The sequence below is a fragment of the Cryptotermes secundus genome, unplaced genomic scaffold (assembly GCF_002891405.2).
Source record: "Cryptotermes secundus unplaced genomic scaffold, Csec_1.0 scaffold621, whole genome shotgun sequence".
Lineage (NCBI taxonomy): Eukaryota > Metazoa > Arthropoda > Insecta > Blattodea > Kalotermitidae > Cryptotermes > Cryptotermes secundus.
In genome coordinates this window covers 1,001,218-1,073,306 of record NW_019727103.1, presented here as the reverse complement: position 1 = coordinate 1,073,306, position 72,089 = coordinate 1,001,218, and the positions used below count along the sequence as shown (strand labels likewise).

General features: G+C 39.5%; 3 protein-coding genes across 5 annotated transcripts; 1 reads left to right on the top strand and 2 right to left on the bottom strand.

The window, feature by feature from the left end:
- Window positions 1-14,270: 14,270 nt before the first annotated feature.
- On the bottom strand, window positions 14,271-44,519 carry LOC111864445 (dnaJ homolog subfamily A member 2). Its single transcript, XM_023851685.2, has 8 exons — window positions 44,382-44,519; window positions 35,486-35,775; window positions 27,537-27,617; window positions 25,779-25,912; window positions 24,233-24,375; window positions 21,590-21,788; window positions 19,601-19,728; window positions 14,271-15,547 (listed from the first exon to the last, which is right to left on the bottom strand). Exons 1-8 carry the CDS (start codon window positions 44,448-44,450, stop codon window positions 15,356-15,358), a joined length of 1,236 nt encoding a protein of 411 aa, XP_023707453.1. The 5' UTR covers window positions 44,451-44,519; the 3' UTR covers window positions 14,271-15,355.
- A 6,531-nt stretch (window positions 44,520-51,050) lies between these two features.
- LOC111864452 (DNA-directed RNA polymerase II subunit RPB3) lies at window positions 51,051-68,681 on the bottom strand. 3 transcript variants are annotated; one of them, XM_023851698.2, is made up of 6 exons: window positions 61,446-61,549; window positions 61,249-61,340; window positions 60,915-61,086; window positions 59,734-59,914; window positions 53,063-53,272; window positions 51,051-51,634 (listed from the first exon to the last, which is right to left on the bottom strand). In XM_023851698.2, exons 2-6 carry the CDS (start codon window positions 61,332-61,334, stop codon window positions 51,453-51,455), a joined length of 831 nt encoding a protein of 276 aa, XP_023707466.1. In that variant the 5' UTR covers window positions 61,335-61,340; window positions 61,446-61,549; the 3' UTR covers window positions 51,051-51,452. The 3 variants fall into 3 exon arrangements, with proteins under 3 accessions (XP_023707466.1, XP_023707467.1, XP_023707468.1); XM_023851699.2 differs by having other exon boundaries at window positions 61,450-61,527; XM_023851700.2 differs by lacking the exons at window positions 61,249-61,340; window positions 61,446-61,549 and adding an exon at window positions 68,588-68,681.
- LOC111864451 lies at window positions 61,840-63,512 on the top strand. Its single transcript, XM_023851697.2, has one exon. It carries the CDS (start codon window positions 61,898-61,900, stop codon window positions 63,185-63,187), a length of 1,290 nt encoding a protein of 429 aa, XP_023707465.1. The 5' UTR covers window positions 61,840-61,897; the 3' UTR covers window positions 63,188-63,512.
- Window positions 68,682-72,089: the final 3,408 nt, after the last annotated feature.

Sequence of the window (72,089 nt, the reverse complement as noted above, 5' to 3'; positions counted from 1 at the left end):
TGGCAGGCCTCAGTAAAATGATAACTGAAGAAAGTTCTCTTGAGCACTCTGTGTATGATTCCTCCGTATTCACGCTGTTTGCCTGAAAGGGAAAGCTAACAGGCAGTCGGCCGAATGACAGCGCGAGATGACTCAAGAGGAACACAAATCATTATCCACCCTCAAATTTCCTTTGTTCCAGTTGGCAGACCGATAAGGAACGACATAAGAAGTCATGAAGACGTTAACAACAGATTAAATTCGGAGAAATCTTATTATCATTCAGTTTAGGAACTTTTATCTTCCCTCGTCCTGTCTAAAAATGACAGATTAAAATAATAAGTCAACCATGATTTTTACCTGTTATTCTGCACAGGCGTGAAACATGTCCAAGATAGAAAAGAGAGTATTTGGACTTACAATTTAGGAGGCAATAGGGTGTTCCAGAAAATGGTTACATATTGAGGAACTTCGTAATTTGTACAGTTCATAAAATGTTATTAGGGTGACCTAATCATGAAGGGCGAGGTAGTAATTACTTAATCTACACTCACAAAACTAAACAAGGTTTCAAGTGGTGCCTGGTGGCTTCTGACTTCTGTTCGCAAAGCGCCGGTTCGAATCTCCACAGTAACACCGGCTTCCCCGATCGAGAGTTTTCTTGATTTTCCTCAGTTTCTCCTGACATGTATCGAGATACTACCTCAGTTAGGTAAACATCAGCGGCCTCCGTAGTCTAGAGGTAACGTTCCCACCTCATGACTCGTAGTACGCGGGTTCAAATACCCGGCGGAGGTCGTCGAATTTTTAAGGGCGGAAAAATTCAGGGAACAAGTCCTCCGGGAGGGACTTTAAGCTGTGTGTCCCGTGTCGTAACTTTACGGCACGTAAAAGAACCTCATATCCCCAAAGGGGATCACTGAGCCAAATTCCAGGACGTTTCCCGCCCAACAATAGTCTCTAAGGCCTCTGATAGATGGGGGAAGCATTATAGACACCGCTAAGCAAGTGGCCGAACTCGCTTGCTCGGCGGGACTGATGGTACGCACCATTTATCGGTAGGGTATAGAGACTGGTAGAATATCATAGAGGGAAGCACAATATATCAAACTGGTCGCGGTGCATGGGGAAACCCACCCTCTCTAAATAACTAAAATAACTAATAACTAGGTAAACATCGCTATCGCTTTCTTCACCATCCTTTCCAACTCATTATTCACCAACCATCCTACCACACTACGCTACATAGCCTGAGCAACTAGCAGAGCTGTGGAATAAAAAAGATAAATATATTCACAACAGGCAGAAAATTGCAGATTTCGTGGAACTAAGAAGCCTCACAAGATTCATCCGTTAGCATAGACGAAAAGTACTCTGTTTGGTCCAGTGGATTCTGATGCACTTTCACGAGAAATATTCTTACACGGATTTAAGTCTAAAATGATAATTTCGAGAAAATGAAATATCTGGTATCACAGCCATCGATTCTTATTTACAGTCTAAATAATCTGATGTTTTATTACTTATTAGCTTCATAAAACTCAATATTAAAGACGCATCCTTCTATAATAAGCAGTTCTAAGTACTTACATATTCAGTGGCCATAAACACGTTCGTTCGGTGAGCTCTTTCGTGTCTTCTGTGCTGAACATTTACCTATGACATAAATGTATGCTCACAGCTTGGTGTGATAATTCTTTTTAGTGGAAGGTAAACAATTATTATTATTATTATTATTATTATTATTATTATTATTATTATTATTATTATTATCCTTCTTCTTCGGCTTTACTGATTAGGCCTCCGTCTGGCCTGTCGCATTTCAGAATTAACTTCTGAAAATATAAATTGCAGTTATTTGGTAGGATTCTTCGGAAGGGGACAATCCATCAGAGGATCTCTAGCTACACTCAGCACAGTTACGGAAAGAAACGTGGTAAATCACCCATTTCCAGAGTAAGCTTCGAACCCACAATCCCAGTGTTCGAGCAGCATCACTTTGGTCGTGTTATCACAAATCATATTTTTAAATACGGCAGTGACATCAGACCAATGGAAAAAAACATTACTGAAAGACTGGAAACAACACAACTGAGACTTGAGAATTTTTTTTTTTTACTTCACTCATCGTCCGGTATTCTAAAAAATATTAAAGAACACAGCGTTTCCGAAGCTAAATCTGTTTCCGTCCTCAGGTGAGGAGTGGGAGACTCCTACTCTGTTGAATCAGTTAGACAGAGCCGATCCCAATCAAGGAACCCAAAAGAGAAGATGTCTCCCCCACTTACCTAAGGACGGAAACAGAGTTTTCGAAATGTCGTATTCTTTAGAATATCGGAAGATGGACAAATTCAAGGGCTCAGTAATCCCGAGTGTCATATATCATCATCAGAACCCTTTAGAATCTACTTGGAGAAATGAGGTTCCTGCGGTTTTTACTCAGTACTTACAAAATTATATCACGAACAAAATACTACATGCCTCAGGAAAATGTTTCAGATGTTACCAATGTAGTGGTTTCAACACACAGACCAATACAGAACAAGAATAAGGAGGGTATCAAGAAATGCGCGAACTGGAATATGACGCAAAAGCCACTGCGTAGAAGGGATCCCGGGCATTTGGAGGTAATAAAAAAACAAAAATGCAAAGCTGGAGGTGAGTAGTCAGCTTCACGCTCCGGTCGTTTTACCTCTGGGGAAGAGTCCCCGGTATCCATTGGATAGGAGGCTGGGTGGGCCCCAGAGCCGGTCTGGACGCTGCGGAGAAGAGAAAATTCTTGACCCTACCGAGACTTTAACTCCGACACTTCAGTCGTCCAGCCCGTAGCCAGACGCTATACCGTCGTTCATGATGTTGATTAAAATTAATGGCGTTACTGCGTATCTCTTAAATATAACAACATTTAAACAGTTTCGATAGGATAACATCGTCTTATTCATTATACGCCAGTCAAACGTAATTTATTTCTCTCCAAAGACACAACTCTGCATGCCTGTGTATCGTTATGTCCGCCAACAGTAGGCACCAGACAGCGTGGCCTTGTAACAACACAACAGAACTGATGTGTTTAAAATATTTGTGCTGCTGTAAGCTTGTGTCTCTGTCTGATGGTAAAGGCAGTTCTCTTTTTTCTGGTACTCTCATTTTTCGAGAGGCAAACTAATGTTCCAATAAAGGAGCCCCGCAAAATATTGTGACAGATGAACCCGCTGCATAGAGAAGTGTCACTTCCTAGGTAATGCACTGTCAAGACATTGCGCTGACAACCAGGGTCTAATTGCTAGCCAACATCTAGCAATTCTTAGGCAAAGAACAGACCCTCTAACGAATATTCTAGTTAACACGGGAAAGAACCCTTCGACAAGGTGTTCTCTCAGAGGTACGCTAAGATCTACTTAAGAGGGAAGATTCCGACAGAGCAGTTCAGATCCGACGGGAGATAAGAGAAGAACTAAGAACAAAGACACTCCACCGAGAACAGCGGCGCAAGAGAATAACCGCTGAAGAGGAAACGCGAGAGACGACGGACTAATCAGGTCGCTTCGTCTGAAAGGGTGTTACTTGAGAGCAACTGTAATTGTGAGTGTAAACGATTAATTGTTCAATAAACAGCGTCGTCTAAATCCGCAACCCATTAATGATTTGTCACGGAACCCCGGACACGTGACAATATAATAATAATAATAATAATAATAATGTACTCAATTTAATTCACTTATATATTACTGTACTTGCGAACAGCTGAAGCCCTGTAATGGACAAACACTAATAACTATATGCCGGTACAATAAACAATATTAATAACGAATTAAAGCAAAAAGAAAAAAGAACAAAATGATAACACTTATTGAAAAGCTGTATTCAAGGGAAACAAAATTATTACTTAAGAGTCCAAAAATCTGCATATATCGCTAGCAACATTTGAACATTTGGCTGAAAGTTAACGTTTTGGTACATCACTTACACCGACGATGGAATATTCTCTAATTTGCCTTGCAGGCCCATGGAAACCAGCAGGATTCACATTGGAAGGGCAAATAATTTTGTCCTTGAAAGTATCAGTGAGATACGAGGGACCGAGATGTGGTCGGTTGGCAAGCAGCAGTTTCCAAAACAGAAGGAGAGAATTCAGAGCCGGGGTAAACTTGAATAGGAAACAGCGCATCAGGCGATGCCTCCTCACGCCTAAACTGTGAAATTTTAACTGCTCTAGGGAAAGAGCATAATTGTAATGGATTTCAAGAAAGCAAATAAATAAAGATAAAGGTGTCTCTACAACAGGCCGTGAAGGCCCATAGGGCTGTAAGACGTCGAGGCTCCTATATTTTCTCCAGACGATCGACTTACAGATGGCAGTAAGGTTGTCAGCCTTATGCGCCGGCCGCCATTTTACCTTCCAGGAAGATTCCTGGTACTCATTCCTGTTAGAGGCTGAGTCGACCCCATGGCCATAGTACAATTGAAAGGATTAGGTGAATAAAAAAATCCACCTCATCGGGACTTGAACACGCGACCTTCCGGCTTATAGCATAGTGCCTCAACCAACTACGCTACCGCTGCTCCCTAAATAAAATAAAACTAACGAAAACGACAGCAAAAATAAGAAGACTAATCAGACTATAGCACTACGTCAGCAAGCTCTAAGTAACTAACCTAATCAACAAATATGGCTCAAAATAATACGGGTATTTCCAAAGAAAGATTTAGTGAAAATACCAGAATGATAAAACTACATAAAAGGGTTTACGATCATAGTACCCAACAGAGATGATCACAAGACGTTTTCACGAGACTGGACTCTAAAACAAATCTTTTAACGGGTAGAGCCAGCAGGTTTTGTGGGACAGAGGTGAGGTAAAAGTAAAGTTGTCAAGCACTAAGCCATGAAGACGTGTGGGGTAGTGGAAGCATAGCTCCACTATTTTTCCCTTGGCACTAGATGCAAGTAAGTGGTCAACTTCATGCCCCGACTGTTTACCCCCAGGGAACAATACGTGGTACCCACTGAATAGGAGGCTGAGTGGAAAATAATATCTTACCCCTGCCGGGAATATGGCACAGAGATGAATATATCAAAATAATATTATGAATTCCTGGGATACTTTTAAAAGTCTAACAAAGGAAAGGACCTAAGTCTTCACTCGATTTCACATTTACTACAGTAATATATTGTAACGTGTCTGGAATCCAGAGGAGTCACTTCTATGGAAACGCTAGAACAGACCGTTGCATAAGAAGTAACAATAGCGACCCTGTAATTCCAACAGTGAGCTGTTGTATCGAGAACATCGAATCTCCACGGCTACGACAAATACGCGTAGCGTTCCTACAGAGACAACGCAATAACAATGGGTCATTGCGTAGGGAACGCGGAACCTACAATGCAACGTCTCCACCGCTATAACAGAGGGTTCGTTACCTAGCAGCTGCCAAGGTTATAAAAGCCCAGCTTCGACGAGAAGTCTTCGAGTTTAGGAACATCCGTCGCAGAAGACAGTTGAGGTGTCACAGTGAATAGTTAAGGTACTCGTGATTGTGTAAGCGTGAAGAACGAACAATAAAGGTTCTACAGAATTTGAGGCCTACGTGAATCTATTTGTAGCGTGACACACCCAACACGCTACACTGGTGTCAGAAGTGGGATCGAACTATAACACGGGTCCTACAACAAAGAAAATGGATATGCAGCAAATGATGGTACTCTTGCTGAAGAAAACCAGCGCTGGCCAAGAAGAAACAAATATGATGCTGAAAGAGGCAGAAGCCAATAGAAAAGCCCACATGGAAGAAATGAAGGCCATGCAAGAAAATTGGAAGAAAAACAAGGATGGATGAAGAGTGAAAGTGAAGGATGAATGTGAGGCAACGAGATCGGCAAACTATCCGTCTGGGTCCAGTATCGCCGAATATTGTAAGCAGTGATTGTGACACTGCAAGTGAAAATGCCTGTAAAGTGTGTGTAAGTGAGCGAAAGGAATAAATTCGCTATATTGGGACAACGGCGTGAACTTATTTGTAGCGCGACACACGAAACACGCTACAATATATAGTTGGTTTCTCAGAACTCTTCGAAATGAAAGTTTAAATGTCAAATTGAGCATTTGGAGAGGAGGATCCTGCAACATGGCACCAGAAAGGCCCTAGAGAATCAGGATACATTTCAATTGAACGGAGCAAACAATCTCCTAGAATATGTGGATAACAATTTAGTAGGCACCAATAGAAATTCCGTAAAGAAAACACATTTCTTTGCAAGTCGGTAGTAGTAATAGTATGTTTAAGGGATGGGCCATAAAAACCGACCCTTTCACTGCGACCTTCAATGATCTATGTGCTTCCCCTTTGGATTAACCCTTTATTAATCCTACAATTCGAATGAAATGTAGGACTTTATTTATGGGAGCATCATAAAAGTAACTTGGTTCCATGACGAACTGACCCAGGTGATGAAATCTTAAGTAAGCTATGGCCTCACAGTCACATGGGATATGTGTGGCTGATTCATCTTCTTGTAGGCACCTTTCACAGGATAGGTCACCTTGCAGGTCAATAAGCAAATAAACATATGATGCAGTCTCACCAGCAGAATTCCGGCAAAATCAGAACTTCAGACCAACGAATCTTTTAAAAGCAACTGAACCTACCTTCTTGATCCGTGGACACTTCCATCCAGTTCAGAAGTTATCTTAGTCTTCTCTCTATTTTATTTATAACCCGTTTATTTACAGACAGTCAGCAACCGAGACAATAGGCTTATAGCGTTGAATTTCTGGATGACAATGAATTGGAAAGAACATGGCAGGAATCGGTCGTGGTCTACTTCAAGGTAACATATCGGAATACTAACTTCGTCGACAAGCGGCGATCGCTCGGTCAGTATAGTTCGCTTGCGGACTACAGGACACGGAGTTTTTGTTTTGTATCTCGGAATTTGTCTGGAGGGATTGAGGAAACAGCAAAGTTAGTTGGTGTTCCAGCCGAGATTCGAACTGGGCACCTTCCGAATATAAGATAAAAGAGCTACCGCATCAGTCAACTTGCTCGGTGCCTTTTTTCCTAATGACCGTACACATTTACGCAACCCTGCAGTTTTATATGAGAAACTATGACAATCATTCCGAGCGAGAATTTCTTTATTAAGAGCACTTGCGAGAAACGACCAAGGGGGTTTGTCGCCGTCTTCTTACCGCCCAGTCCCGGGTTCATTCCCATGGCAGTCATAACAGAGTTGTGACGGACAAATTTGCACTGGGAAGGGGTTTCTCCGAGTACTTGCGTTTTCTCGCGCTAATATCTTATACAGTATTTTAATTAACTCTAACAAACGATTCAGGAGATAAAAGACAACAATATGGTCTCCTTAGGCAAGCGAAATGATCTCTGAAAATAAAATATGAGTATAAGCAGGTTAGCTTAAGTGGTAAGTATATTCCGCGTCATATATCTGAGTTTTCATTGAGTTTCTACGTCTCATTAAATTCCTATAGCCAAATCCCTTCAAAATACCTTAAAATTGGGTACGGCTTCTTCTTTCCCGATCATATCCAGTTATTCAGTCATGTGATTCGATGCTAAATAACATATTCAGTTGACATAGAGTCGCTAAATAACCTAGGAACCAGCATAGAAATTATCAGACTCACAGGGTGCATCGTGTTAAAGGTCTGGAAAATTTGGCCAGCCTGTCGGACAAAATGCCTCTATTGTCTTAAGTAGGATATATAATTAGTACAAGATTGTTCTATGTGTTTTACTATTGTGTTACCTATGTAAGTCGGATGCGACTGGTTTGGATGAACGAAACAGTAAACTGTTTACAAGTTAATATGCCTACTTCTCTCTTGGCCTCTTCTGCAGATAGAATGAAAGAGATTATAAACCTTTCATGGATACTTCAAAGAACTTAAATAACTACTTAAGCGCCAAATGCACTGAAAGGCAGAGTGAACAGGTCCAGAAATAAAAAGTTACATGCAATTACTACATGACTGGTTTGTCAAAACTTGCAGACGTTACATTAGTAAGGCTCGTGGTGCCCCTGAAAGAGCCGTGTACGTGGCAAGAAGCTTCAAGCATGACGTACAGGAGAGAAGCTGCAAGGCACTCTCCTTGCCTTCGAGGACTCTCGTATTCAAACAACAGGGGAAAGAAAATCAATATGAATGTATGAAGAAAGGGCAGTGTCCAAGAAGCCATTCTGCAGTCCAATATCCTCCGTAGGTGTAAGTCATCCACTTCAGTGCGCTAATAGTTTGAAGTTGAACGATAATGAATAGACATCGGTAAGTAAGAGGATGGCGAAAATTACATAATGAAGTGCTTCATAATTTATACTCTTCGCAATATATTGTTAGGATAGATAAATTAAGACAAGCAGAACATGTAGCAAAAATGGACGAACATGGAAACGCATACAAGCTGTGGTTAGAAAACTACAAGAAAAGAGAAGTATTCATATATCTAGAAACATGTGGGAAGATAATATTAAAACATCTTACGGAAATATATTTTGAAGATGTGATATGGACTGAGCTGGCCCAGAACAGGTTCCAGCAATAGGTGTTAGTGAGTATGGTAATGACGCTTCGGATTATGTAATAGCAGGAAGTTTCTTATCTATCAAATGGGGGAAGAAAAGATCATGCATGAAGAAGTGAGGTGGCTTGTCATAACAACTCAAGACAAAACCAGCAAAGACATATTTTGTTTCCTCAGACGAGGGCCCTTATTGAATAAAACTAAGAACCAAGACTGGAATTTCAGGTCTAATTTTATTTTTTCATGTGGGGGCACGCTGTAGCGTAGTTGGTTGAGGAAATATGCTACAAGCCGGAAGGTAGCGGGTTCAAGTCCCGATGAGGTCATTGAATTTTTTCAATTGACCTAATTCTTCCTTCCGTACTATGGCCCTGGGGTCAACTCAGCCTCTAACAGAAATGAGTACCAAGAATATTCTTGGGAGTAAAGGGTGGCCGGCGCGTAGGGCTGACAACCTTGCCGCCATCTATGTGCCGATTGTCTAGAAAATGTGGGAACCTCAACATCTCACACCCCCACGGTCTGTTACAGGGATACCTTTACTTACTTTTTACTTTAAATTACATATTTTTGTACATTTCATGCAGTCATATTGTCTGTTGGTATTGAAATGTCGGTGGTCACAGTCCCTCACTCTTTCGCTCTGTGAGCATATACGTAGTTAAGTTGTATAACTTTCCCCACTTCACGCCCCNGATCTACTTTAGGCAGTCTATTGTAATAACTCACGACTCCACGAGAAGTCTATTTAGCAGCATCAGATGACTTCGTAGTTCGAATTTCCATCGTGTCAGAATTCATATCTTCCAGATTAACATTCTTGTCGAGATGCGAGGTTCAGCACTATGCAGATGGGTAACCTTCCTTCTTTACTGTAACTCATCGCGGTGCAGTAACGAGATACGGATGCGACTCGCGCTTCATAGAGGTAAGGGCATAACCCCTTGGCCATGAACTACTCTTCCATGCCGGTTCTGGCTGGCTACTTCGTCAATGTTACATATCCTCAACGCTACACTTGAAATTCCCTACCATTAACAGCCGATTCTGCTACGGGTTGGACAACCGAGGACCAAGGCTCAATTCCCAGTAGGGGTAAGGGATTCTTCTCTCCTCCGTAACGTCTGAACAGCCTCTGGAGCCCACCTAGCCTTCTATACAATAGGTACCGGGAGTTGTTGCCCTGGGAGTATAGCGACAAGGGCGTGAAGCTGACCACTCACCTCCTTCTAGTGACGAGGTTAAGAATGGTGGAATTATACCTCCACTCCTCCATCTCCTTCACAGCAAGGAGCTTAATTAATGTAGCCCAAGGATACCTTTACCTTTCACCATTAACATTATGAACACGACGGCACAGCCAGCTGTCTTGGTGAGAGGTACACTTCTGCCGTTATATAGAGGGTTCTTATATTGTTTTGGTTGCGGCTCTTTGCAAATCGGTAACAAGTTGAGGTTGATGAAATGTGACGACTTCCGAACAGTTGCTGAACCTAAGACCATCAACCCCACTTCGTTATAAAGACTTTTTGGTCATCGCCTTGTCGAATTATCATTCCAGCAAGGAGCACGATTCACTTATGACTGGGAAGCTACAGGGAGGGACGTGGACGTAGAGCTTCAGTAACTGATTTGTCACCTCAAGCGTTAACGACCTCACTTCTATTCGAGTCCCGGCTACCCTGACTTACGTTTTCGTGGGGTTTCCGCCCACTCTTGAAATAACCAACGGTCTCATCCCTCGAATCCTTCACTTCACAACACGTAGACATTCTTTCGCTTCTATCGACGAACATCTAATTCGCTCCATGCGGCATAGTCCTTGAGAAACTGATGGTTGCTAAGCAGTTCAGAAAATTTCCAACCTTTTAGATGCCCTTATTGTTCATTACGGTGTTTGTAAGGGCCCACCACTAGACCCAGTATCTAGCCAGTTTAATCCTGTCAACACTTGCAGGCCCTATTTCTCAAAGTTAATTTTATTTCAATATCCCACCCCCGTTTAACGCCAGAAATTCATTTATTTCTTCCATGCGGGAAACGTGTCCTGCCAACCTCATCCTTTTAATTTAATCACCTCAGTAATATCAGGCATAAAGAATTAATATGCTCCTTATTATGCAATTTTCTCTAATGCTGTGGCGTGAATAAGCCTGCGTAACTTACTTTGCAGACACAAGAACTAACGTCATTGACTGCTACATGATGTAATGGAATATCCAGCAAAAGAACATCAGTCTGAATTATGCAAACCGGAAGTGGGTTCGAGGCTAATGTTGACAATGGAAGAAGCAAGCAGCATTAGAGACCTGCACGGAAGATCAAAACGAATATACAGTACTTCCATTTATCGTCAGAATGCAAGGCTGTCTACTAAACCAGGCAGGGGTTCTACTGAAATCACGAGAATGTTCAAGGCTGACGAGGTGCAATGTTCTCAAATGACGAGCGCATAAGAAAATACACATGAAATCTACGATTAAGCTGTACGTATACACAGAAGGAATTATCTGAACTCCTGGAAGACGAAGACCAAAAACATTGCGGTTACAAGGCCTTTACATAATGGTGGCAAGGAGGAATCTGAAGAAAGGAAGCAGTTATGAGACAAACAAGGGGAACCTATGGAACTGGGAAAACGAAAATGAGACCCCGCAAACACGTAAGTTACACGAGCTTATGTTATGCAACAAAGGGCAAAGGTATTAGTGCGAACATACGGCGGCATATTTGCTCAAAGCAACAACTGTGAGGCATAGCTGAGACAGTCTTTATTGAGTAACGGCTTCGCATAAGAGCATGTTTCCACGTCAACTGTATAGTCGATGGTAAACGGTGTTTTCTACGTGGTCCATGCCAAGATGTTATAAGAATGACACCTCTTACACACATTCGAAAGTTTCTGTAGCCAAGGTAAGGGACATTTCGGGAAGCCAGAGGAGGGGAAACGTCCGCCGTTGGAAGTCGCTACCAAGCAACAGTTAGTGGAGATCGTAACAGACTGAGAACAGTAGCCATGTGTTATATTATAGAGACCGATAAATCCAATCATCAATCCAAACCCCGTCTATAGTCACACTTCATATAAGTGACAATATCTACCAGTTGTTGTTTGCAAGAATGCAAATGAACCTATACCATGGAGGTAAATTCTGTTCATCCAAACATTTGATTTTAATATTTTCTGGTACTGGATCTTTAAAACATGCATTGTCAGGAGAATCTGTTCCAGTTAAACACCCCTGAAGATTCACTGCCTGAGAATCTGCATCACTTTACTTGAAGACAGCTCATCATGTTAACTTATAGCAGTTGTTCTGAAGCTAACACCAAAGTCTGCCATTAGATGCAATGAGCTAGTTCCTTCCATGTGACTCGCCTTCCTGGACATTTCCCTTTCAAAATCATGTAAGCATTGTCTTCCCCATCCTACGAGTATGTACATGCCCCCCTGCTCATGGCAGTCTTCTAGATATGGCTTGATGACCATTGGTGATTGGCACTCTAGTGCCTTCGTTCGCAAACACCTATAGAAAAACTTGACAAGAGTAAAGCCCAAATGACACGCAATATGCCATATTAATATTCTCACATCTATGCCTTGCCTCCAAAGGGAGCTCATCTCTTCAGGTTCTTGTTACAAATGTACTTCTTATATCCCCTATGAACGCTGCACACCCTACCAATCTCATCCTCCTCAATTTTGGAGATAAAATTATAATTCTGTGCATGTGTATGTAGGTTTCCATATGAGAGATGGGAAAACAAATATTCTGAAATAACTGTTAGCAAGCATTCCCAATGTTTGATTTGATTCTCCCCAAACATCCAAGTTTATCACATTATCCTTATACACAATCATCAAGCAACAATTCCTTAGTTTCAAAATGTAATATCTCATTTAATCTGATATAATCACAGACTTTGCTCTGAAATGTTCAGCAACTCACAAAAGATTTCATTCCTTGGCTGCTGTGCATGTGCACTGAGCTATCTGTGACAGTAAATTGTGTCTAATGCAGCCAGCATAATGGCATTCATTTGGGAGAAAGCCAAATGTATCATATGGTTTACTACATTCAAGCCCACTGTGACCATACACAACCTATATAAACAACAAAACCTAAAAGTGCCAGATTGATTTATCACTGGTTTACCCAATTTAATGAAGGAATCTTACTAAAGAAAAAGTCACCAGAAAGACCACACTCTCCAAAAGAACATGCTGAACACACAAGTGTACTGTGCATACACAGTCCCAAGATATATAGCCTTTGCCAGTTTGAAACTTGCTATACACACTTACCCAAAATGTGCTGCTTAAGTGCTAAGATTCTTTCCTTATTTCCAAAATATAACTGAGACAAGAATTCAAGGGGTGGGTTGAATATTCAAATTTTCATGCTAAATGAAATTGATGAAGGCGAGTAGTTTCCACATGCAAAGAGCTTCATCACACCTGCATTAAATACTGCATGGACATCTGTAGGGCTACGAGCAGTGCTTCTTGAGCACATCACAAAAGCTTCACTGCCTTCAGACATTAAAAATGAGGGGGGGGGGGGAAGCTCTTGATTTCATATTTTGCAAGTTTTCCTAGTTAATGCATCTGGAAGCTAGACAGTTCTTTTCTGATGACCTTATATGATCATTCTGAACTGAATTCTGATGTTGATATATATACAGTCAACTCTCAATTATCCGGGGGCGGATTAACTGGGGCTACTGAGGCTTTTTTGAGGCTTATATGTTGTTTAATATTCATTCACTTCTGTTTCACATGGCGAGTTGTAACACTATTTTCACACTAGTGTGAACCGAGCTCTGCATTCTTTGGTCCTGTTATGCTAACACAATGTTCTAGGGTAGGGGTGAAAGAATGCAAGGATTTGTGGAAAGTTTCAAGGCAAGATACATCGCCCCAGCTAGTATCTTTGTATCGATCTTCAAGTGCGTTAGCAAAATGTCAGGGTGTAAAAGGAAGCGTGTTGTGTTAAGTATTCAACAGAAAAAGGAAAATGCCGTGAAAAAGTAAACGACAATATTACATTTTTTTAAGTGTTAAGTGTGAATATTCGTCAAAGTGTTGGATGTTGTTGAAGACTGTGACTGAAATAACTAATTAATACTTCAGTGTAATGTAAAAAAAGTATTAAATAGGCTATGAGATGACATAAAAATGAGGTTGAATAAATTTAAATACAGGTAGGCCTATAGTATTATGAAGGTACAGTATTACAGTACTATTAATAAAATTTGTCTTAACCGGGTTTTCGATTAATCGTGATTTCCATCCCCACCATTATCCCGGATAATCGAGAGTTGACTGTACTTAGTTTTCTGTGTCTGTTTCTACACTGATACAGCCATGGGGATTTGTTGCACTGACCACGTGACACCCTCTATCCACTAAAGTTGGCACTTAACTTCGCTGAGAAGAGGTGGTCACTCAGTCAGTATAGTTCGCTTGCAGACTACAGTCAACGGAGTTTGTTTTGTTTCTACAACGTTGTTCTTCTTTATGATAAATATTCAATTTGATTCAAGCAGATATTCAAAATTTAAGTATGAAGAAAAGTGCTCCTTTTCTAGGTACTCTTGTGTGTTCTTCATGTGCAACAAGTACTCGAACAGAAATATATGTATATATTAAATTTACTTTCTTGGAGATGAAAGGAGCTGTTATTAAGCATGTTGGTACAGAAGCTTTCACAGGCATTGAGAATCCCAACCACTCAATAATACTGCAGTTTAAAATTCTCAAACCTCTTGGTATATTTTTTTCAAAATGTCTGTTTTCTTTACCCTCAAGCAAAACAATCTATCATGCACATAAAAAAATCAACAATTTATTTATTTTCTTCCAGTCCTGGTTGGAAAATTCTTGTTTATCATCATGCAATTGTAAGATGCAACAACTGTTTGGATTACAGGTTATAAATGCTGGTCCTCAATGATGGATTGCATACATTTCAATATTAGCCAACTGTTATTCATGATCCTCCTTCAGGATAGTTGCAGAGCTACTCCTGACTTCACAGAGACCGTTTCTAATATATACAAAAAGAATAAATACTGTGACACATTTTACACATGTTTATGCATTCTGCATTTTTAACATTGGAGCACTTCTTACATTTAATCCATTCAGCTCTGTCAAGACATACAGTTATGTACTACGTTATTTTTCACTTTTTTACATAATGAGTAACCGTAATAATTCACTCATATCCACTCATGGGTATATTAAAACATATCATACAGTCTCCCTCAACACTGCACAAGCAAAACATGACAGTAACAAAAACTCTTAATTTATATTATTTTTGATGGGTAATATATAACCAACCACAGCAGTACACTGTTCTCCCCAATTCTATGTGTTACAATGTTTTATCTCTTGACAACTAGCATTTTGAATGTGTGATCACTATTAGGAGAAACGTTTAAATTATTAAAGAATGACCAAGTGTCTTATTTTTAATGAATTTTTCAACGAGTAAAATGTTTTGCTTTATAAACATTATGGTCAGACAAGCTTTCTTTTTTTTTTTCCACAGCACTAACCTTTAGCACACTGTTTGGGATATTCACATGAGAGATATTCAATTCTATAAAATAAAATTAAAATGCACTAATCTCATCCATAAAAATTACAACAAACAGATCTTGGAAATGACATGATGCTTGGATGAGGCATTTAAGAACCAACCAATTGTTTTTCTATTAAGGTATGCGTTTAAATAAATTCAAATATAAAGTTCATACAGCTCCCAGAATCATTAGGCAATTAGCCACATGGCAATTTGGCCAGACTAAAGTTGCAACAGGGGCATCATTGGTGAGAGCACTGAATGCCACCTGGACCACCAGCATGTTCATCATCATCACTGGCATATGCTTCCTGCCGGCCAGACATACCAGCAGTGCGTTCATTGGGATCATACTCATGAAGGTCCACTTCTTCAAAATTGTCTCCCTTAGGCATCTCAAATGTAGGTCGTGGTGGTAGCAGCTGCTCCAGTTCCTACATGCAACTTTCTGATTAGTACACAAAACGTTACAGAAACACATTTAAATATAACTTGACAAAGATGATCTACTACAGTGAAAACAAAATTTAAGTTTTGCTTGGGGTAGAGCTTTTGAACATGAACTACAAATATCTTAAATGAGGACAATTTAACACTCAGATTAGTGACTTGGGACAACTGAAATTGCACATTATAAAAGGTAAAGGTAAAGCATCCCTGTAACAGGGCATGTAGGCCCATAGGGTTGTGAGACGTCAGGCTCCCACACTTCTAGACAATCGGCTCACAGATGGTGGTAAGGTTGTGAACCTTACACACCAGCCGCCCTTTACCCCCCAGGAAGATTACTTCTACTCATTTCTGTGAGAGGCTGCTCTAACCCCAGGGTCATAGTGGAACTGAAAGGATTAGGTAAATAGGAGGGGGGGGGAGAGAAAAATCCACCCTATTGGGATTCGAACCCATGATCTTCCAGCTTACAATATACTGCCTGAACCAACTACAAAGGTTGGATACAAAGTTGTGGCAACGCCTCTATAGTTCTGAGATGACTTTATTACTGGAGGTAAGCACACTTACATTCCTTCGATATAATCGTCCCCCATGCGCACCTTCTGCAAAATTTGTGGAAGGCATCATACACCACCAGCGCATCCACTTCTGTTGATGTCCAGCAGTGACCGCCCTACAGCATGAATAATCTCCGCTCTTGTGTTGTAACATGTCCCTCACAGTGGTTCTTTCATTTTGGCAAAGAAATCATAATTGCATGGACTCATATTCGGTGAGCATGGCGGATGCTGCAGTTATCTCCCACTGCCAGCGGCAAAGGAGATCCTTGACAGCATCAGCAGTGTGAGCCCTTGCACTGCCATGAAGGATGATGGGGTTCGTTGCCAACAAGTGTCGTCACTTTCTCCTGAGTGCTGGATGAAGATGATTATGCAGAAAATTGCAGTAGTAGACAGCGTTTACTGTCTGTCATTGATGTACAGTGTGGTGCAGTATCATTCCATCAATGTCATACGCCACAATAAACATCACCTTCACATTACTCTGTGTAGGGTACACTTTCTTTGGACGAGGAGAACAAGGATGCTTTCATTCATTTGATCATCACTTCAAGTGTGGTTAGTATGAGCAAGTCCAAGTTTCATCCAGAGTGACATACCAAGGAAGTCATCACCTTCCTTCTGGTACTAGTCCAACAAGTCCTGTGCAATTGCACAACGTTGCCACTGTTGCACCTCGGACATTGTATGGGGTACCAAAAGCGCTGCAATTTTGTGGTATCCAAGATTATCATGCAGAATGTGGAGCACAGTTTTGTGATATACACTTACCTCAGCAGCTAACTCCTGCGCAGCCCATCGATGACTGACATCCAGCAAAGAAGCAAGAACCTGAATTGTGTGGTTCTCAACATGAAGTTGTCCTGAATGGCATCCCTCCCTTCACGGAACAATTTCACCCACCGTTCCACTATGTAATATGGCAAAGCAGCATCACCACATGCTTCTTGCAGTCCTTGATAACAGTTTTGTGCACTACGACCTCGTGCAACTTCAATTTTTATCCAGGAGCATTGTTCTTGTTTCGTAAACATGTTGTTAGGGTGCTTGAACTGGGCTCATGCACCTCAAGATGATGCACAATGCCACTCAATGAAACACAACCAGAGCCATTTGCTGCACTAATTCAACTGAACTTCTGCAATCAGCTACAGACAGCACTAGTGCCACCTGACGCACATCTTTCACCTTAGAGCAGTGTTGCCACCACTTTTTATCCAACCCTTGCACATTACCATGTTCCCCCAAAACTGAACACTATATGGGGGAGAATTTTATATCAAGGGCCATTAAATCGGGATTCTACCGAACTTATTCATGTAGTTGTGTCCATGTAACTGACACAAAATGTATCTGGAAAAAGAAGATTTTAGCCACATAATGGCCTCCCCTTTACTCTGACATGATGGTTGTAACTCTTTATGTTGCCCTTTAATTTCCACTTTCAGAGTCCCTCCCAGAGGCCTGATGAATGGATATGGTAAAGGTAAAGCTGCCCTGTAACGGGCCATGGAGGCCCACAGGGTTGTGAAACATCAAGGTTTCTTTATTTTTTAGACAATCAGCTCACAGATAGTGCTGGGGTTGTCAGACTTATGCACCAGCTGCTCTTCACCCCAGGGAAGATTCCTGGTACTCATTATATTCGAGGCTAAGTTGATCTCAGGGCCACAGTGCAGCTGGAAGGATTATTTCAACTGAAAAATCCAATGACCCCATCAGGAATCAGTCCCACGCAAAAAGAGCCTTTGCCAAAATTCGTACTGCTAATTTTTATGGACATAATGAAATCACTGATATCACTTAACTTTGTAGTTATCTGAATTCTTGGTTCTGCCTCCCTCTCATCATTCCAATGGCCTGATTGCCTGCCTTTGTAACGGAATAAGCTGCCAAGGACATCAACTTACTGACTTGCAATACAATGAAACCCCTACTCAGCAAATTCTGGAAGAATGCCTTTCTTACATAAACTAATGTTTTCAATGTATGGGGGCTATGCAAAATTATACCAAGAAACTATTCATCTTCTTATAAGACTTACTATATATAACGATGATAATAGAATTTCTTTACCTTAGTGATTATGCAAACTGTTCCTACACAAATACAATTAACATAATAATATCAAATTAAATTCCAAAACAATCAATTACATATGAAATAAACACTGAAAAAAAAATCTTACACAAATAAATAAAATTACATAACCAATAAATTTCTGAAACAAATCCTAACATGCAATAAACACGGTGGCTGTATGGGATTAATTTCTAACAGAGAAAACATGGAAATCAATTGTACTGATGACCACAATCACACTAAACCAAGGTACAAGCTTTGGAAAATACAAAATTTCTTACATTAAATGCAAGTTACTTACTATATTGAAATGCATTAACTATGCAGAAGTAATACAATGTTTACACTTCAATTTTTCCAGGAAAAGAAAAATATTCACTAAATACATAATTTCACCGTACATATTTAAATTGTTTTGAAACCACGTTAAGTTCTCCATCTTTGTTTTAACGAAAAAATATTGTGTAAAGAGCGGAACATCGATGTGAATAAATGTGGTATATTGGGGGTTCAATGTAAAAGCACACAGCTCTAAGAAACCATTCCCCACCACCTACTGCAGCAGACATAAAATGTTGTAATTTTGTTTATCAAATTACACTGACTTACATATGCAGACATTGGCTTATAATTAGACAGTTACTACTGAATTGAAGTGTTTGGCTGACACATGACACAAACACTGCAATTTAACAATGACTGTATTTTAAATACACATGTGCATACATGACCTACCAAAACAGAAACATGCACATACAACACACACAAAAGCCAACACAATCTCTAAAAATGTGATAAATGGCAAATTTCTTTGGAGGGCTGGAATTAAAAGATAAAATAATTAAACCATACCAGTTTGTATTTTTGTTTCATACACTTCAGGAGATAGTTTCTTGTGAACAAATTTTCAACTTTCTTGTACCTTGTGAAAACGGAACGTAAAAATGTACATTTTTAATTCTGTACCATTTTCTGTCTTAGGCTACAAAGACAAAACTCTTGTGGTCACATTTTAAACACCTTGTGACTAATATTATCAACTCAATAATATCCTTACTTTTTAGGAACAGGTATGTAGGAGTGAATATTTTCCTTCCCTTTCATTTTGCTGATTCCCAGTTTGGAAGATAATATTCTTTTGTGTGCGCATTTCAGTACCTTGTGACACACATATCAGAAGTTCTAGTACAGGCTTTTGAAAAGAGTTTCTCTGCCTGTTTCCACCACCATTTCTCTCCAAATGTTCTAGAACTATAATTCTATTCCTGAAAAGTGTTCGAATATATAACTCAACAGAGCCCCTTCTACCCCCAAAAAAAGGTACATAAGGTTTTTCTCAGTTTGCACAGCTCCTAACAATACTTCATATTCATACAAAGTACAGAAACATACCTTGAGCTTTATTTCATTTGTGAAGTGGTTCTCTGGAAAGGTAACATCAAACTTGATGTACAAGTTGCCCTTCTCAAAAGGATTTCTATAATGAGGCATACCCTCACCTTCAATACCCTTAATGTCACCTGAAACAAAAAATTATGACATCCAAAATGCACTGAAAGTTTCCAAAATTTGGTCGACACATTTGTTCTTTAATTTATTCCTAAGTTAGAGAAACATGGCTCATTTCATAGTACATCGAACTAACTGTTATGGCTTTTTGAAATTCTGACTTCTAAACATCAATATTCTAAATCAGCACTCAGAATCTATATATTAGTTGTGAAATATTTCAAGCAAAGAAAATACTGTTTTAATAAATTAAGCAATAAGATGGAGCATGCTTCCTTCCAGCCCAAACATGACTTTCTTCATAGTCATCGCTGTGAAAACCTCAAAACTTACATAACTTCTTTTGTTTGTCAACTGCACAGGCTACATACAGTATCAACCACTGATGAACTAGAAAGGCTGTGGTAGAAGGAACCATGACTGGAGGGACTGAGGAAACACAGTTCAGGTGGTCTATGTGTAAAGAAGTAATTGACATCACAAATAAGTATGACTGCTACCCACAAAAGTGTGCTGTTGGTAAATAAGATATGGGGCACACAGACAGCAAGAAATAATTTGAAATGCAGCCATGTGATTACTTTCCATTAGCAACACAGTCAGTCTTGAACTGAGACAACTGATCATTACATGACCATGTTAATATTACCAAACATCATGCAGCCTATAAAAGGGGCAGTAATAAATCAAGGGTAATTTTAGTTTGAGAAAACTGATACTGGCAGCACTGATAAAGGTGGTGGATATACTCATTTAAATTAATTTGATTTTCTTTGTCCTTTGAGAAGCAATATAACTCTAGCATGTTTAAAATTGATGCACCAAAGAAGAAAAAAAAACTGTGGTGATTTCTATGGTCAGAGTGTGGGAAAATTAATAAAATTTACGGAAGAATGACAGTTCAGTATAGCAATGACCGTATTAACAGCTAAACGTTTCAGTGGTAAGATTCAAAAGAGGGCAAATAATTTTATTAATATGCATTTTGGATGGACATAAACTGTAAGGCCTTACACAGTGAAAAAGTAATGAGCAGACTGGTCAGCATATCTGGAAAAATAAAAATGACATGATAAAAGTGCAAAACTGGGAATATGTACTAAGACAAATGTTTAAGACCCAACTGATCCAATAGCTCTTGCTGCACTGACAGCATACCATATACCAACTTTAACACCAGGTAAAATGGACCTTGTTTATCAATCTAGGATTTTCTGATGACCAGTATTTGTCATTCTGGATATTTCTGTGCCCAGTCTGGTGAAACTGTACCTGGTCTGGGAAACCAACAAGCACACCCACCACACACTGCCTCAGAAAGCCAGTTACAAACCTTTACCTTACATAGAACAGTGTGGCTCAAGAAATAACTGTGCCGCAGCAAATCTCTGCTGCTTTAAATGTAGCAGCTTTATTATGAAACCAGTTTTGAAGACAGTCATGGGCATGTATCTAAATGAGCTCTGGTATTACCTACCGTTTCTCTGAAAGGTCATGTCACATCCAATTCCACACCTTCTACAACAAAGAACCTGTTGTTCAAAATCTATTCACCATCTGATGTATCACTGCTTTTGGTAGGAAGTGAAATACTGGGAAGCTTGCTCATAAATTACAAGAAAGCTTCCCAGTATTTCACTGACAATGACCATGTACAAAGGAAATATTTCATCAGGAAGTGAGTCGGTGACAACACAGTAACTGACCAACTGCACCAGACAGGTTCATACATTTGTGGGACTCCCTGTATTAGGGCATTCACTTTCTGTGCAGTGTGTTACAAAACGGAGAGCACTGTACCCAGATTGTCAGCAAGAGATTCAGAATTCAAGTACAAAGGGAACATTCACAGTTACAACACACAAGACTCACCTGGTTTAACAACCTGTCCAGGAGGATGTTTTATCAGAAGTTCACGACCATCAAGATGTTTCAGCCCCATGCAGAACCCACAGAGTGCCTCTGTGAGTGTGATGGTATGTGTCATCACTAGGTCATCACCTGAGCGCTGAAATTTGTCATGATGTTTCTGATGCAAGACGATGATCACGTCTCCAGGTTCAACTTCAGGCTGCAAGGGTGACCGGGGTTTTCGTCAAATTCTATGTTCACATCATTCATGCTACATGAAGACAGCTGGCATCTCAGGTTCAGTATACCATCTATGTCATTGCCAATTTAACATGCACTTGGACAGTATCATGATATGTACAAAGGCAAAACAGTGTGCTGAATGCATTTCTAATTGGACACACACAGAAAAAAGAACTCCGTGGTTTTAGTCCGCAACCAAACTATACTAACCGAGTGACCGCCACTTGTCGGTGAAATTAGTGCCAACATTAGTGGATAGAGGGTGTCATGTGGTCAGCTCAATGAATCCCAATGGCCGTTAATTTCGATTTTCTAGATCGGAACCACTATTTTCTTAAAACAGCTCCTCAATCATCCTCATGAGGCTGAGTGGATCCTGTTCTGGTAGCAACTGGAATCGAACCCGGACCTTTTGATCTGTAGCCAGGAAATCTGACCACGTGACCACAGAGGCAGTCAAAAAGATACACATTTCTGCTAAATGCATGTGGAAAACTGGCATGTATTTAAATTTCTTGCAGCTTATACTGTGAACCACAGCAACAGGTGAAGCCCTGATTGAAGTTACTTAATGACACTTTTTCAGCGAGATGGGAACATGACCACAAAAGATGAGTAGTGAGAACTCTCACAGGCAGCTAAAACACACTGGAATGTGCTACAATGGCTTTGGATAACTACTGCATTTACAAGAAATAAATGGATCCAGAGCATAGCTTCAAACCCTCCTTTTTGAACACCCATATTAATATTATCCTACCACATATACCTAGCACCACCAAGTGAGCTCTCCTCATCAGATTTTTTTGAGCATAACATATGCCACTCTAGCCTTTCCCACAAATGCTATGCAGTACACCAGGGGTCTCCAAACTTTTCGAAACGCGGGGCACATAAGGTAATTCAGCACTTTCAATGGGCCGGATAAAATGAGAAATTAATAACTCTAGGTATATGAGTTTTATTTAAAGCACAGAATTTCATACACTAAATACAAAGTATATGAGAATAAATTATTGTATATTAATGACAACAGACAGTAGCAGCAAATGCTCATATTTTCATCACAAATTATAATAAAACAATTAATGTAAATGATGGAACTCTTTTTGCATTCTTAAAATCTGATTAAATTGAGGTGATGATGATCTGTTACAATTACACTGCACCACTGCAAGACGTCTTATGCACAAGACGGCTAGTAACGAACTGCTCGCGCTATCTACATTGCCACGAGGTGACACTGCCGATCGAGGCCGAACAAGTACGAAGAAATACTGCTCAGTATACGGTCCAGAATTTAGTACAATTGTGAATAATAATATTAACATAATATGGAATATCAATATATTTTAAACACAATCTTAATTAATGAATTTGAAATCTATGAACAAGTTTTTTTTACCAGTACTCATTGGAAAATTAGTTCAACTGGTGCATTTCTGCACAATTCTTTCGCAGGCTGCATAATATCACATTGTGGGCCGGATATGGCCCACGGGCCGTAGTTTGGAGACCCTTGCACTACACCAATTTCATCTTCCTTGATATGATCACTCTAAAAATATCTGGCAAAGACAAAATTATAAAGCTCCTTATTAGCATTTTTCTCTGGCCTCCTGTCTCTTATGACCTAATATATTTGGCATCCTATTCCCAAACACCCTCAATCCATATTCTTCTCTTAGTGTAACGGACCAAGTTTCACACCCACACAACACAACATGTGAAATTAGTTTTGGACATTTAAATATTTGTAACTTCAGGCAGAAGACGGGATGATTCTGAGCTGTTGATATTTCCTAAATTTAATCTGTCAAACTACAACCACACTGATCAAAAAATGTTTTCAATTTTTTAGTGGAATGAAAATCTGTATACTCACAAAAATACAATTATGTCACCACTACCTATATTTGCACAATTGCATGTCTTTGCTCTAAACCACTGGTTCTCAAACTTTTCAGTTCACTGAGCACCTGAACATCATGTTGCACTTTGTGGAACAGTGTACAGATTTAATTTTCATGCCATCAACTGAACTGGTTACGATATTACTGATGGAAAATATGTCTTACTTATCATGGTCTCTGCAGCTTAATAAATATGCAAATAATTCAAAAACAGAATAACAAAAGCAATTATTATTAAATCACACCTAGCAGAGACAAAGGATAAATATAATGGAAACTTATGCAACAGATTGTGAGAAATATGTAAGACTAAGAAAACTGTTTTCCTTAACTCTGTTTTGGAAAACTGACAAAAGATGGTCTTTATTCAGTGGTACACTCATCGCAGCTCGTAGAACACAAATGTTGTGCCAGAGCATATTACAGAGTTCATCCATGCCTTGGAACAAAACTACTATTGAGAACTGCAATTCAGTATGTTAATGTTCTTAAGTTCCATCATACTCACCTGTTGATCTCCCTCTCCTCGAAAGTAAATCTTCTGACCCTCTCTCATGCCCTTGTCAATGTGGACATCCAGAATTTTAGTTTCATTCACCACTTTCTTGCCATGGCAAAGTGAGCAGCGGTCTTTCTCATTAATAACTTTCCCTATTAAGAGAGCACAGATTATGTTCATTTCTGAATAACTAAACCTATGGTACACAGTCCTTGAGAAGCTGATGGTCATTCAACTATTTAAGAAATGCCATGAATTATTTATGGACTCCGGAATTCATTACTGCGTTCATGAGAACACATCAATGGGCTCTATCCTATGCCAGCCCAATACAGTTCAAGCACTCAACCCTATTATTTAAGAATTGTTTTCATATTATCCTCCCACTCTAAGACAGGACTCCCAAATAGTTTCATCCTCTCAGATCTCAAACTAGGATTCTGAATGTATTTCTCATTTCGGGGCCATGCGGTAGCATAGTTGGTTGAGGCACTATGCTAGAAGCTGGAAGGCCATGGTATCAAATCCCGATGAGGTCACTGGATTTTTCAACTGACCTAATCCCTCCAGCTGCACTATGGCCCTGGGGTCGACTCAGCCTCTAACAGAAATGAGTATCAGGAATCTTCCTGGGGGTAAAAGGCAGCCAGTGCCTAAGGCTAACAACCTTAGCGCCATCTATGAGCCAACTGTCCAGAATCCTTGACCTCTCACACCCCCCATGAGCCTTCGCGGCCTGTTACAGGGACAGCTTTACCATTTACTTTTTTTAATTTCTCATTTCTCCTATGCATCCTACCCGCACTGCCCATCTCATCTTCCTAACATTTGGTGAATACTATAAATGCTTAGTTCTGAATACAAAAATACAATTTATCATTAGTGCAAAGACTGCACTTATACAATGTCCACCTGTAGCACACATATAATTATAAAAATAGTAAAACAGGATAAAGTGAGCACAGCTTATAACAGAGACTTGTTTACAGTAACATAAACCACTGGAACCATCAATTTCATAATGTCAAATAAATGAAAAAACCACTGCTCAAAATAGGGGTTTCTTCCCCCCTGCAACTTGATCATAACAAATGATTTGTAAGTAGCCATCACTGCTTTCTCATAATTTTTGCACCACATGTACATTTAGTTTTACTTCTGAGGTTATTTCTGGTTAGCGCCCCATAACACTCCTGGTAACCCACTGTCTCTGCCCTACTCTTGTAAACTTTCTAAATTCATACTTAAATAGTTCTTTCTCTGGAAAACTACTGTCATAAAAATGCAAAATAACACAGCAACAGAAATCCATTTTAAGAAGACCAAATTAAGAAAGGGAAACAATGCAGTATGGCCTTTTGAAAGTGTTTATGCATTCTTCCCTCTTGTGAGACCTGGTCTAAGACAAGAGGATCTTAAAGGATAAGGTGCAAGGATGAGGACTAAATTCAAATGGCAATTTAGAGAGTTCTGTAGCTCGCTACAATGAAGGCAACTGGCGATAGTACAAAATGTTTCTGCAACTGTAATGCAGTATGACTACACGTCACTTCACCTTCTCCCCGACAATCTGGGCACCGTGATTGAAGTTGCTGGGACATGCCAGGTCCAAGCTGCCTATATGAAATTTTAACGCCACATCCTCGACAGGTACGGCAAGTATGAGATGCACCGCTTCGTCCACCTTTCCTGTAAATATAAGGTAAGAAACTGGCTTGGCTTATTGCCTGCGGCACATATAAGCTACTCACATTGGCAAGAATTAATGAGCAGTGGGCAGAACACACAGCACTGATAAAGAACATGGGTTAAAGTTTAGTGTCTGTACTGAATGGACTGAAGTGAACAAAAACTTCTTGAATCACAAGAGTGTGAAGGATGGTACTACCACCATTTTTCCCTCTCCATGATTGCTGTCCCAATTTATACCAGTTTCTATGACAGAATAGCAAGAAATTTCCTTTTTTCCCCAACCCAACCAATCTTCCAACAACAAAATCCAACTGATTCTTGCTTTATATAAAGTTTACGAGCTACATTACTGAAGTCAGCAATTTTATTCTGAAACTATGCAAATATAACCATTCAAACAGAAAATTTGTTTCTGAAGACCTGCAGATAATGTAATAACGGTGGTGGTTGCAGCAGCAACACTGGTAGTAGTAGGAGCAGCAGCAGCAGTAAAGACATTTCGCTGGTAGTTACAGTACCCACTATGCACCACTTCAGTACCATTTATTTAACTGGTAACTGATAAATACTAAATACAGAAAATTTGATCAATACACAGGATCTGAGGGTCTCACAGCGGTGGTTATCAAGAGTTCTCTCTTCTGGGATATAGCGCTGTGTAGGATCTGAGGTTCTCACAGCGGTGGGTATGAGGAATTCTGTCTTCTGGGATATAGCGCTGTGTAGGATCTGAGGTTCTCACAGCGGTGGGTATGAGGAATTCTGTCTTCTGGGATATAGCGCTGTGTAGGATCTGAGGTTCTCACAGCGGTGGGTATGAGGAATTCTGTCTTCTGGGATATAGCGCTGTGTAGGATCTGAGGTTCTCAAAGCAGTGGTTATGAAGAGTACTATCTTCTGGGATATAGCACCATGTAGGATCTGAGGTTCTCATAGCAGTGGTTATGAAAAGTACTATCTTCTGTGATGTAATGCTGTGTAGTCCACTGAAAGTCAACCAACGCAGAGCTCTACTTACCACCTGCTTCTGCTGGTTTCTTTCTACCCTTAATCTTTGACCCTGAAGATAGAGGCAATATGTTTTTTTGAAATGTCGGTAGACTTTCAATCGACTATATGGCATTAAATCCCAGAAGACAGTACTCTTCAATCTGATCAATACTTATTCAGCTATGCTGTAACCTTCAACAATATTCTCCAATAATTTCATCTATGTGTATAATTATAGTTAACATTAAGAAGATGGATGTTTCCTGAATGCAGTAGTGCCATATTGCAGTCAGTTCAGAAACTAGGTGTACTGGGTGTCCAAGCTCCCACAATTAACATCCAAAAATTAATATTGTACATAAGCAAAAGCATTAAAATGGCTCTTAAGCAATGAAACAGGAGTAGCCACAGACTGCTTTCGTACTTGTACTACCTAAACTGGTTATGAGTACCTAACAACCAGACCAGGGAGAGAGAGGATTAAATAATCATATTTTATATCGAAGATTAATTTGAATTACAGTATTGCATTCAGAATTATAAAATTTACTTCACGTGAAAGGGAAAATATTATGATAATGGGCTTCAAGTATCAGGCAGAGGGGTCAATGAAATAAACAAAAGCACATACCCATCACATGCTGCACAAATTACATTTTTACTAAGCTGAAGTTTAGCTGTCTTGCCATTGTACATCTCTTCTAATGAAATCCTGAAACAAGAACACGCATTATTATACTGTAAACTAATAGTGCCAAGCTTCCATCTGACACTTAGCCATAAAAACAAGTTTGAGCAAACTTGTTCTTGTGGGTATTTACAAATCAACCTCCAAATGCACTTTCCATAAATTTACCTTCTTGTGAAGGAGCTGACTATGAAAACTTGTTGCTGAGTCCTATACCATATTCCAAGAATAACAAATTCAGACCTCAAGCTATAATAATTGCAGCAAAGCAGAGCTTCCATACACTACTCGATCACATTACATTTGTTGAGTGTGAATGAGTCATCAACATATCTATTTCAAAAAAAGGATACTCTATCTTTTGTTCACAGTGTTGCTACATTTCCTTCTTTAACCATATTACCGTATCTTTCGTGGTTTATTTTACGATTCTGTTAGTGTCTAAACTATACAGCACTGAATAACAGGATTACTAATGAACTGCAAAGGATTCAGAAGAAAACAGCCATATCTTAATCAAGCCACTAGTCTGCAGAGGCTGTCAAGAAGAAGGTAAAGTTTCAGTCGGATAGCCGATACAAGGTTTGAGCTGGGCACCTGCTCGACACTATCACTGCTATCAACACTAAAATTAAATGAAATTCAAGCTATTCTTTAAATGGTTTAAATCATTCCTTAAAGAGTACAAATCAGAAAGAAGATATAAATTCTGCAGATTAATATTATTACACCCTACTCCAAATGAGGCATTATAAAACACAGGTTCCTCAGGTTCGATACTGGTCCTCTGTTTTTCATCATATCAATGATCAGTACTAACCACCAACTTTCATCCCCAAACCTGTATGTTCTGGTGTTGAGAGAAAGTGACTACTTTCAAAACTGCAGGTTATTCTTACCTTCTGCAAGGTTGCCGTCTCGACATACACTCACAGATGTTCTAGACAAAGTCTACCTCTATAACACTCATGCCGAATGAGACTGGTATTCCACGGGTGAGACAGAACAGCTGTCAGTAAACTGACTGGGTACACACTTCAATCCCTGGTAGGGGCACAGACTTTTCTCTTCACCACTTGTTCTGGGCCCACCCAACCTCCTAAGCAATAGGTATCGAAGGTTCTTTTCCTGGAGGTAAAGCAGCAAAGCATGAAGCTAACCATTCCCCTCCATTTGCTGCCAAGGTTAAGAACTGGCAGTGCTTTGCCTGTAACCCACACTCCCCATACATCTACAAGGTAAGGTGCTGAAGTCTGTACATTATTATGGGATAATTGATTACTTATCTATTTACTGCTATTTAGTAACGCTGTCTGATGCTCAGACTATAGCATCAAACAAGAGTAAGGTTAGTGGAAAATGAATTAAAAGGAATGTGGAAGGAAGTAGTAAGACCACTATATAAAAAAATGGGACAAGACTAATATGTCAAACTACAGGCCAATTTCACTGCTAACTACTTTCTCTAAAGTACTTGAAAAAGTTACGCACAATAGGTTAAGCCATTACTTTCAGAGTAACACTATACTAGTCCCAGAACAGTCTGGCTTTAGGAATGGAAATCTATTAATCAAAAAATGCATGTTGGTGGAATATTCTGTGACTTGGCAAAGGCTTTTCACTGTGTAAATCATGAAATTTTATTAACTGAATTACATTTTTTTGTCATTCAAGGAACAGTGTTAAGTTGGTTCAGATCCTACCTAACAGATAGAAAACAAAATATTGAAATAAAAATCATCAAATTCAATCCCAAGTACCTACTCCAACTGGAGAATAATAAAACATGGAGTTCCACAGGGGTCAATTTTGGGGCCTTTGCTTTTCATAACTTATATAAATGACCTCCCTCCTACAATATGGACCTCATCAGACACTCGTGTTATAATTTCTGGTAAAAATTTAGATGATTTCTGCATGTTATCAAGCAAGGTTCTTTCACAAATGAGTAAATGGTTTTCTGTAAACAAGCTGTCCCTGAACCTAGAAAAAACAAATATAATAAAAATTTATAACAAAAAACTCTCCACAATATCCATTAAACATAGGATATAATGCCTTGGCTAGCAAATTGATAATCATTTAAAATGGAAAAAACGATATCAATCAGTTGATTCCAAAGTTAAGTACAGCATGTTATGCAATTAGATTCACGTTACATATTAGTAACACTGACACTCTCAAATCAATCTATTTTGCTTATTTTCACTCTTTAATGAAGTATGGAATAATTTTCTGGGGTAATTCATCTGACCGTAAAAAGGTATTTACATTGCAAAAGAAAATCATGATGGGTGTCAAATCCTGCAATTCCTGTAGAGATCTATTTAAGAGACTACTGATCTTAACTTTGCCTTGTGAATATATATATATATATTCATTAACAAACTTTATTACAAATAATGAGGAACATTTTCAGAAGAATGTGGATGTACACAGTATTAACACAAGACACAAACACAGTCTTCATAAAGCAAATGCTAACCTCTCATGCTTTCAGAAAAGTGCACATTATGCTGGGATCAACATTTTTAATAACCTGCCATCTGATCTCAAAGGTCTTATGAATGAAAAGGCAAAATTTAAAATAGCACTGAAACGATACTTTACCCTGTTGCTGAGTACCTACTGTCTAGAAAATAACTTATGTATCTTTAAATAGCTTTGTGAGTAGTCACGGTGTGTTCTTGGTTTCTCCTGTGTCAGAACTCCATTGGGTCTGTACATATTTTTTGTATTTATGACATATTCGGGTCATTCCACGTGAAATCATTCAGAAAGGTCGTTCACGATTTTTAAAAAAAATTATATTTTATACACTTATTTAGACATATTTTCATACTACAGAAACATTAAAAAAAACTGTAATCCTCTCGGTTCTCCTGGTACAGGCGTTTTTATAATGCGAAAAAAAACGCGTTTTCGGCTGAAATGGAGGTTTGCGTTATCTTCCATATCTCAATAACTATTGAAGCTACAGACTCCAATAAAAACATAATTTGTTCCTCATGACATGGACTACAAATCATGTTATTGCAAGTTTTTACTCAGCTCACTTTCTCTAGTTGTAATTAAACTTGGAAAAGTACCTATCGATTTTGGGAAAAACGCTATTTTTGACCTTCAAAAATCAATGGGAGGGGGAAAGTATCAGATCTGTGATTTCTACCCTTTGTTGTTACCTACATGGGGAATGTAATCACATAGTTTTGAATTCGGTACCTAGTTTCCAAAATTTTCCAGGAGCTTCCAAACTTTGCTCTCGGCCCAAAATCGACCATTTTTAACATCTCATATCTCCGGTGGAGAAGCTTAAAAAATTTTGAAATTCATTGCAAATAATGCTTTATTCTAGGGTAACTTGGAGATAAAATTACAAATTTGATATTCCAATATGAGCGAAGTTGTGGGCACTTTGAATTTTACCAAAGAAATCAATACCTCGATAATTGGCTTACCTGCATCCAGTATTATTAGTTCTTTGTGTACTCCAACGAAAATCGTCCAGTTTGTTTGAAAGTAGTTCAGGAACTGTCCACTACTACGATGTCTTCGAAATCGTCGGATTTGGATGCTTTACATGGGGCAATCCAAAAGTTACCGAAATTTGAATTTTTCGCGGGAATGGTTGAGTACATCGAAATACCGCTAGGTGTCTCCTCACACATCCTTCTTGAATCAGTGTGGCAAGCGGCATCGAGTTGAGTGGTTGGGTTTATTGTTGAACGTATTTCCATTGTTGTGTGTCCGTGAGTTTGCGGTTTTGCGATGACTGACCTGAGAGAGCAGCATGTCTGTATAAAGTTTTGTTTCAAACTTGGGAAAACCGCAGCAGAAACGCACCAAATGTTGAAGCAAGCTTTTTGTGAAAACAGTTCAGGCCAGACACAAACTTACACCTGGTATAAGCGTTTTAAAAATTAACATTAACTGATGATGACGATCGTTCGGGACGGCCATCAACGGGCAAAACACCAGAAAATGTCGCAAAAGTTTGGGATCTGATTCTGCAAGATCATAGACTGACCATCCAAGACCTCTAACACCTTGGGACTAAGTTATGGTACATGTCAACGAATTTTGTCAGAGGAACTGAACATGAGGAGGATTGCGGCGAAGTTTGTGCCACGACTGCTGCAAAATGAAAAGCAGCAGCATTGCTTAGAAGTCTGCAAGGAACTTCAGCAACAGCTTCAAGAGGATCCAAACTTTCTTTTGAAGGGTGTCACTGGTGACGAAAGTTGGGTTTATGGCTACGACCCTGAAAGCAAGCAGCAATCGTCGCAATGGAAGAGCCCTTCTTCACCTCGGCCAAAAAAAGCTCNGCTCGGCTCTCTTCGGCTCCGCTCGTGACGTCACCGCGCGTTGCGCGTTACGTCAACGCGGAGGGGAGTGGCGGGGCGGGAACTCGCCTATTACCGTAGTAATGCGAGCGTTACGTTACCGCCACGTACCGCTGGGGAGGTAGGGGTGATCCATAGCTCAACATGTCACAATATATTTCGGGAACTTTTGGATTGCACCACGTATAACACCTGACCGCATTTTCCTCCAGAGGGACGACCCGGTGTTTTTCTCTTGTGTGGGGTACAGTTTTGCACTTTTGGAACCTGCCTTTTAGAATGATTTCATTTCTTGCATCTTCCTCTGTTGGCACAAAAAGTAAACTATCCATGAGCTATTTTCTGTGCAGAATTTGTACAGATCTAGCGGGCACATGATTTGATTAAAATGAGTTCTTTGAAGACTGGCTTTCGCTGCTTGCCTCTTCGTGGTGCCGCCAATACCGTCACAGGCATTCTTCCCGTGCGAGGTGCAAAAAATTCCATTCTGCTTCCAGTCCAAAGTCTTCATAGTGATGACATAAATTGAAAAGATTCTTTCTGTTCTTATATCGGCTTCCAGCGCAATCACGGAACTAAATAACTTTCCTAACTGAGGGCACAATTTTCTTTTATACTGGCGATAAGAAATTTTTGAAACACAAACTGTGGCTGTATCGTGCTTTACCCGATCACTGATTATACAAAAGCTTCGGCATTTTGTTAAGTATTGTCCGCCTTGTAGTAATACATAAATGGGTGAAGTGTAGCCTGTTGATTTACCCAATGGAAACTTCGAATCTCGTCTTGAATGAGAAATGAATAGTTTTCTGCAAAATCTGCAAGAACAAGGCGCTGTGTTTCATCCAGGCTTTCCCTCGTTTCTTTCAAATACTGCAACGGAACTTTAGCCACGTAGTGATGGTTTTTCAGTTCTGTCAGTTTTTCAATTAGAGATTCGCAGAATTCACTGTAACACTGCATTACAGAAATCATGTTAGCTCTGTCCGTGTTGACCCACTGTTTGCGGACTATTTGATCGTGCATGCTCTCTGATTCTGCTGATAGCAATTCCGTCAGAATTTCTTCTCCGGGGCAGTCTGGGCATTCATTACTCATACACTTATAACTTTCGATGTCACAAACCATTACACGTAATAAATCTTTGTAGTCTGAATTCAATTTTGCTCCCTCTAGCATCAGCTTAACATTTTGGTGATAGCTGCACACACAAACGGTATGAGTCCCCAATGCACCAGCAATGATACACCACTTTGGTCGAAGTGCACAAAATTTGGAGAAACCAATTTTGTGTTCAGGTTGAGTATTCTTAAAGTTTCCGCATACGCTCTTTGATACCTCCCACGTTAACACTCACACAATCCTTTTTTCCAGGGCAGATCCTACTGTTTTCATTGTTTTCATAAAATTCCATGACAGCCTGAATTGTTTTGTCACTAACTGTCTGGCCCCACCTTTTGCCTAAATCCGGAAGGATCCCTTGCATCTGCTGAAGAGCTCGAGTAATTCTAACCAAGTGTTCAGAAACGTGAAATTCTTGACTTATCTTCTGTCTTGACCACAAAGTTGGCAATAAGCTAATGATTTTAATTTTTCTTCTTTGCTCGAGATTTAACATTTCTCCTTTAATTTGTTAATCAACAAATCATACTCCTCACTTAATGCAAAGGAAGGTATTTGTTCATCTGAATCAAGATCCATCATCTGAAAATGAACTTGCTAATTTCCTTTAAAGAGAGTTGGATATTCTTCTACATTTTTTTGATTAAGCAGCAGGTCTTTTCCCAGTATTCATCTTCATAATTTTAGCCATAGGAGAAATATCTAGAGGCGAACATACTGCTTCTAATTCTGCCAGATTTTCTTGCATAGGTGCAAACTCGCTCCTTCCAGAACCACTACTGCCCCCACTTATGGTTTAAGAACAAAAATCTTTGTGTAACAATTAGGACACAAGGATTTACCTGGTACTAGAGCTACCGGAAAATTCTTTTCTTTCTTCAGATGTTCTAATGAAATTTCACGTAAACCTTTCTTAATGGTTCGTTTGTGCACTTTTAGCAGGTCACAACAAATATTTCCAAACAGGTCATTGTATTTAATAGAATACTTAATCTCACGATGCTTGCATATGCATCTCAAATCGCATTCACCCAATCTTAACTTTAAAACAGTTTGTTTCTCTTCACCCAATTCACTCACAAGTGTCAACTGTTTGTTGATGGCACCATACATAGTATTATAACATTCTTCACGTGTGACAATACCTATAGAACATTCCATTTCAAAAAGTTTTTAGTTTTGACTTGGAGAATACCGAGCTCGATACACCTGAAAGATCTACAGTTGCTGAACATACACTGACTTACAGTTCGAGACAACATTCACATGAATGCTTCATCCATACATAAAGCTGCTGAGAAAGCAGCCCAACACTAACATCACGATTACAAAAGTTTGAGTTAAGATGTCAAAACATACGAGGCGTGAAATAAGAGACCTACATCCATTTTTATAGCCAGCTAAGAACTGAGTGTTGATAATGTGTCATTCCGAGCAGTAAGTACAGGCCTGAATATGATTTTAATGACAGAACATAATCTCTCGTCTTTTATACCGAATAAAGAACCGCCAATGCCATTGGATGTAGGTAAGCCAATTATCGAGGTATTGATTTCTTTGGTAAAAATCAAAGTGCCCACAACTTCGCTCTTATTTGAATATCAAAGTTTTAATTTTATCTCCAAGTTACTCTAGAATAGAGCATTATTTGCTATGAATTTCAAAATTTTTGGAGCTTCTCCACCGCAGATATGAGATGTTAAAAATGGTCGATTTTGGGCCCAGAGCAAAGTTTGAAATCTACTGGAAAATTTTGGAAACTAGGTATGGGGTTCAAAACTACGTGATCATATTCCCAATGTAGGTAACAACAAAGGGTAGAAATCACAGATCTGATACTTTCCCCTCCCATTGGTTTTTGAAGGTCAAAAATGGCGTTTTTCCCAAAATTGATAGGTAACTTTCGAGCTTAATTAGACCTAGAGGAAGCGAGTTGAATAAAACCTTATAATAATATGATTTATAGTCCATATCATGGGGAACAAATTGGTTTCTTATTGGAGTCTGTAGTTTCAATAGTTATCGAGATATGGAAGATAACGCAAATCTCCATTTCAGCCGAAAATGCGTTTTTTCACATTATAAATACGCCTGTACCAGGAGAACCGAGCAGATTACAATTTTTTTTTAAAATGGTGAGCGACCTTTCTGGATGATTTCACGTGGAATGACCCATTCCACATCCTACAGCCATTTTGACTGTGGATCCATGGAATGTAATGTAATAAAAAATCTAAATCAGAATAGCTAGTATTCATGCTGAGACTTCAACCTAGAACCTCCCAAATAAAAGGCAGGAATGTTACCCACTCAAAAATGATATCTGGTCAATATGAAGCTAACTTCTCCACTCTTATTATTCTTGGTCCGTAACTATATTAAAATTTCACACTTGGCTGCAACACTGCTTCATAACAATTAACTTACTTTAGTGGATGAACTGTATCTTCACCTCGGTGCTGTCGTCTAGCTCCCATGCCACCACCCATGCCCATTCCAAACAGACCCCCACCAAAAAGATGGGAAAAGAAATCGTCAGGAGCAAAGCCTGGGCCATCATGGCCCCCTTCCTGCATTGCCTTCAGTCCAAATTTATCATAGACTGAACGCTTCTTACTGTCTGACAGAACTTCATATGCAAATGATATTTCCTTGAATTTGTCTCCTGCTTCAGGGTTCTTGTCAGGATGAAATTCCTTGGCTAGCTTGCGGTAGGCCTGTAAAATAAAGTCACAGTAGCAATATAATGCTGACATAAATTTTAATGTACTTATTAGCAGCTGGAAGGAGGAGTATGTTTAAATTAACTCCATGCCTCTTCCATTTAAAACGCTAGAGCATGGTAGCATCAACACTGTTTTGTTGAGTATTTCAGTTTCAAATGAGATATGTTTTACTGTGTCAAATGAGCAGGACCATTTTATATGCTACATGCCAGCAAGTAGCGGGTACAATTCCCAATGAGGTCATTGGATATTTCAATTGACCTAATCTTTCCAGCTGCACTATGGCCCTGTGGTCAACTCAAGCCCTAACAGAAAAGAGTACCAGGGATCTTCCTGGGGGTAAAGGGTGGCTAATGTGTAAGGCTGACAACCTCACTGCAGATCATCTAGAAAATGTGGGAACCTTGATGTCTTAAAACCCTAGGGGCCTCCATGGTCTGTTACACGAATATCTTTCCCTCTTACATTCTACTACAATAGGTGAAGCAAAGTGTTAAAGAGTGTAGTGCTTGCACTCTTTGCGGTTGAAAGCTCTATGAGTAAACCTACAAAGGGTATGGATGTTCAAAAATATTTTATATAATCACTATAATGACATATTCCAGGGATTACATTATGGGTCAGGCTCCCACATTTGGCAGCTGAAACATGGGAAAAGAGAACAACCAATGTCAAACATCTGGTTTCAATGGTTAACCACTTATCAGCAAATGAAAAGGAAGGCACTGATTTTGCTTCGCTGCCATGCTGTTATTTTATTCTACATAAAGATAGCATTAAGGAAAGGGTGCATATTATTCAAAGCTCTACCAAAACACAAAGTTCCTGGGATCTATATCATATAGGAGTCTAGATATGCAAAACAAATTCATGACATTCATACCAAGTTTCATGGAAAATCCATCAAATGCTCTAAATACTACTGGAATTGAAGAGGCAACACATAAATATGATACTATATAATGAATCTACAAAACATACTGTGCTTGATCTCAGCTCCATCTTAGCTAAACTAAATTTGATTTTCGGCGGTCCAGTAGTCAGAGTTCCTGGGTTTGATTCCCCGTGCTACCAGATTTTCTGAGAACTAGTGGGTCTGGAACAGGGTCCACCCAGCCTTGTGAGGATAACTGAGGAGCTATTTCAAGGAAATAGTAGCTCTGGTCTAGAAAACAGATTAACAGCCATGGGGATCTGTTGCACTGACCACGTGACACCCTCTATCTGCAAAAGTCGGTACTAACTTCGCCGAAAAGCGGCAGTTGCTTGGTCAGTACAGTTCGCTTGCGGACTACAGGCCACGGAGTTCTTTTTTTTTTTGTTTCTGTTCACTACTGTGGCATTCACAATGAAAAGTTGCATAAGTGGGTCTACAGCCTATCCGTCTGCACTGCCCTTTGGAAAAGCACATCTGGTATCCTTTCCACAGGAGGATGAATTGATCTCAATCGACGGTATGTGGTGGCAAAGGGAAACACTTCTGGCTCTGCTGGGAACAGACTCCTGGTATCCAGCCCATAACACAGTCACTATGCTAACTGAGCTTTCATGGTTCCTAGCATATATATTACATAAATTACAGGGAGTATTATAGAAATATTTACGAATGCTTGTGACTTACTCCACCCCAGAGCTCTCTGGAGTCATCCTACCAAACTCCCTACATTCTGCTACCCACAAACTCCTCTCTTATTTCCCAATCTGAAATCTTGAATCTCAAATTGGTTTTTAATTTGAGAACAAAGAATGTACCAGACCTAAAAGGCCAGCAGCTTATCCTTCTCACAGACCAGGATTCTGCGAAAGTCATCAAAGAGAATATTTATACGATTTTTAATGGACTCGCGCAAGGAGCCATAATGCATTGGTGAGTCCATCATCCTCAGGATCTGATGTCAATGGGGGAGGGACTACTACACATACACTCTCAGTAACTATGGTCACTGGAGCAAATGGGGTGGCAAAGGGTTCTCTCTAAGCTGTGAAGTCAATCAAAGGGATTCCATGTAGGCTATAGTGTCTGTTGGGAAAGAAGAGTGAAAGGACAAGGGGATGGTAACACACCCTCACTGAAGAGATGAAGTATGCTGAAGGTTAAAAAGGAGGCAAATACATTAAATTTGTTCAAATTAACTTACACCATGGCAGCCCCGTGCCCCCAGTTTGCTGTGAAAATGCAGAAGCAGCAATTATTCAGGAACCTTGGATCTATGGGGGCCAAATATGAGGTTCAGTGAGCTCAGAGGAGAAGTTTTTCTGTTGCATCCAAAGGAAATGCAAGGTCCTGCATTTATGTCAGGAATAACACTAATGTTCCACCTTTGTTGGAGCTCTGTTAACAGGAATAAAACAATGGTGAGGATCACATACAAATGGAGGGACTGGGAAGATATTCACTGTCACCATACCATACTTTTTGTATGACTCGGATGAACCACAGCCTATAAAGGGGCTGAAGAATGTCATCTATTACTGCAAACGCAAGAAAAAGCAACTCATCATGAATGTGACATGCAGACACACCATTTAATATGGGGAGCAGTGACTTCAACCCAAAAGGAGAAAGTCTGGTTTCATTCTTAATCTACATCATGAACTGACCTTCGTGACCAGAAACAGGAAGAGGTTACTGATACAGCATTATGTACCAATGAAATATAGAACCATGTAACTGCCATATATCTGTCAAGCCTTCTTCTCAGATAATAGGTATATATGCTTCCAAGTATATAACATAGTGTCACATGTATGTGTGAGTATAGATAGGGTTTTGGTTGGTGAATGGATTTACTAACCACTTGTACGCATAACTCAGAACGACAAGCAAATTACAGCACTATGGCTGATCTACACACTTTACAAATCACTACAGCACACACTAAGCCTCAGTCTTTTATAGTCTTCCCTTATTGTTGCTTCATAACAGCTCTCAACAATGAAGATTCTTTAGCTCTCTGTGTTCACGCCATTGCCAGCTGGCTAATACTACCCACAAGTGAACTCATTGTTCTAACTGTGCTTCTTATAACATCTCGGCATGGATCACATAAAAAACACTTCATTTCCAACAGTAACTCTACTGCTGCATGCACATTCATTGCTGTGGCAATGTGTTTACAGAACCGTTACCCAGAAACAGTCACCATTTAGCAACAGGTCTATATGCACATTGCTCCCTCCTTAAGGTTATTCATCCTGAATGGCCTACAGGCATTATTATTATTATTATTATTATTGGAGGGGATGGGTTTCCCCATGCACCGCGACAAGTTTGATCTACTGTACGTCCCCATGATATTCTACCAGTCTCTATACCCTACCGGTACTGGTGCGTGCCATCAGTCCCGACTCAGCCAGCGAGTTCGGCCTCTACTGGCTCAGCAGTATCTAGATGCTTCCCCCATCTACCAGAGGTGTTAGAGACTATTGTTGGGTGGGAAATGTCCTTACAATTTGGCTCAGAGGTCTCCTTGAGACATGAGGTTCTTTTACATGCCGTAAAGCTACGACATGGGACCCATGGCTTAAAGTCCCTCCCGGAGGACTTGTTCCCTGAATTTTTCCACCCTTAAAAATTCCATGACCTCCGCCGGGTTTGAACTTGCGTACCTTGAGATACGAGGTGGGAACGTTACCCCTAGACTACGGAGGCCACTTGGCCTACAGGCATAGTAACACTTCTTCTCCTCTGAGGGTTGTGCTTGTGACATCTGTGATAGGTCTCATCTTCCTCCATGGAGCTCTGTTTTCATGCTGTTTACTCTCCAACTGCTCCTGCTGCTCCATCCTTAAGGCTGCTTGTCCCGAGCAGCTCCCTCCTAAGGTGCTGTCCCTCAAGTTTACCACCATCATCTTCCTCCAGTTGGTGTGGGGAAAAGTTCCAAGAATGGTCAATGGTCCTATATCCATTGCAGTTATTCTGTGTGCAGTTTCTTTTTCTGTTTCTGAGATGATGGAAATCCTTAATGCTTGCTTTATGACTCGAGAGTTTGTTGAAGGGCCTCATGTAATGTCTTCATGCTTCCCGTATGTAGCTCCTGTCTCTCGCCTCATCCTCTGATGCAGTTGCTGGTTGTCCTCTCTTCCTCTGATGTAGCTGCCATTTTGCACCTCGGTTCCTTATGCCACTGTTCCACTCTAGGCACATCCACTGTTTCCCCTTGAGCATCCGTCCTTTAGAGGCTCCTCTTGATACAGCCTTGTCCTTGCCTTGTCCCTGAGGACTGTGTCCCTTACACCGTGAAAGAATGGCATGGTGGGTCATCCATCTGCAGGCGGTGGTCAACTTCTTACGGGACCCACCACTGCCCTGGATCCATTTCTTCAACTCTCTGCAGCACCTCACAGCTAGATGCCAATCACCATACCACTCCTTCAGTGCTCCAAAAGTTTCCGTTGCAGCCTCTTCTTTAGGGACTTCCTCATGCATTGCTACAAACTTCATTTCCTCTGGATTTGCCTCCATCTTCTCTGGATAGGCCTTTGTTGCTTCTCAGTCAGCCTACATGTATTTTTGCCAGGCCCTCATACCTTCTATGATCTTTAGGTTGACATCTATTTTTTCTTCATTGGATCTCACTGCAGCCATAGTCTCCTCGTGGCCAGCTCTTATTCCAGCCAGCAGATGTGCCATCAGCTGTTCCACTTCCATAGTGTAGCAGTGTAATCATTAAGATCCAATGCACTGTCCAATCCAACCACTTCTGACACTTCTGACACCAGCTGTCAGATGTAATTACTGACTATAGATAGGGTTTGGATTGGTGAATGGATTTACTAACAACTCGTACACACAAACTGGAACTACATGGAATTATAGCACTATCGCTGATCTACACACTTTACAAATCACTACAGCACATGCTACACCTTGGTCTTTTACAACAATAATTCTACTGCTGTGCACGTATTCACCGCCGCAGGAACATGTTTACTCAGCCGTTGCCCAGACAATGTTGCTGCTTACAAAGTTGCAATTAGCAACAGGTCTATATGTCACAAGAGCACTATGTTATGTTAGAGATCCCAAGAGAACCAACTGGGACTCATATTCCTTAGACCTCAAGACAGGTGTAAGTAATGTTCCTACAGAAGCCTAGGAAATCTGACTGTATAGAGGCCAAGCATATCATCCCATTAACCTGTCATCATTTTTATTGAAGATGATGAAGTTAGAGGTCAGTGTACTGAAGGAGCATCCACTGCAGTGAAATCATCTGCCAACTGAACTGGCAAATTCACAGAAACAGCTCTTCGCAATGTGCCGATGTGCATTCAGACTGAAGCTGAGCACAAGGAAATTACCTCAGAGGCCTTCCTTAACAAAGGCAGGCTTTTGGTGGTGCCATTTGAAACATTTCGTGCAACCAGGCTACTTTGACACCCCAGTAGATAAAGTACAAAATTTAAATCTACGTATGGCATAAAAACTCAATGTGTCTGACTTGTATTTTGGAGTCACCTGGTTCTAACCTCAGCTGGGACACTGATAATGCTGAAGTTCTTCATGGTTACCCTTAGTCCCTTCGCACAAATGCCAGGGCAGTATCAAAATTAGGACATCACTCTTGCCTTCCACAACCTTTCCGGTTCATTAATCACTAATAATCCCACAAATCAACACTATAAGTCTTGAGCTACTAACAACTCGGTAAACAAACCACAAGTTAATAAATAAATGCTGGTCAACTAGCCAAGCAGTCTTTGCTCACTCGGAGGCCGGGATCGTAGATTTAAATCTCACTCAGGGCATGAATGTTTAGTGTTTGTTTGTTTGTTTTCATGTGTGTGTGTGTGCGTGCGCGTTTTTGTTTGTGTACAGGTAGAGACGTTGTGACAAACTGATCACCCACTCAAGGAGTCCAACAGAATATCTAAGATCTAGTGAAATGGAACATTTCATGGAGGTAGGCCAAGGCCCATACTGGGGCTATAGCGGCAAATGAAAAGAAAAAATAAATAAATAATTCAATGGTTCTCTGGATCTTTACTGAACAGCTGCATTTATGGAACTGTGTTCTCAAAAACCCACCTAGGACCCACGGCTGCACCAGTATTTATAATGTGCAGAGGTTTTAAAAATAAGATTCTCAGTTACAAAACAAGGAGTTTGCTTAGATACTGAAATCTGGAAATGGTCTGTAACATAAGATAAAATACGGCAAAGGATTCAGGTGATTTTATGCTTACTGATTCTTATTTTTCTGTTGTCTGAAACAAGGCAGCCATGTATAAAAACAAAGCATAAAAAAATGTAATGAAATATTATTTTGAATACAAGGTTGTCTTGTTCTTGTTTTAAAAGGGGGGGGGGATTTATCTCCATATGGTGTTCTTTAATATAGATTCTGAATAATCATTTCCCATTTTCCCTCACTAAAACTAAGAACCTTAATTTTATCCCAATAATCAGCAGTTAAATTTCATGACCTTTCACACAATATATAAATAATCAAAAGGTGATGCTTAGAAATGCAAAAACTATCATACTCTTAGTGATATCCACAACTGTGTCCGTGCTATCAGAAAATTCTCGGACTATGTCGAAAAAGAAATGATGGCTTAACTTACTCAATTTTGGCTGCCATCTCCTTCAAAATAGTCTCCTTGGAAATGTATACAGTGATCCCACTGTTTTTTTCCGAACTTCAAAAGCACTGTGAAAGTAATTTTCCTTAATGCTGTCAAGTACCACTTGTGATTCCTTTGGATGTCAGACACTGTTTCAAAATGTCATCCCTTCAGTTTCATTTTCAATTTGGGAAACAAAGTGAAATCACAGGGGGCTAAGTCTGGCACATAGGGAGGATGGGGAAGAATAACCATGTTGCTGTTAGTCACAAACTCTGTGGTTTTCAGGGACCTGTGGGCTGGCGTGTTATGATGGAGCAATGAGGCATATGCTCAAATGTTCTCTTAAGATCTCCTGGCAAACTTCATAACTGATCCAAACAGCATCTGCGAGCTCATGGATGGCTCAGCAATGGTTTCTGTTGACGAGTTTACGAATTTTTTTCAACATTCTCTGTCATTTTGTTGTTGCTTGGTCATCCTGAACATTTGTCATCTTCAACTGACACTTGACCAGCCTTGAAATGTGAATGTCACTCAAAAACAGCTGTCTGGCTTAAAGTATGTTCTCCAAAAGCCTCACAAAGTATTTCAAGGGTTTCGGTAGCGGATTTACCGAGCTTTACGCAAAACTTCATGCAGACACATTATTGATTTTGCCATCCATTGTAGACAAAATGAAACACGGAGCTGTAAAAGCACTCATGTAAAAACAATGCATGTTCACAGCACAGTGTCACATGGTAGATTGATGCAATAAGCTTGTGGAAGTAAGACCTTAGCCTCCCCTCTCATCTTCTTTCATCAAGGCAGGTACAACAATAACAGTCCAGGAACTTTCCGATACCACCTTGTATAAACTACAAACCTGTATATGTAAGTCATCAAAAGCCCTTACTTTTTTACCTCTGTATCATTCCCCTTAACAAACATCATTCCCAATAATGAAGACTGTGAGCATTCAAATAACATAAAAATCGTTCAATTTTTCTATTTTGCTTTAGTACTCCTGTTTAGTAGTACTGATTATTACTGTTATTCATTCCAAATCTAAAGTATTTCAGTTAAATTATGTGATAACTTGGGTACTGTGAGCTGGCATGGGAACCTAACCACCAATTATAAAATTGTGCCTAGTGATAATCTGGTTTCAAGCATAAGTGTTAAAACTTTTGCAGACATTTTGTTTATAAATTAAGAATTTCCTGTATATCTATGCAAAACAACTCAGTTACCATACATGAGAAAAAATTGCATACAAAAGCTATTTTAAGATATATAGAATAAGTTATATTTTTAATAATTTAACATTATTGTCATTATTTTTATTAATTTTATTGCTTTATTTCTAATAAGTTAATATTATCATCGGTATTTTAGTACATATACTGTTATAATTTTAACAAGTGAATATTTATTATCATTATTTTAATTTCCATACCCTATAACCCTGAATGGACAAATCCTATATGAATGTACTTTTATCTCCAGGATGAATAAAAATGAATGAATGGCTTTAACGGAGAGAGTAGCACCTAACAAGTTGGAATTTTGACTACGTGCACTGAGTAAACGACATACGTATTTGTGACCTAGAATTCTTTTGAACACACGATAACACACCTTGGTTTTTAAATGAAAGGATGACACATTGTGAATATACCATGGCACACGAGCATTCAGACTACACACGCATTACTTGGCTTTTTTTTTTTTAACAAATCGACGATTTTGTACAAGATTGTGCTTAGGGAACGCAAGTAACACAAAAACAATTATGCTCCAAACCCTCTTATTATTCTAATAAATACAGCATATGCGTAAACCTCTGGCTTTCTGAGATGTTCAATTAACTTCCTGTGATAATTTTTAATATCAATCTCACGTTAACAGAAGTGGTGGCCTTGGCAAATTACACTTCCAGGACTCCCTACTGAACTTGATCCTGTGTATTACTTATCCAGCACAAATACAGCAATATTATTCGCTGTAAAAGACTGACATAGTAGTACTGAATAACACCTTACCTTTTTAATTTCAAGATCGGAAGCATTTTTGCTAACTCCTAATACATCATACAACTTCGTATCAGCCATTTTCCAAACAATACCAAACGAGAGTGACTTCTACAGACTAGGATAGGAAGCATCGGAAGAACGGGATGTAAAGCTCAGTACTACTGAAGTCAAAAACCAGTCATTTCCAAATTTAGAGGTTGTTACATTACATGATCTGTTAACTGCACATATGCCATAAACGAAAGAATATTAAATATTGCAAATTTATAAGTGACTAATATGTATTATATAAGATTCATAACTATAAATTAATATCGATGAGTGCCACCTTACTTTAGTCAATTCAGTAGTAATAAGCTTAGTCACTGTCACTACGGTCACTACTGGTGCTACTGATTAATAGATACAGATGTTCTGGTTGGGACATCTTAGTCATGAGGCTATCTATTTTATAAAAACAATACAACGCCATCAGTAACTCACCCGATAGTACAGTTAGCTACAGTTACTCCTTCGTCTTTGACGCTGACATCGGGTTTTTGTTTTAGGTAAAAATTACGCTTGTTCATTTGCGTAATTAATTAAGCCCTGTATCGGGGGTGGAGGTATAGCTCCACCATTCTTGACCTCGGCGATAGATGAGGTGAGTTGTCAGCTAAAAGCCTTGGCCAGTCGTACCCGTTTGATAGCAGATCGGGTGGGCCCCGGAAGCGGTCTGACTTCTGTGAATTAAGAAAAATCTCTTGCTCTGAACCCCTGCTGTCTAGCCAATAGCCCAGTCGCAGAACCGATTGAGCTATCTCTGTATTTGTTCAAAGAAATTGATTCGAATGAAGCATTAACATTGTGCTCTGTGCTTCACGGCGACCGGTGCGCCGCTTGCTGCGAGACGCATACAAATTTCCCCGATGAATCAGCCCTGATGGCTGATAACGTTTGGAATGAACTTGTGGACCGGTCGACTGCATTGTCTTTCACGACGAGCCGTGAGGTTCTTGTGTGGGAGCCAGCAGTAAGCAGTAGTTATCAGGGTTATCAACTCAATGAGCCATTTGTTCACATTTACAGTTAGTAAGCAATGTGGTACGTCATCATGCGGTATACTTTAGAGCAACGTGCATTTCTGTATTACACATCTGTGAAATACGGATCAGCTAGAACGTATCGGCGAAAATCTCGACGTAAATTTTGTAAAAGAGTTCCTAGCCGACAAACAATTCACAGTTTTGTGAATAAACTTAGAAAAACGGGGATTCTTAATAGTCAAGTAACGAAAACATAATCGCCGAGTGCTTACTGAGGAGAAGGTAGATGACACAGGGGTCAGACTTGATACACCTAGAAAATCACTGAAACATCTATCTCAAGAGATTGGGGGGTTAAAGTCTAGTGCAAGAACGGCAACAATTGCTGAAGCTTAGACCCTATAAAACAACAGTAATTCACGCCTTGCAGCTGAGCGATCCAGTTAGCGGAGTTAATTTTTTCATTTGGTTCCTACAGTCTATCGTCGAATGTTAGATCGATCCACAATTGACATTCTTTTCTGATTAAGCGTGGTTTCACTGCAGGGATACATATATGCCCAAAAGGTAAGAACTTCCCTTCATTCCGAACGTCATGGGCCGTCAGACATGCTGATTCATCAGCAAAAAGCGGCGCACCGTGGAACGGGTCAACAAAGTAGAAATCGCACACACAGTAAGACCTCAGTACTTCTATTCCTGTTGCTCCTACTTGGAGCATAGGGCATCCGTGAAACGCTTCGTTTCACTTCAGTTTCTTAATCTAAGGCAGTCAGTAGGACTCCTTGGAAGGGGATCAAGCCCGTCACAAGGCCGCGCTTCCTGTCAGAAACACAGAATAAATACATCCATGCCTTGAGTGCGATTCGAACCTAACGATCGCAGCGTTCGAAGGCATTTCATGCCTCAGACTGCGCGGCCACTGTGATCGGAAAGACCTCACTAATTCGAACCAATTTTGAGCGAACCTTTGTCCAAATTAGCAAAAGTCCGGCTTAGAGAAGTACTACTAAAAATACATTCAGGGATGTTATGAAATGGACTTCATGTGCTCTTAGGCAATGAAACATTATTTTGAAACTTGGATTGCGTATTATAATATAAATTTACTTGTTATAAAATGTAAATTTTGATTTATATCTTAAAGAAACACTTTTTTTTTTGTAGCAACATGGTCATCATCATCATCATCAGTAATCCGTCAGATGACAGGTCCACAGTCTCTTCCAAAACAATTCCTCCACTTAATGTGATCTAGAGCTTTCTCCTTCAAATGACAGTATCCTCGCCTGTCCCCAAGGTAATCCAACACCTTCTTACGTCTTCTTGTCACTTCTATCCGCCCCTCTATCTTTCCTTCAATAACTTCTTTTAGAAGGCAGTTACCGCGTAGATATGACCAATCCAATTAGCCTTCCGTTTTCTTATTTCGTGTAGGATATTCCTCTGCTCACTGACTCTAATTAACACTTCTTCATTTCTCACATAATCGGTCCAACTGATCTTCTCCAACACCACTTTTCGAAACTTTCCAGATGTTTCCGATCTACTGCCCTAAGTATCCATGTTTCAGCCCCATACAGAGCTATGCTCCAAATGTAGCATTTCACTAGTTTCTTCCTCAAATTTAAGTCCAATCTGCTGGTAAAAAGATTCTTCTTCTTGCAAAATGCAGCTTTTGCCATGGCAATCCTGGATTTAATTTCACTAGTACACCTTCCATCATCTGTTAACAAGCTACCCAAATATTTAAAACATTTCACATTCTCCAGTTGTTTTTGGTCTATCTTTATTGTGACTGGGGTTGGTTGTCTCGAAATTTTCATTACTTTTGTTTTCTCCACATTCATTTCCATGCCAAAATTGTTGTAACGCCTGCATGACATTTCCTCCAGAAACACTCCCCCCCGGAGATCCGATTGGGAGAGTAGTTTACCTCCGGAATTTTATCTGCAGAGGAAACATCTCGCATACATGGTATCTCTGTTTTTGGAAAGAGACTATCCAGGAAAAGTGATAATGTGGTAGTTGTTCCATTTGCTTTCCACATCGCAGTACAGTAGCAGTTCAAACCACTCTGGTCACGCCTGTTGCTATACGAACTTGAACCATCTCGAGCATCATTTGCTCTGTGCTTCAAGTCGCTACTGATGACGCTGCTTCCGGCATCAGTCATAATGCGTAAAAAAATAAAAATAAAAAGTTGCCTAAATTATCGCGAATTCCGAATTAGTGAGGTTTCACTCTGTGTGTGTGTATACATATACAATCAGGAATAGCACAATCGGCAAAGTGACCGGCTACATGATAGATAGCTGAGGGGTCACATTTCGAGTTCCCGTTAAGGGCAATATGTTTTCCTCTTCACGTTGTCCAGACTGGTACTGGAGCCCATACCGCCTCATGTCCCATGGGTAACTGGGGCTCCTTCCCTGAGGGTAAAGAGGCCAGGGCGTGTAGCTGACCACTTACATCCAACTAGTGGCAAGGTCAAGAATATGTGGTTCTACACACCCACCTCCCCCTTTGTCTTCATCACGTAGTCCTAAATTACGTAAGCACAGGGACAACTTTACCTTTATAACATTTTGTCACGATTTTAGTGATCATAGATGGGGCCTGGATTGATAACTGGATTTACTGAAGTCTTACAAATCATAACTACAAGTAATTACAGCCATTTCACTACTTTACCCACTTTAGAATTCACTGTGGCATGTACTGATAGCTCTGGCGGTTAGTTACTAGCTTCCCACCACAGCAGCCCAGGCTCGAGCTCATGTCTGGTCATGTCAGATTAGTGGTGAACAAAGTGGCATTGGGGCAAGTTTTCTCCAAGTGCCTCAGTTTCCCCTGTCAATGTTCATTCCACTAACTGCTTCACAATCACCATCATATGTCATCTGGGGCTGCTACAATAGGCCAGTAGTGGCCACAGTACCACATGGACTGTCTCACACCACTAAGAATAATAATAATTAATAATAAAAAAAAATAATGGCACACACTAAGTCGCCTGTCTTCACTATGTGCTACCTGGTAACAGATCTCATAACACAGCATAGATTTCTCAGCTTTTGTGTTCAACAGCTTCTCTCCCCACTGGCTGGCGACCCTCTCATACCTAACCCAAGACCATCTCTTTAACTTCTCAACTGCCAGAAAATCGGTCTTTTAGTTAGACTGCTGTTGACCTTCGCCTGCACAGTCACTCCTGGCTTCAGTCTCGAGATCCATGACCAAATTTTTGTTCTCTCCTGAACATGTGTTTAGAAATGGGGCCTCCTCTTTGATGAGGGAGAGGTCAGTCTTTGCATGTTGGTGCTACATTTGTTGCACCATTGCTTCAGCACAAGCATGTCTGTGCTGCCACGGCATCAAGGGTCTCTATGGACTCCATGTGCCATTTGTCACATTTGTTACTGCAGTGTACTAAGTAACATTTATACAAGCTATACAGAGGTTTCCTGTCAGTGCTGACTTATGCAGCTGGAGATGCCTTAACTTGCCTGTATTTAACTACTCTGAAACTGCAGTTAGTCAGCTGAATGGCTGCAGAAACATTTGTGCCATGTGCTCACGTTTTGTGGGAATGGTTTGTCATGTAAAGCAATTCACAACTGGATCAACAAATTCTTTCAAGGACATTCACAGGTCGCAGATGATGCCCAACCACGTCGCCTTGCCAAGATTGTGACAAAAGCAACTGCACAGCAGGTGGAAAAGTTGATTCGAGCTGGTAGAGTATTACAAGACAGTGCAGCAACTGCACTGAAGTATTCCCATGATTAACCACACAGCATAATGCCTGATCATTTGAAGTTTCAAAAAGTGTACGCACGGTGGGTGCCCAGAGAACTGAAGGATCAAGAAAAATTGAATCCAGTGGGTCTGTCCTTGCAACATCTCTTACAGGAAGCAGATGAAGGTGAACATAGGCTTAAAAGGATTGTTACTGGGAATGAATCATGGGTGCATCACTATAACCTGAATAAAAGTGTGCTTCATTATAACAGAAATATCCCAGTTCACTTTCGAACAAAAAGTTCAAGGTTACAAGTATGCCAACGCTGGGAACGATATGCTTACTGTGTTTTGGGATTCTCAGGATGTGCTGTTAACCCATTTTCAGAAGCATGGTGAAAATGTAAATTCTGCATCATACTGTGCAATTCACACAAAACATCCATGCCAACCGGCAAGAGGGGTACTGCTTCATCATGACAATGCCAGACCCTAATACAGCCCAAATAACCGAGGACAGAATTCAAGAACTACAGTGGGAACTTCTTGGGGATCCACCTTACAGCACGGACTAGGCCCCTAGTGACTTATGTCTGTTTGGTCCGCTAAGAAACCACCTTGGTGGCAAACATTTCACTGATGATGAACAGGTTAAAACTGAGGCGTGGAAGTGGCTGAGACAACAGTCAAAAGACTGCTGCATGTTTTGATGCACTGGTAAAGCAATGGGGCAGGCGTATCAATGTTCGTAGATGATATTTTGATAAATAAATGCTTTTTCCAGGATTGGCTATCACATTTTACATTTTATATCCATTTGCGACCTATTTACTAACTCTCCCTCATAAATCACTTTTCCTTGTATTTCACTAAATACACACACCATAATAAGAGAGGTTTAATATGCAATATGCAGAACTTGATAAACATTATATGGTACAGTATTTTGTACTTCGTGTTAATTCCTTTGTACAATGATCCATTTTCAAGGTAAATGATTGATATGAGCTTCATGTAAAGTATATGTTATATTGAGAAATCACAAGAATTAAGAAAATTTGCCCTATTAGTATTAGTGTTTTCTCCCAGTAGCAAATTTCATAAATACAGTAGAACTTGGTTATAACGTCATCAAAGGGACCTAAAAATAGTGTCGTTATAAACGAATGTCGTTGTAACCGAAATGGGAACTTCCACAGTAGCCTTATTTTAGTCACTTAAAAATCTACCAAAAACCGAGTTAAAATGTTGCATTTTTTAGTGAAATACGTAGTTAAGTACAGACTAACGTAACATTAACGTGGAATTGCCCAAATGTGTAATATCAAAGACATATTACAGCGCTTTTCACTGACTATACACACAATATTTCACGAATCACTTTCACTTTCTCTTCAATGCTTAAAACTTTCCTTTTCATTGCCATGTTTTCGCTACTGCACTTCTCTGGGTTTAGGCAGGAACACTATAGGGTAAGTAGACAATGTGAGGTCCTGTTAGACGAGATTCTAGGAAAGGAATGCAGTTAACAACCTGCCGCGTCCTCTTGCACTATTCACGCAGTCCCACCCCACACCCTTGTTTTCGCATAAAACCCACGCTCCTCTTGCAGCCCGCGGTCGTATTCTTCCAGGACAGTCACGTCAGCAAGTAGAGAAAGTGAGGGTGGGCAGACACATCGAACTTTCCCACGATATCAGAGAAATTCAGGAATGAAAATGACGTTACATACGAGGTTGATGCATTTGTGCATGTCGTACTAAGCAAGGTATAAAAACAGTTGCTTTATGAGGAATTAGTTCGTACCATTGAATATTTGACACAATAGACAAGGTGTCGCAGAAACCGATGTTGCTATAACCAAGTTTTACTGTATATGTTTAGTCATAACACAGATGAAATGCGGAAAGACAGGCGAAATCTCCCCATTATGTATTACAAACAAAGAATGCATTATAAAGAAGACCTCTTCATGGGTCCTTTCCTGGTAACTTGCTTCTTCTTTTCCGCCAAATAATTTACATTCTTATGAAGTACACATTGCATTATACACAACTTGATACAAAGAAATTGTTATTATCAAACTGTAGGAGATGAATTACAGAAAATACAAACAATTATGAAGTTTCCTATTCAATATGAATAATTATTTAATACTGGAAATACAACGGGAAACAGCGCTTAGCTGTGCCATGACTGATAGAGAGTCTACAGCTTAGAAGGAACATTTGTTGTTATTTCTATGTGATAAAGGCATACCTATATGTTTTATTAACTTTAATTACATTTCCAGAATTTTCCCCTAAACTAATTAACTAATTGTAAGAGCATCATGCTGAAGTTCATGGCTGAGTTGAGTCTGAAGGTTAGACAGCTTGTTTTTCAGTACAGCTACACCCATCATCACAATGTTCTCAGGATGCAGAGCTCCAGAACTCTCCACATTGAAGAAGAATTTATTTGGCTTAGCTTCCCAAGTGTACGGAGCCTCATCTGTAACACAAGGCAGGGCTTGTCTATATGGATTATGTCAAAAGTGGTATAACAGATCTGATTCCTTAAAATGTTCTCAGCAATGAACAGATTATCAGAATTTACAAACTAATAATAACACTTCATAATCTTTTTTTTTTCTCCATATAACTTCAAAGTTTCAATGATATCTATATCCATACTTTTTAATGTATAGAACGAAATAAATAAGAACCAGATTTCAGGTCAGTGATAATTTTAAACGTAGGCTGCTTTTAAACAGGTGTTCAGAATAGAATCTTTGGAATTCTTTTGAATACCTCACTGAACCCACAGCATGAGAATCACTCCACTACAGATTACAGTTGAAAAATAAGAGCACATGTTTTTTACAGTATTTATAATAAACTTTCTATACCTGATTCTCTAATTCCAGGTAATACATGTTCCTTTGCAAGTGTAAATTCTGGGCAATTTCAAGCTTATTTTCATATTGAAGTTATAACTGAGTTTGGTTTCACAGCAAGTAAATTTCCTCTTTAGTATACTTATAATTAGTACGAATATCATGCCATTACAGTTTGCCACACATTTGTACATTTTTTTAATTTCCTACTATCACTAATAGTAGCCTGACAGGTGTGCAAACATGCAGTCAGAGCAACACTAATGACCCACTTTCTACCGCATACAATATGACTAAAAAAATCTCTCACAAATATACAAATCTATCTTTGTACAATGTAAAACAATAACACTGTGGGCGTGAAAAGACTGCATTTACCTTTCAGTTTGATTACAGTAACCAATAAATCTGCCTTTATATATGAAATATTTCTCGTATGTTAAAAATTATAAACATGGCAATGGTACAAAATTTTTAACCTATTTTAACATAGGAACTACAACAAAGGTAAAAGTACAAATAAATGGTTCAACAAATTGTATAATCATTAACTTATAGCAGTTTTTGCTAGGCTCTCCATACAGACTAAAACATGTGAAGAAAAGCAGACACCGTAAGTTCTTCCCAGAAACTTCTTGTTGTTACCTACTGAAAAGTTACTGCAACAGTCGAGATCAAATTTCTATTCAGTTAAGTCAAACACAGATCTAGTTACATCCCTTGATCACTGAACCATTACAAATTTTTATATTATACTATTAACATAGGACTACAACTATTTTGATATGTTCATCAGAACATAAAACAGTGACATCACAGTATAGCGGTCAGCACAACTGCTTCTTATTTTCAAAGTTCCTGGTTCACAACTCAGCAACTATCTTGACTGACAAATTTGTGCCTTTCTTTATTCCTTTCAGGCTACTTAAAACAGGTCATAATTACTACTATTAGCATCATTACAAAAACCAAAAAACGAACAAGTAACAGAACCATATAAAATAAATGTTCACTTTTCAGACCTATACAAATACAAAACTTACGTTGTGAATCATCTTCTAATTCTGTGTATTCACTTTTTGGCCATTCATCTGGTTTTGGGAAGAGAGTATGTCTCATTGAATTATCAGGATCATATTCAAAACACACACCAGCAGTTGGATTCCACTTTGCATGCTCCTTACCAAAACCTTTCTTTGCATATGCTCTCAGTTTTAATTCCTGTCCTTTACGCAGCTTAATTATCAGGATTTCTGAAAATAATTATAGAACACAAAAGTTCAGCATGATTCTAACATCATTTACTGTTCTCAATGCTTGAAATGGGAGAAAAAGAAAGTGGAAAGATACATAAAATATTGTGACATGTTGAGCTATGGATGATGCCCCTCCCCCCCGCCAGCCAAAGTTAGCCGAGTCCCAGCATCCTGGTAGCTATGCAACGTGAGTCAACAGCGGTGACGTCACCAAGGGGTACCGCGGTTGCTGGGCAGCACGGGTAAACAGTGGTTGCGAGAGACGACGGTAGTAACAGCGGTACACAGCATTACTAGCACGACGGCACCAGACAACAGTGTTGCCTATTACGTGGCCATTTTCTGTATTGTCCAAACGAGGCTACATAAGGAGCAGCGAAGGCTATTCACAGTTAGTCCTTGAGTTACCTCCGAGTTAGCCAGCAACCAGTCAGTTGTATTCTGGCATTTGCACTGTAGTATTTGTGATACTGCAGATAGCAGTAATTGTGAATCTGTAATTTGGGTGATTGTAAGTGCGAATGTGAAATAAAATTCGCTATATCAAATACGGCGTGAAGTTATTTGTCGTGTTATACGCTCAATACGCGACAATATATTATGCTTAAAACAGAGTTGTAAGATGGTTAATGAAACTCCTGAATTTAGAAACTTAAAGAAGAATGACTGGAATATATACAATATTAGGGTAGACTAATATAGAGTAGGTTACTCTTGGTATTGTTTAACAATTGGATTTGCAGCAATAATTGTGTAAAGAGGATTTAAATTCCCACTTTTTACAAAATATTATTACCACCAAATCAAAGATGATAAGATGACCAACTCTTATGGAAAGGGATGATATTCGCACAAAAGATTCAACAGAAAATATGTAGAAAGAAGACTACTGGAGAACTCAATGATATGAGGATAATATTAAACATATTTTACAGAAACATGGTGTAAAGATCCGGAATGAATTAAACTGGATGAGGATATGGTCCGATGGTGAGGTCTTATAATAGAGTAATGAGTCTTCAAGTTCAGTAAAAGGTGTAGAATTTTTTAATTAGCTAAATGGCTGTCAGCTTCTCAAGGTCCCTGCTCTATGGAGTGAGTGAATGAGTTAGTTTTACAACAATCAACTTTTCATATCATATTTATTAGGCATATTTTAGAGGGGGACCTTGGATGGAAATCATGTCTGTCACTTAGTAGCAGGGTCTAAACTCAGCACTGGCCATTTTTAGGACAAGCTGTCAGGGAATTCTGATTTTCAGTGATACTAATCCACGGCAAAGCCTATTTCACATAAGGTCATAAACGAACTTCTTCATGTATGCCTGCGTCATAAACCATTACTCACATTTTGGTGATACTTGACATGAGGTGTCTCTGAATTACATTATTTGACAATTTTGATTTTTTATATTGTCATGCGTAGAGTGACTACAGATGGTGTTTGGATCGGTAACTGGATTTACTGGCCACTTACAGATCGTAACTATAAGCAACTATAGGGCTATCACTAATTCACACACTGTACAATTTACTACAGCATGCACTATGTCTTTTCAGTCTGCTGTGTCTTCACCAGTCGTTGCCTGGTAACAGCTTCCAATGCTGGACGTTTCCCTTACTCTGGGTTCTTGAACTATCCCCATGCCTCAGCCATCGGCTTCTAACACCAAGAGCCCACAAGGACTGAACTGCAGCAGTCCTCTGACTGACTGCTCACCAACTCACTTCAATCCACTGCACTCAACTATACTGCACTCACTAACTGAACTGAACTCGATCCATTGTCATATAGCCTCAGAGCGGACCCAAAGAGAACACTGGTTTGCAACATCCCTTCTTCTGTTGTGTGACGTCACTGCAGACATGATGTGTTCCTCTGTCGTGCATGTACAGGCCATTACCTAGCGATAGGTCTACACTCTACAGTATAATGATCAACTACAAAGCCTACTTTACATAAAGCCATAAATAGACTTCTCTATATATCACATAAACCATTTTACAGATTGTTGTAAACCAATACTTTGTATTAGTATGCTGTCAAAATATAAACTTTGCTTGTTTCATGTAATACATTTTGTGTTTTGTTGAAATGTCATTAATTAATTGCTGTAAGTAAGATTAATGAACTGCAAAGCATGCCATTGGGAGCTCTGTGTATAACATTATGGAGTACACTCTTTTCAATCTTGTTATTATTAGCCTATTAGTCTACTTTTCTTTCTTAACCCTTTGCATGCCAAAACANCTTTGTTCCTTCTGGTCGGCCATCTCACTAATCGCCAAAGGGTTGAAACAGGAACGCACACAACAGAGCACCACAGACAAACCACTTAACTCAGACTGACGCCAGCTCACTAACAGTCGCGGGAGACCCCCAGCTAACACCACCTAGCAGCACAACTCGTAACTACAAAGCATGCGCGCGCAACAGGTCGGTTCTGGTTATTTTTGGGTCCCCCTTCATATAAGACCTTGCACCAAGGAAGTATCTCGATTGAAATCATCACTGGAGAGAAGCAATACTTATGGTACCAACATAGGGGGGGAACCCCCCTCTCATTCCGCTCCTGCTACACTTGATGGCGTTGTAGTAGTGTCCATAGCCACTGCCCTGAGGGGGGTGAAAAAGTTTCAGGTAGCAACCTCCTTGGGGGAATGCTTTTGGCAGCAGACACTACAATAGACACTGCTTCCTATGAAGTTGGGGCGGTCTCACTGATGCCTGCATATCTGGACTTCTTGGAAGCCTCCCTCCTGGTTTGGATTTTCAGTGGCTTTTGGGGTGGTGGTTGTGCCTGCTGAGGTGCTAGCCTTCAGGACGGCCTTTAATTCATTCAGTGCAACAGTATATGTCCTATACAGAGCACTGAAAAATGTCTTCCTGAACACAGCCTCACAATAGTTAGCTCTGTTTTCTTCAGCAGCACTGACTACTGCCATCCATTCGGCACTCTCCCTGACCGCAGCAGGTACGTAGCCTGCCATTTCCTCAGTGGCACATAAAACTTTAAATAATTGCCCATATTGTGTATCTGCATCAGGATACTGTCCTATCAGCACCTGGTACTCAGACTGTAGGGAGGCACGTTTGTCTGCCCAGAATGCCTGATATCCGGGCACTGTGATGTCTGCTATCTTTAGCACAACACTCACTAAGCGTGAGGGACCACTACAAACTTCATGGAGAATTCACTACAACTACTACTTCTACTCCTACAGGCAAAGTAAGTGACAAACATCGTGCACTAGAAGTGTGAGTTGTGTCTTCCTCACCCTCTGAAGTGTCACAGTCTCTCATATAAGTCTGGTAGTCACTCATTCAACTCACTAATCACTCTCTAACCAATGCTCTCTGCTATCTCAAGTTTTCAACACCTCTAATCTGTCCACCTCCATTAACTCATTTGTCTTCTCATGAACGAACTTGTCAAACACCTCCTCATTAATCGCAATCAATTTTCCAAAATTTTTCAATAACCTTTTCTACTCACTCGCTGAATAACAGTCCATCATGAATGAACTAACCAGTCTACAACACTCAGTGACCATCAAACCCACAATTCAGTCAGTAAGTCAGTCAGTCAGTCAGTTGGTGAAGCAGCTGTAGTATTTATTCTAGAAGACAGTTCTATGGCATGGTTTGGCAGTTAAATAAATAAAATAAGTATGCTTATGTAATCACCACACTATGCTGTCTGTGCATTCCAACACACTACGCTGTCTGTGCATTCCCCCTTCCAACTTCTGAACAAGTTAACCAATTTTCACAAAACTTTACATGAATGTTGATACTGGGTGCCAGTTTTTAATTTCTCTACAATCAGTAGTAACAAAGAGCTATGTACTTGTGATGTGAGAACAACACTAGCACCACTTACTTTAGTATCCTGAGCTGATGTATGGTAAATGATTTTTGAAAAATAAGACATATCCATTAAGGTAACTTTTTGTAGAGTGTAAGAATGACATGACAGAACTGGAGAATCCAAAGAGCATAAACCACAAATTTGCTTTTGAACAATCAAAGATAGCTGCACACTGCAGTCTTAAACCAAAGGAACACACAGCACCTAAACCATTTTCATTTACAAATAAATATACGTGGTATAAGCATAATCATCAAAGGGTTACATAACTACAAGACACAATTTCAGCGAATCTGAAACAGTTTTTCACAAGCATGGAAGACCGTTGAAGAAAGAATTAAACAAATAATGCTACAAATGGATTTATTATCAATTCCTTTATTGTTTGATGATGATGATGATGATTATGGCATAATTGTACAGGGTGTTTCAAAAAGAGCTTTACAACTTTGAAAGCTTATATAAATTTATACAGAGGGCATACACAACGCTTTGCACTGTCATAATGTAGCAAAACACACCGAGTTTCATGCACGTGGTACTGTAGTACCCAGTACCACCACCGCAAGTGCTCCCGCAGTTGAAATCAAGATAGCTACTTTCACAGGTGCAGAGCGTGCTCATTGTGTTTTGGTTTGAAGAAACAAAGTCTGCTACACAAGTTCAAAGGAAATTACACACTCAGTATCGCAAGGAACCTCCCAGTAGGACTATAATTTACTACTGGCACCAGAATTTTGTTCAGACCGGATGTTCTATGCCCCATGCCAAGCCACCCGGTTTGCCACGTGTTTCTGATGCTATAGTGGAACACATTAGGGAGAGCTTCGTTCGAAGACCACGAAATTCAACATGACGTGCGTCTCAGGAAACTGGTATTCCAAATGTTACTGTGTGGCAAGTGTTACAAAAACGTTTATGCTTAAANGTATGAATCCCATGATAAGCAGTCTTATTTGGCTGCAGCAGCACATGCTTGAAGAATCAACAGAGTTCTCCTTGTCCACATCTTCACTGCAGGCAGGTGCATCAGTTGCTGAAAGTGGGACAGTGCCAAGAAGCACTGAGCAGGACGCCACAGTCAAGGACTTCAGAGAAGAGACAGAGAAGTTGCTGAAGAACTTGCTGGTGGCTGTACAGGACGTTTATAAGAAGTGTAACGAGAAAAGTGAGGAAGGCATGAAACAAACTAAGGATGTGGAGAATAATGTTGATGAAGGAAATCAGATTGAAGGTGGACAGCTTAAAGTGTTTGAATCCTTGTCTGCTTCTTTATCCATGTTTCGTATGAGCCAAATAAATGAAGGGTTACATCTGCTGATGCAGAAACTTGTAACAATTCTGGATGCAGAGGGTGTCCAGGAAGGAAATGTCTGCAAAAGGTTAGTGCCATTTAATTGTTGTGTACTTGAGATGAGGCATGTGCACTGTGAAGCGATGTTGAATGCAGTGCTCATGTGTCAGGTTGCTCCTGCTCTGCCTACCCTGCCTGGACCAGCTGGTGCTTTTCTACCAATTCTTTGTGACGCAGCAGGTGGCTTTGTATCGAGTTAGCTGCAAACTGCTCTCTGTCCTGCTGGCTATCTTCCTTGAGTTAGCTCAAAAGGTAATATGTTTCAGATTTAATGTTTTTGAAGCAATGAGAGGGTGTGTTATGGTCTTATAGGTTATGATACCATTCCTGGATGCAGCAGGTACCGGAGTACCAGATTTCACAGTTTCATATTCTTGTCATGTTGTAGTCATTTAGGTTTCAGTTCAGTTTTAAAACTGACAGTAATTTGGATCTTAACATTTGCTAGGGCTTTTGCATTCCTCCTGAACTGGCTGCAAGTGAGGAAGAATCTCAAAAAGACAGTGCAGCTGGTGGACAGGGCCTGGGAGAGGGGGAAGGGGAGAAGGACATCTCAGACCAAATGGAGAGTGAAGAGCAGTTGGAAGATGCCAGACCAAAGGGAGAAGAAAAGACAGAAGAAAATGAAGATTGCAAGGCATGTTGAGAATAATTATTTATGAGTTATGATAATTCTTTCTTAGTTTTTAAGTTGTGGAGATGTTTGTAGAGCCAACTGAAGAGAAGTTGTTGGTCCCACAAGCGTGTGCATATTGTGCATGGAGAGTACTGAGACATCTGGACTGTAACTTCTGTTAATTATCATAATGTGATTTTAAGTAGTACAGATATACTGCTCAGTATAACAGTATATATATAGCAGTATAACACACGCAGTCACAGGAGCAAGACACAACACAAAGCACAATACACACACGAAAGTAGGAAGAATGCTCCGATAGAGGTAGATAGGTGTGACTCGCGTATTGAGATACGACATAAGGATGACAAATCCTGAACAGTTTTAATATTTTTAATATTTAAAATTTATCAATATATGACGAGTATATATTTTAGTATAAAGACAACAGGGCATGCAATGAAGTAGTTTGAGGTACAACGAAAAGCACCTGAAGATGTCACTTTTGTGCTGAAACATGTAGTGCAAGAGAGAAGAGTAAGGTGAATAAATGTACGCACTGTAAGACGGTTAAAATAAATCATGGACAAGAAGTCTAAGGCTACAATCATACCATCTGTCTCTCCATATTCACTAGCTTCATCCTCTCTGTGTCTTGAAGTAACAGGAACAACTCTGGGGTCACTTGACTTTAAGTCAGCTGTTGTTACATGCCGTGTCTGGTCATCTTTACATTTAACATCCAATGTAAATTCAACACTACAGTCTGGACAAAAGTCTGCACAAGTACAATCCTGAAATAAAGAACCCAAAACTGAAATTCCAGTGCATCATTCTTAGTATACTATTACAATATACTGAAATTATGTACTGATGAATAGGACTGAGAACGATAAGGCATAAAATGTTCATTTTTTTATTACTACCAATCCCATCACTGACCACTACGAACATCTGATATAAGTTACATGAATAATCTTTACAAAAACCAAAATTACTTTTTATAAATGTTGAGGTCATGGGTTAAATTAACGACCTTCAAAATAAAACGATTACAATTGTAACAAAATGGTGCAAAGAACACTCCATTTGCTTTCATGAAAGTACAAAATGAACCACATGGCTTATATATAACCAAAATTATACACATTTTAAGTAATCTGTCATGTAAACATTTTATTCTACGACACTGGGAGTCAAAATTTTGCAAGGAAACTTGTCTCCACATTCTACAAACCCACCAAGTATCAGAGAAATTTGAGAGGATAAGGTTGTGCAATTGCTACATACATATGGCATGGATATAGAAAGACAGGTGGGTAAACATATGCAACCCAGAGACCCTAGGGAGCGAGCTGTGGGACAAGTATATAAACATAATACTATTACAAAGCGGACGCCATGAACAAGCCACAACAGTATATAATCAAACAAAAGTTTTTTTAGAGAGAGCTAGGTTCATATAGAACTGTGTACCACAGACACCTGATTATGGGAAATATATTTATATTTATTTATTTATTTCCTCTCTATAGATCATTGTTACATGATATAGGACAAAGACAAAGATAGATTTATAAAATTTAGTCGGGTTCACGATTATGGCTGTATTAATTTTGTGTGGAATAGCTACATTACAAAATTTAAGAACATAAAGTAAGCAGTGACATTTGTGGAAACACAAACACTATAGTTTTCAATAAAATACAGATACTGACATAATGAGAATAAAGTACTCTAAACGTAATCTGAGGTGGGTAAACCTTTAAGTGTGTGTCTGTATCAATGCCATACCCTTGTATACTGGATTCTGTCCACAACTTCATCCGAGGTTAAGGGTATGAGACCAATTCGGTGTGCCAGAAATTCATCACTTAAAACTGTGGAGTTTGCCTCAAGCTGCACCCAGTCAATTGCCATTGTGGGTGTTTCTGCGATGAATACTCTTCTCATGCTGTTCGCAACACTGAAAACAGACTTTAGACCCTGACTGCAAATGCATTTATTATAACCTCAAAACCCATCACAATGTACACTGCGTTAGGGCAAATTCAGTGCTTTTCTTGAGTGGACGGCGCCACACCTAAAATTTTACAACCCACAATCAATGAAATACGACAACAATTACCTCAATTCAGTATCTTCAATTTGAAACTTAACATTTTCTTCGGTGAGGTCTGTTATATGCACGGAGGGTTGATTTGCGTATGGCATTGTTACCTGTTAAATCCACAAAATCTCTAATCACGGACAAATGATAGAAATGGTAATTCTACTAGAGCAATTATGGAGAATTCAGAATGCATAAATAATTACTACAAATACTTAATAAAGCTTCTGTTCACAAACATTCCCCACACACACTACTTTCCCAACAGTGGTATGCAACTGAATGCTATTGCCGGGCAACATAACCGCCGTGACGTTTCCGACACACTCTAATTCAGGGTAGCCAATTGAGTTTTCTGTTTTCCCCTGTGTCAATATTCCACTTTTAAAGTAAATTCTGACTGTACACTATTTCATAACACATTTCGAACGAAAAATGTAAATGTAGACGGTAAAGTATTATTAAATCTTGCACTGTTTAGCAATTTGGCGTTGGAAGGCAGAATAATTTTGCAGAGAATACTTCCCACTATGGGGGATTCTAGTCTGCATAATCGACAGCTACCGGAAGTCACATAAAAAGAGAGGGGATGTTTTTCGAAGGAGTGGGTGGTGTTGGAATGTACCTAAGGTTGAATTGGCCTTCGTAAAGTAAATTTAATCGTGATATGGCCCTGCTATACGATACGTATTTCTATGGCACTGTGTGCCACGTTTGTAAATGTAAAGATGATTGTAAAGGAGAGAAATTAAAAAGATGTGGGGGTTGCAGAATGGTTTTGTATTGTGGTCCACAGCATCAAAAAGTACACTGGCCCTTGCACAAAAGATTGTGCAAATGTATACAGGCAGTAGTTAACAGCCGAGGTTTAGAGAATCTGTACCAGGAAGCATGTAAAAATCCTTCAACTGAAGACTGGTGCAAATTGCGGTCAAACTTAATGTTGTTGACACAACTTAGTCTGGGCCGTAGACTGTCAGAAGGAGAACAGCAAATGTTTATGTTTCCTCGAATTTGCAAAGTATGTTACAAAGCTGAGCAAGTAGAGCTGCAAGACTGCAATGATTGCCTTTGTGTTTCCTACTGTTCTGTAGCACATAAACAGCAGGACTCCTTAAGACATAGTATATCATGTAGGTGGTTAAAATTGTGCTTGTGTATAGACAGACACTTTCTCCAAGTGAAAGACCCATATCCATTTTTAAATGTTCCAGTGCGAGAGAAATATGAGCCCCTTCCATGTGACATCGACTCATTTATATCTATTACTGTGACATGTGCTAAGGATACCACAGAGTGGAATCGAAGTATTGAAGTTGCCCTATTTTCAGAGCTTCTGACTTGCCCATTAACCTTGCTTTATGCACTAGAAAAACTCAGAACTTCATTCAAGAAAAAATTTATGGCACATGTGGTGGGAGCTGGTGCATTTGAGTGCACATTCCTTCACAAATGGGAAATAATTTTGCATTGCTTGCCGCAGTTGTCATTTCTTGACATCGTATTCATAGGACCTGAAATCGAACAAGGATTGGAAACAATTTGTGTATTGTGTGTGGATTGCCAGCGAAAAGGACGACAATTAAGAACTCATTTTCAGACTGGCAAACTTTATCATCAGTATGCCTCTTCTGAGACATTCTTGTTTCCAGATATTATTGTTGCTTATAACTGTGGCCTGCATGAATATGAAGGAACTAATAGTGATACATGGTTACAATCTTTACCATTTTTGGTGAAATTTGATCATGTACCATTAATATTAACTTCATACACTAGTGATGAAGCTAATAAGGATGTTGCAAGAATTTTGGGTTGTAAAAAAGATACTCTGACAGTCTATTTAAAATGTTCAAAGAATCCATTTGCTAGCAGACGTCCATACAGGGATTGGAGGAGTGAGAGTAGTGATGTTTTCTTTCAGAATAATTTTATCACTCTTGTAACACCATATTAATCCTTCACATTTGCTGGCCTGTTTCCCACTCACCATGAGGGTGGTACTTGCCCTATGGCCCCTGCGATTCATTCCTTTCAGCCCACGGGCCTCCACACGACGGGCCGGGTAAATTTAGCGTTAGTGAATTGTGTGAAAACCACTCATTTATTTTTAGAAGAATCGCTTTCAAGGTAGTTACAAGTTCTGTGGAATTAGAATTAGAACACAGTATACTAGTATCATCTGCATACAATCCTCTGTGTGCTTGAACTGATTCCTGCTGTATCTGTTGGTTGCCAAATGATGTATATAACATATGAAATAAATAATAATTTGATATTAAGAAAGAAAGATGGAAATGAAGTTGTTAATTCCCTCACCTCTACCTGGCCCTCATAACCATGATGCTTTATTAGCAAGACTTGAAAGCCTAGTGTATCTACAATGCAATAACCAGCTAATTGTGTCACATTTACATGCACACTGGTGACACAATAACAGTATTTATGTACAGCTAATTATAGCTGTGCTGAAAAGGTTAAAAATATTAGTCATATTGGATATATTTTTATATTTCTCCAACAAATCTGAATATGGTGGCAGGTTACACTGGGGTAACTTCAATTTATTTTATGTTTATGCTGGATCTGGTAAACATAAAGAATACACTTTGTGCTACCTGTGAAGATTGCATGTAGATACTTGTATCTGGTCATTGTTATATTTCAAAGCACAGAAGTTTTATGTATTCTTTAGTGCAAAAAGTGAACATGTAGTAGGATTAGCATGTCCTGTAGATGTTTCAGTTTTCAAGTAACTTGCTCCCATGATATCAGTAATGGGCACAATGTAAGACACAAGTAGTGTCTGTTCAAGTCTGACTAAATGACTTAGTGAATCTTAAGCATTTGACCATTTAAATGCCCATCTAAGCCATGTAATTTTCCATTTAATCAAGAGGGTAATGGGTTTGAGGTTCTCTCAGGGTGACTATGGAAAATACTGTCTTCTGAAATGTAACATTTTGTAGCTACAGAAGCTCATAGAAGGAATGTACTGCCTCCATCTTCGGGGCCAAAGAGTAAACCAAGAAAAAAATTAGCAAGAAGCAGCTGGCATCACATTGTATTTTACCATAAGGTAAAAAGGTAAAGCTATCCCTGTGACAGGTTATGGAGGCCCACAGGGTTGTGAGATGTTGAGGCTTCCCAATTTTCTGGACAGTTGGCTCACAGATAATGGTGAGGTTGTCAGCTGTAAGTGCTGGCTGCCCTTTACCCTCAGGATGATTCCTGGTACTCATTTCTGTTAGAGGCTGAGTCGACCTCAGGGCTATAGTGTGGCTGGAAAGATTAGGTCAATTGAAAATCCAATGACCTCATATGGAATCAAACCTTCCAGCTTGTAGCATAGTGCCTCAAGCAGATACTCATCTCATAAATTTCATTTTGGCAGTTGTAATTTTAGTTTTGTCCTTTGCTTGTGTTGTTCAACTTCCACATAAAAGTGTCTGTAAAACTAGGGTACTATAGCATTTTATTTCGGCATGTTTTTGGACTTCTGATGGCTTACAGGTTATGTTCATGAAGCCTGTAACTAGCAAAGAACTGTTAACTTTAACTCCTGTATATTTTTCTCCTCTGCACAATGGCAAGTATCTGAGGAACTTGGATGTATTGACTTGTGTAATTTTGTTGTTTAACACTGTTCTTTTCCTTGTGAATTCTTGGCTGTAAAATGCAATTGTGATTTTTGTGTCAAAGTTTTCCTCCCATATTTGCCCACTAATTTATTCAGTGTGTAATTTATTTTGAAAATTTGACATTATTATTGGATTGTCTGGGAAGAGGAATGTGTGTGAACATTATTTATTAATATTAATATTCTCTTATTTAATCTACTTCCCATCTGTGTAGCAGTTAATTCAAGCATATGTTAAATAAAAGTGGCGATAGTGGACATTCTTGTTTTTAATGTGTATGAATAGATAATTTTGAAGAAAATTTAATTCTTATTTACTATTTCTATATACATGCATAATTATTATGGCTCGTAGTAATCTATTTTGGATACTTTTGTCTCTCAGCATGTAAAATAATATGGATCTGAAGTATGCTCTAATGCTTTCAATAATCCAAGAATAATAAGTGTTTGTGATTGTGTTCTTATCTTTTTAAATCACTATTTTGAGGCAAAATATCTATTCGATTTGTGAGCACTTTTTCTAAAACCATTTTGAGCTTGAAATATGTTTAGTAAGCTTGTTTATATGTAATTTTGGGGGGTATTTTATTCTCATCTTTTGAAACTATAAGTCACTATTGTATTTCTCTATTTATCTTGGGTTTTCCTGGTGGCATACATTTCAGTGAAGAATTTTAATTAAAATTCTTTTGATGCACATGTACACAGTTTCAGGATTATGTACCTTTACGGAACAGAGTCTCTTCACAAGCTACACTCACATTCAGTTTTTCTCAAACCTATTTAAATATTGTTCTATGCTTGGATCTTCTGAGCTGCCTCTTCCCTTCAAATTTTGCAACTACATTTTTGTATCTGTTTCTCATCTCCCTCATGCATGCTATATTAGTGCCACAATCCCCATTACAGAACAAATTGCGGCAATAAAGGGCAGGAAATGGAAAACAGATTTTTGTACTGTACTCGTATGTAGCAAGATAAAAGATAGAGTATGATTTTTGTGTTGTATTTAATGACACTTTTAGTTTAAGACTGTATAGTGATGAATGGTAGATGAACAAAAAATTGAAAGTATTTTGAAGGAAGTGGTCATGGCCTAAAGGAAGTGCTATCCTGGAATTTGTCTGGAGGTACTGTGAAATATCATGAAAAAACTCACTCAGGATAGCCAATGTTGCAATTAAGATTTGAACTGAGCAATTCCCAAGTACTATTCTAAAGTATTACTACTAGACCAACCTGTTTGGTAAGACTTTGTTGTATTATGTAACATCATCAGGAAATGCACAGGATATGACTTAACTGCCTGTTCCTACATCCTGCAGCTGCAGTTTGTCTTTCCTACTGTATAATTTAGTTCCCTTGTTTTATGAAAGTGTATTACTAATGCAGATCTGCTGAATTTTTGAGATTTTTATTTTGTTGCACAAAACAGAGGAGTTGTTATTCTAGTCTTTAGTGAAACATAAGCTTGCACTAAATGAATCCATAGCTGAGGTTCTGTAAGGTAGTAACTGTTGGTAACAATGATGGTAATCCATGCATACATTTCCTAGTAGTCATTAATGATAAATTGTTACGTTACTTCAAAGAGAAACAATATCTGGATTTAGTATTACTAGGACAGTGATATCTAAGATACTGTGATACACATGTGGCTAAGGTGGGAGAGATAAGGGATTTTAATGGCTCAGCCCTTTATGCAAACCTAACATAAAGACTGCAGACATCAGGAGCATACAGAGCATCTTTCATGCTATCTGCTATTCTCAAGGCTGTTATCGCCTTGCAAAATTACCGTTTACTCCGTCACACCTGGCTAAGCTGAGTATAATATAAGAGAACTGAGGCCTGCTGATTATCCACCTCTGCTCACCTAGCATCTTATGTTGGTAGGGTACAAAAAGAGTCTGGGTTGCTGTGACCCTGAGATTAGACTGGAACAGGGCACTTACAGTACATATTAATGGAGATTCATATTCAATTCCTCATCCACATGTTCCCTTTTTATTGCTATTGCTACTTCCTTGGAACGATATTCAAATTACCTACTCTGATTATTTTACTCACATTTTCTCCCAGTTCAGAAAATTCACCTATAGAGTTCTTATTGCAGGAAAGTGTTATTTAATTCTCTCAATCTGTTACAGTTGAATAATTTAGGAATCTTAATCTGGCTCCATCAGTTCAAGACACAATCACCAAGGATTAAACACAGATGAGCAATGATGGCTGTCATCAGCCTAATTATTTTGTCATCCATTTTCTTAAGGTTCATGGTTCCAAATGGGGGTTTTAACATTTGCACAGTTCTTCTGAGCTGCTTTTTCCCTAGAGGGAAACTTTAGCAACTCTCCAAAATAACACAGACAGTAAAGTACGTCCTGATCCTCATTCATTATAATTTTTGTACTCTGTGACTGGAATAGTACCACTATACCAGTAGTGAGTGACCACTCATTAACTGACCTGATTCAGGCATCCTTCAACTTGTTGGCTTCTCCATGACACAATATTACCGAGGTGTGTATATAATTTTAGTGAGAAAACCTCTTTGAAAACAAGTATTTGGTACACCAAGAAAGAGATATGAGGATTACATTAAGATGGATCTTGAGGATGAAAGATGGATGGGAGTGGCTCAGAGTGTGTCAAATGTTAGGCTTTGTTGTTAATGATGTTAAGTCTTTAACTTTGGGTACCACAGTCTTTGTTAGTTGTAATTCTGAATTATGAGACACAGTTTGGGAATCAATGAACTAATAGTAATTATCATCAATATAGTAAAGAGAAGCAGGTTATGTAATGAATAAACATGAGATAAATAGCATGTGAGTAGCTGGCAAAGGAGGAGACGATATGGGTGGCTAGAGCCCCAACAGAATATGTTGTTTGTGTATTTAAAGAACTGAGACACTGTGAGTGGATACTGGAAATAAATAATGCTGGTTCTGATTTTACTATGAACTGAACTAAAACATCGAAGAAGAAGAAGAAGAAGAAGAAGTGTCAGACTTCTGCCTTCGTTGCTCAGTTTTATTCCCCTTGATACTACATCTCGATGAAATGAAAATTATCTGGAGATTAACTAAGAATGTGATGCTGGAAATAATGGATAATTTCATATTAATTCCAATAGAACATATTACCAGTGACCAGAAACTCAGTGTGGATTCGAATCGGGGACTTCACGAATATATCCCAAGTTTTACCGCTACACCGACCTACTCGGTACTCTCTTATAATTGGTTTGACACAAATATACGTATATCTTGCTTGGCGCGTTCACAACCGCCGTGGAGTGCGTACAAGTTCGCTCAGTCCGCCCGTATATATTGAAAAACTCTAGAACGCCTAAATGGACCATAATGACATCTGCTACTGAATAATTTTACGGAACTTTGTCCAGTTCGTTTATCATTTAGATCTGGCGTGTTCAAAGATGACTTTATATAAAGACCTATTTGCGTTTCTGCGCGTATCTTTCTAAATACTCGTAATTGTTGGAGAGTAATAAGCTTTGAACAAATGTTGCGAACAGAAATGAAACATTTTATGTTATATGCACTTTCTCCGTAAGGCTCAAAGTTTTTGACAAAATTAAACAATACTGCTATTACGAAAACATTTCTGAACTTGCATCTCATCTAGACGAACAGTGGGAAATTCTTTGCCTCCTTCCAGTCGAAACCCGATATTCTGTTCCATACTCACCGACATGATTTGTACATTACAGTGAGCGTTTGTAACACGGTAGTTTCATTTAATGGGTAGACTTCACTTCTTTTTTTGTTTGCAAATAAATTGAACGTGTAGGCAAGGACGTACTCGCATATCCATCTGGCTCTCAAGGTTGTTGCAAAAGCCGAAGAATGGAGAATGTGTAAGCGTTATTCTGCTGTGTCACTGCAGTAAACACGTGATATTTGAGACTCGTGTCTTCACGCACTGATTATTTGTAATTTACTGACGCCTTTTCAGCTGCGTAGGTTATGAGGTGTTGAACGGTAACTTGTACGAGGTATAGCAATTGATTGGCACTGACGGAGACATCGGTTCATAACACGATTAAAAATTCTATCTATATAAATATTTGGAGCCACTTGATAAGTAATTCATCAGTTCTTTTTCATAAGATAGAGTATGTATGTAAGTACTGCTCTCGTTTTAGGGATTCGCGTGCAAAGATAACGTAAAGAGAAATGTTGATGAAGACTGATTGTCTGCTTGTACCGGTTCTCACGGTCTCTTCGCTTGCGGATTTTTTATTTTTCCTTCTACCCTGAAGATGGAGGCGATACGTTCCTCCGAAACGTCGGTTAACACCACATCTACACGGTGCCACATCCCAGAAGACTGCTTTCTTCAAGACTGATTAAGTCCTCTATAATTATGGTGCTATATCCAAATTTTGATTAATTTTCGACCCAGCACAAGAATATCTTTCGGAGCAGCCTCTGAATATAAAATGTATGACAGCCAGACACTACAGTCTGCCCTCTTCTTGTGGAACACATTCTTTGGTGAAATGGTGAAACCCACTACATTTATTCACATAAAGTTCCCTTCTTCCAAGTAAAGCTCACAGCCCAGGGACCAGCAACCTATGGCATGGATTTTAGATGACACACCGATCCAAGCAATCAGTGCTTTATACGTATATTCGTATTCCCTCGTATCTGTCTCTCTCCCATCTATGCATTCCAACCTTTCACCCATTCATCCAACCACCCATTCTTCCAGTCGCCCGTATTATAACTCACAGTATTCGTCTGTACAATCGTCTTTCACATTCTGTATCTCGAGAACTCTTAATAAGACTGGATACGTATACATGCAAGCGATAGTTTTAGTAGGAAAATTAGGAAAAATTCTTAACATTGCTCTTACAGCAAGATATATCGATACTTCGATAATTATATAGCTCAATATATTGAGAGTTCCATATATCGATTAATCGATAGTTCGACACATTGGAATGGTGCCTAGGACGGGGCTACATGTCACAATATAGGCAACAAGATGTTATTGTAATTCATCAACATATGATATCATTCATATTCATTAAAATAAGTAAAGGTGTCCCTGTGCTTAACCACTCCCGACTTCAATCCCAAATACCCCAGAAGCCTGTTGCCTTGTTGCTGCTGACAAGTACATGCAAACTTGGAAACGGCAAGTGTCAGAATTGCAAAGTTCAGAAGCCTAAACTTCGAAGTAACAGATTCTGGATAACGTTGAACTCACTTTCTTCTTATTTATTTTTATATTGTATTTTAATAATTAGTGGGGGGTGGAATCCAACTGGGTTTACTCGGCACGGCGGCCACTGATTGGCCTATTGCAGTTTTCCCCGGGTGATCATAATTATGGAGAATTTTGTGGAATGAAGATTGGCAGGGGAAACCGAAGTACTCGGAGAAAAACCCGCCCCAGCGCCACTTTATCTACCACAAATCCAACTTGACCACACCCGGGATCGAACCCGGGCCGCCGCGGTGGGAAGCCAGCGACTAACCGCTTGAGCTATGGCGTAAAACTGATCACTCAACTCCAACTAGTGCTGAGGTCAAGAAAATGTGTATCTATACATTCATTCTCCCATACGCCTTCATGGGGTAGTGCTTAATTAGTTAATGGGGAGGGGGGCTGTAATTCGTATGCAAACTCTTAAGATGCCTTCGAGTTTCCAGAAACGTGGCTGTGATAGTGATGACAAGCTTTTTTAAAGTCCCTAAAAAATAAAGTGAGAAATAACTTCACGGATTCTTATACACGTTCATGCAAGAAGGAATAATATACAGTAAATTTGAAGCAAATTACATGGCAATCACAGCTCAGAAGATGGATCTAAAGGCTAAGAGAATGACAAACCTATATTTACATTATTATGTCATTTATTTTCTGCCTAAATTACATTCTTGGTTGAAGCACACACTTCAGGTACACATTTATATGAGAGTAAACACTCACACCAACTTAGCATAAAACACGTCAGACGCAATAACCGATGCTTAACGCTGGAAGTCTGAATAATGACTTGTCATTGTGGGAATCCATCCTGAACGACCTCCGTGCATATGTTTGCTGGATTGAGAGACAAGGGATAAGCCGAGGATGCGTTGTACAATTCATGGTCGCATATCAGTCAGCATGTAGTTTCTGAAGCTGATTCAGAGGTCTACAGGTATGACAACCTTCATGACTGACTGCGTACATTAAGAATGTTGGGAAGTCATACAGCTGGCAATGGGCCTCTATACAGGGGGTTAGAAAATGTTTACGGGCTTTAAGGTGGTATAGCACTCACTCAAATGACCAAAAAAGTTCCAGTCAACAGAAGTCTAGAAACCAGTGCCCGCAGAGATATGGGTGATGTTCTTATAACCTCCACAGCAGATGCTGCATGTGTTTCCCATGCATTTCAACACAACTTTTAGCTCTTCGTCTTACAGATGTGCGCACTCTGCCGAAAAATCCTGATTTTACACTACTCTGCTGACAGGCATTCTCTGCTCGTTGCTGTAATACCTCCAAATCACTGACAAATATGACTGGACTTGTTATGATTTTTCTACTCCTTCGTTCAAATACACGACGGTCACCTCCTTCGAAGTTCTTATTTACTCAGTTTTCATGCGCGTCTGATCTCATTTGACACTTCATAACCTCTGAATCGGTAGGACTTCTTACACGAGTGATCAGTCCGTCGCAAAGCCGCTACCTGCATGTAGGGCAACACAAACACAAAATAAACACACACACAGACATCCATGCCTTGAGTGGTAATCCAATCAACGATCCCAGCGTTCGAGCGAGCGAAGACAGCTCTTGCCTTAGACAGCGCGGCCACTATGATCAGCAGGCGATCAAATAGTTGAGAGATTTTCCTTATTTTATAAAATTCGCTTAGTGTGGGGTGGAGTCCAACTGGGTCCACTAGGCACAGCGGCCACTGATTGGCCTATTGTACCTGCCCCGGGTGATTATTATGATGGAGAATTTGGTGGAATGAAGATTAGCAGAGGAAACAAAAGTACTCGGAGAAAACCCGCCCCAGCGCCACTTTGTCCACCACAAATCCCACTTTACCAGAGCCGGGATCGAACCCGGGCAGCCGTGGTGGGAAGCTAGCGACTAACCGCTTGAGCTATGGTGGGCCCTTTCCTTATTTTATAAAACCCCGAAGGTTCATTAACAAGTAGGATTTGAAGTT

What these genes read in the sequence shown, in the direction of transcription:
- LOC111864445 (XM_023851685.2), bottom strand. Translation starts at nt 44,450, where the DNA reads ATGGCTGATACGAAGTTGTATGATGTATTAGGAGTTAGCAAAAATGCT. An exon ending in GATACAGTTCATCCACTAAA is followed by an intron (nt 27,618 to 35,485) that starts GTAAGTTAATTG and finishes TTCTTGTTTCAG; the next exon opens with GATTTCATTAGAAGAGATGT. An exon ending in TGGACAGGTTGTTAAACCAG is followed by an intron (nt 19,729 to 21,589) that starts GTGAGTCTTGTG and finishes TTTTTGTTTCAG; the next exon opens with GTGACATTAAGGGTATTGAA.
- LOC111864452 (XM_023851698.2), bottom strand. Translation starts at nt 61,334, where the DNA reads ATGCCATACGCAAATCAACCCTCCGTGCATATAACAGACCTCACCGAA. An exon ending in TGAATATGGAGAGACAGATG is followed by an intron (nt 53,273 to 59,733) that starts GTATGATTGTAG and finishes AATTATTTTCAG; the next exon opens with AAATCCTGATAATTAAGCTG. An exon ending in ATTAGAAGATGATTCACAAC is followed by an intron (nt 51,635 to 53,062) that starts GTAAGTTTTGTA and finishes CTTGTGTTACAG; the next exon opens with ATGAGGCTCCGTACACTTGG.
- LOC111864451 (XM_023851697.2), top strand. Translation starts at nt 61,898, where the DNA reads ATGGCCCTGCTATACGATACGTATTTCTATGGCACTGTGTGCCACGTT.